The sequence below is a fragment of the Triticum aestivum genome, chromosome 2D, assembly GCF_018294505.1.
Source record: "Triticum aestivum cultivar Chinese Spring chromosome 2D, IWGSC CS RefSeq v2.1, whole genome shotgun sequence".
Taxonomy (NCBI): Eukaryota; Viridiplantae; Streptophyta; class Magnoliopsida; order Poales; family Poaceae; genus Triticum; species Triticum aestivum.
Genome location: NC_057799.1, coordinates 642,628,077 through 642,699,823, shown reverse-complemented (window position 1 = coordinate 642,699,823; position 71,747 = coordinate 642,628,077). Strand labels below are relative to the sequence as shown.

General features: G+C 46.7%; 4 protein-coding genes across 4 annotated transcripts; 2 read left to right on the top strand and 2 right to left on the bottom strand.

Annotated features, from left to right (window-relative positions):
* Positions 1-686: 686 nt before the first annotated feature.
* LOC123050710 (uncharacterized) lies at positions 687-1,280 on the bottom strand. The gene has a single exon (XM_044473464.1). The coding sequence runs from the start codon at positions 1,204-1,206 to the stop codon at positions 847-849; it is 360 nt and encodes a 119-aa protein (XP_044329399.1). The 5' UTR covers positions 1,207-1,280; the 3' UTR covers positions 687-846.
* A 28,745-nt stretch (positions 1,281-30,025) lies between these two features.
* LOC123055293 (FT-interacting protein 7) lies at positions 30,026-34,478 on the top strand. The gene is made up of 2 exons (XM_044479289.1): positions 30,026-30,280; positions 31,165-34,478. Exon 2 carries the CDS (start codon positions 31,199-31,201, stop codon positions 34,247-34,249), a length of 3,051 nt encoding a protein of 1,016 aa, XP_044335224.1. The 5' UTR covers positions 30,026-30,280; positions 31,165-31,198; the 3' UTR covers positions 34,250-34,478.
* Positions 34,479-34,662: 184 nt separating this feature from the next.
* LOC123055295 (probable phospholipid hydroperoxide glutathione peroxidase) lies at positions 34,663-37,181 on the top strand. The gene is made up of 6 exons (XM_044479291.1): positions 34,663-35,175; positions 35,367-35,443; positions 35,521-35,582; positions 36,486-36,604; positions 36,707-36,874; positions 36,964-37,181. Exons 1-6 carry the CDS (start codon positions 35,116-35,118, stop codon positions 36,991-36,993), a joined length of 516 nt encoding a protein of 171 aa, XP_044335226.1. The 5' UTR covers positions 34,663-35,115; the 3' UTR covers positions 36,994-37,181.
* A 27-nt stretch (positions 37,182-37,208) lies between these two features.
* LOC123055294 (AT-hook motif nuclear-localized protein 9) lies at positions 37,209-39,728 on the bottom strand. Its single transcript, XM_044479290.1, has 5 exons — positions 38,731-39,728; positions 38,204-38,271; positions 37,947-38,090; positions 37,699-37,854; positions 37,209-37,561 (listed from the first exon to the last, which is right to left on the bottom strand). The coding sequence occupies exons 1-5, from the start codon at positions 39,338-39,340 to the stop codon at positions 37,322-37,324; spliced, it is 1,218 nt and encodes a 405-aa protein (XP_044335225.1). The 5' UTR covers positions 39,341-39,728; the 3' UTR covers positions 37,209-37,321.
* Positions 39,729-71,747: the final 32,019 nt, after the last annotated feature.

Here is a 71,747-nt window from a genome sequence, read left to right as displayed (position 1 = left end):
GGGCGAGGGCTCCTCGAATGTTATTTGAGGCTGAAACTTTGTTGGTACGTCGATGTTTCATGTTTGATGTTTCAAAGTTTCAGTTTTTTATGATTTTGTTTTCAATTTTTTTGAATTTACTGTTCATAGAAGGTGCAGTACATGCTGCGCTCCTGTCCGCGGGCGCAGGAAAGCGCGCATGTTGCTTCTAGTTTGCTTCCAAATCACATCAGTACACCCGCGGAACCCCCCACCGTGTCACTCATGACTCACGAGTACCTGAGCCCGATCCAGTACACCGAGAACAGAGAAGTGCGTCTATTTGAAAAGAGGAACCATTAGACACCACAAAGTAGTAAGCAAGCTACGTTGGTGCCTAGGATGAGTTTATCGTCACTTGTTAGTACATGGATGTTTCAGCTAAACAACCCGTGAAACTGACTTCCAATTGCCATTTTCTTTTCATTTTTTCCTTTTGGAGATTCAAAGTTATGTTTTCATTTTCAGCTACTATCAACAAACTGAACACCATGAGCTTTTTGGAGTAGTACACTAGACGGCACGAGGCATGCAGTTGCAGCATCTCACTATCGATCCAAAAGACACAGACCACGTCAAATTCAGTTCCAACTTTTTGTTTGTCTGTCTTTGGGCGCGTGAGATGGATGCCAGTAGAACCAAGATTAGAATGCAACACTTGGAACAGGTTAAACGCAAAGTTGTCACTTTGTTATTTACTGCTGCCTGCTGGCCGGTGGTGCAGGATGCATGACTACCGACGACGAGGAGAGGCGGAAGAGAACAAGCACATGGAAAAGAAAACCCAACCAGCCACCCCGAGATGAGACTCTACCTACTGGCAGGCGCCTACTTGTCGTCGTCTCCGCCGCTGCCGAAGAGTGCCGACCGGTAGTAGAGGAGGGCGAGGATGAGGACCAGCACGAGCGCCACGCCGATGGGGGATCCCCCGACATGGTACACGGCGTCGGGCGAGCCGCCGTCGGAGGAGAGGAGGTGGATGAGGAGGAGGAGCCCCAGCGGGAGGAGGAGCAGGCCCACGGGGCCGAGCTGCTCGGCGATTGCATTGGCGATGACATCGATGACCGCCTCGCGGCTGCCACCCAGGAAAAGCGGCCACGCAACCAGCAGCCCCACCACCACCGCCAGCAACAATAAGTGCGGCGCCCCGGGCGGGCCAGCGTCGTACTGCTCGTCCGCCATTGCCATCGCCTTGCTCTCTTGCTAGCTGTCAGAGACCCTCCCCTTGTCTTGCCTGGCGACAATTGTGCGAGGCGTGGTAATGGCTGTGGCCTGTGGGCAGAATACTCAATCCTTTATAGAGAGGAGATAGGCGTGTGACGTATTGGGGGAGGGGCGGATCACATGAAGGAAAGCGGTGGGGTGGTGGTAACGCAAGGCCACTGAAAATGGGCCCCACGAAAGTTCCACGAAGGTTCAGGCTAGCTTTTTGGCTGCTACGGTATTTGGGTACTCGAATCCTTGCTTGCTGCTTTGAAACGTACAGCAGTACACCAGTTCAATATTTGCCAGCAAATAATACCCCCTCCGTCGCGAAATACTTGTCAGAGAAAATGAATGTATCTAGACATATTTGAGTTCTATATACATTCATTTTTATCCATTTCTACGACAATTAATTCCGAACGGAGTAGTAGAAATTAACAAATGTGAAAAGATCCACATCATCGTATTATGGTAATATTTATTCTTTTCTAAAATAATTATTCAATGGATACCCAATTGGTATCGGGAAAAAACATGACAAAAATTCATTATTTGTCGGGGTTTTAGCCTGTGGGCTTTCAAGGCGTAGTTTTTTCAGGGAAAATGACAGTGATTGACAAAACAATAAGCAAAATATTAATTGGATATGCGAGGTACGCATCTCCGTTCCTCTATCCAACATAGATTAGTGTTGTACCAATTGAGCTACATCTCCGTTCACATGCATTGCACTAATTTGTAATTATACTCGAACTATTTCCTTCGTAGCAAACAAAATGGTTAACTAAGACAGACATGGTCACATATGGTGAATAGTAGACTCTTTGCACTTCGCGCAGAGCGGGCTGCCCTCCTCTGACTCCGATGATGGTACACCCCTCCCTCGCATCGAGCCCGGCACTTGGTACAGGGGAGTGGAGGACGACCAAGGCCATGGACGGCGCCAGACTCGGGGGCTCAACCCAACGATTTCTAGCAGGTAGTAGTAGTATAGGTAGTATACTGTATATGCGCTAATTGGCCGGAGATAATCACATCATTAGCCCATATGGATGCTAATATAGTAACTATCCTAGACGGAAAGCCCAATAGCCCATGTCATTGTCATGTGGTCGTGGCTGCCTTTTGTTGTTTGCCCCATGCGATCGATCGATCCATTGATCATGTCCTTGCACTAGGGCGTTGTTTGCCGCTGCCGCCCAGCCGCCGGTTGCCCGGCTGCTGCTCCCGCTCAGGTAAGGCGCTCACCACGCCTCCGTCCCTACCCTATCGGCTGTGCTGATCTGTCGTCTTTGTCCGTTGTTTGTCCAGTGTCTAAGGAGTAAGGAAAGAGGAGGAGGCTTCATTAGATCAGAGTTTTACAGGGAGAAAGGAAGATCAGATAGAGGAATGTACCAGTACGTACTTGTAGCTATCATTTATTAACTTATTATGAATTAAAATCCTACTATCCTAATCTGGTGCGTTAGTGTTGTCTACAAAATAGTGAATTAATCTATTAATCATGGTTTTCCTTTCTATGTAGTTGTCAATGAAGAAGCGAAAGGCACCAACAACTGGGGGGATAAATTCCTTTTTCAAGCCAGTTGGGTCAACTTCAAGCTCCAACATTACTCGTGCCGAAAATGTGTTTCCATCTGAGGAGCAACCTGTTGCAGATAACCAAGCAAATGATATTTTTGTTGATATCCAAACTGATGAGCAACAGGTTGTGGCACCGGAAGAAGTTGCAGCAGGAGAAGATACAAATGGAACCACAAAATATGTAAGGGACCCCGGTATGCGCCAGCAATTTTGGGAACTCCCTCAGGATGAGCAAGAAGAAGCACGCCGCTTCTATATTTTGAAGGGAGCTTATCAACCATACATGAGAGAATATCCATATAATAAAACAGGAAAAAATCGTCGTCAATTTCAATACAGTTATTTCAATTCTTTTCCTTGGCTTGAGTATTCGATGGAAACACATCGTGCGTACTGCCTACCTTGTTTTCTCTTCACAAAATGGCCAAGTGGAAGGTGTGGCTCTGATGCATTCACAGTCAAGGGATTTAATAATTGGAAGAAGGTGAATGATGGAAACGAATGTGCTTTCTTAACTCACATGGGCAAAGATTCCAGCTCCGCTCATAACTTTTCTCAGCGGTGTCATGATAATCTGAAAAATAGTGGAGCGGGGGAGGGTGTGGGGGGGTCGTCGGCGGCGGTGGAGCGGGGGAGGGTGCGGTGGGTCGTCGGCGGCGGTGGAGCGGGGGAGAGGGTGCGGGGGGTGCTCGACGGCGAGGGGGATCTGGCGAGGTGGGATAGCGATCGAGATGGAGGGGGATCGAGATCGAGTGTCCTCATGAATATTCAATATTTTTTCATATTGAATATGAAAAAATATCATCAAATTTGAAAAAATATTCATGAATTCAAAAAGTGCCCATGAAATTTCAAAATATTCATGAGTTCAAAAAGTGCCCATGAAATACAATCGAGAAATGAAGGCTACAATTTAAATACAATCGATCTTAGCTAGCTATCTGTTCACAATCTTCTTGCCCTTATTTTTCGTAAATGGAGTTCTTCTCTTGAACGAACGTCCTTTAGGTAGGGTGGTCCTGCTTCTTCTTGTGGTGTATGCTGATACTTCATCGTCGTCGTCATGTTCCATCTTCGGGTCGCCGTACTTGTCGAAGTCTTGCTCATTGGCGACTCCATCCATTCCGATGATCTTCCTTTTGCCTCTCCTCATGACAACACGACTGGGCTTTGACGGGTCGGTAATGAAGAAGCATTGGTCCACTTGGGAAGCCAGTACCCATGGCTCATTTTTCGCGGTGACGTTCGCGCCTGCGGTCTTGGATTTGGCTCCGGGTATAACCATGGTGGTGAAATACTGGTCTTCTTTTATGACGCTCTTGGCCCATCTGACACAGAACATCGGGACCTTCTCTCCAGCGTAGCTCAGCTCCCAGATCTCCTCGATCCTTCCGTAGTATCTGTCCTTGTCGTTACCGGTGTAGGATTCCATCGTTACCCCGGAGTTCTGATAACCATCGCTCTTCATGTCCTTGTCCTCGGTGTAGAATGTGTAGCCGTTGATATCGTACGCCTCATACGTCATCAGGTTGTGCTCGGCGCCCTGTGACAAGGTGAATATGAGTTGTTCTTCCGCAGAAGAATCCTCATGTAAAGGGTACGACAGAAGCTTCTGCTTGAACCAACGCGTGAAACATGAGTTGTGCTCTTTGATTATATCTCCGTCCGTCCTCTGTTGGCCTCGGTCATTGTACGTCTTCTCAATAAAGGTTTTGTGCTCTACCACCCAAGGATCGACCACGTCTATGTGTTGTAGCGCGACTAGGTTTGCTCTTTCAAAGTCGGCGAGTCGACCCTCGAAGTCAACATGCATTTCGCGGCGACCCTCACGGTGACCCCATCCAGCGAGCCTGCCAGGTGCCTGTTGACGGGCAGGCCAACGGGGTTCTCGATGCCTAGATAATTCGTGCAGTAGGAGATACACTCTTCGGTCAGAAAGCCCCTGGCTATGCTTCCCTCTGGACGTGCCATGTTGTGAACGTATCCTTTGATGACACCATTCATCCTTTCGAACGGCATCATGTTGTGCAGGCACGTCGGCCCGAGTTGGATGATATCCTCCACGATATGGACCAGCAGATGCACCATAACGTCGAAGAATGCGGGCGGGAAGTACATCTCAAGCTCGCATAGTATCACCACGATCTCTTCCTGTAGCCTTCTGAGTTGCCTCACGCCAACCGACTTCCGAGAGATGACGTCGAAAAAGTTGCATAGGCCAAATAGCGTTTCACGGACGTGCGCGTCCATGATCCCATGGATTGCAACTGGAAGTATCTGCGTCATCAGCACGTGACAGTCGTGAGACTTCATCCCGCTGAACTTCTGCTTCGCTGGGTCTAGGTATCTGCTTATCTTCCCCGCGTAACCATAAGGAAGTTTTACTCCTATGAGGCAGGTGAAAAACTGATCGATCTCCTCCTGACTTAGAGTGAAGCACGCGGGAGGGTAGTCATTTCCGGTCTTCTTGGCCTTTTTGCCTTTGCGACGACTTTCCGTGTCCTGCTTCCCATCATCATCATCATCATCATCATTAGCGTGAAGCTCCTCCCTGATGCCCATTGATTTCAAGTCTGCCCTTGTTTTCGGCCCATCTTTGGTCCTCTCTCGCATGTTGAGCAGGGTACCAAGCAGACTCTCGCACACGTTCTTCGTGATATGCATGACATCAAGGCTCTGAGGCACACGGTGGATCTTCCAGTACGGCAAGTCCCAGAAAACAGACCTCGTTTTCCATACCTTCAGCAGCGGCTCTGGCGCCTTTTGCTTCTTTCCCGGCAGTGGGCAATCTTTCCAATTTTTCAACAGCTCGCCTATTTCCTCGCCGCTCCTCGTACGCGGGCGTATTCGGGGTTCGGTTTCACCATCGAACAGATCCTTGCATTTCCTCCATGGGTCATCGTCGCGAAGCCACCTTCGATGTCCCATGAACACGGTTTTCGAAGACCAGGGATCTCTATCTAGCTGACGATACGTTGTGTCATCCATGCACCAGACGCATCCAGAAAATCCGTGGACCACCTGCCCCGCGAGATATCCGTAACCGAGATAGTCGTGCACCGTCGTGAGCAGTGCGGCTCTCATAGGGAAATATTCTTTCTCTGCGGCGTCCCACGTATTGCCTGGCGTTTTCCACAGCGTGTCTAGCTCCTCTTTCAGCAGCCCCAGATACAGATTGATGTCGTTCCCTGGTTGTTTCGGCCCTTCAATTAGCATACTCATGTGAATGTACTTCCTCTTCATGCACAACCAGGGGGGGAGGTTGTACATCCACACAAACACAGGCCAGGTGCTATGTGTGCTTCTCTGGCTGCCAAACGGATTGACTCCATCAGTGCTCGCGCCCAGCACGATGTTCCTTGGATCCTTCCCAAATTCTGGGTGTTCGAAGTTCAACGCTTGCCACTGGCTCCCATCCTTAGGGTGACTCAGCATCTTGTCTTTTTTATTTATCTCCGGATCATTTGCGTCATCTTCTCGCTTCTTCTCCTCCCTATCCGCGTGCCAACGCAGGAGCTTTGCTACCTTAGGGTCCGCGAAATACCGCTGTAGACGAGGAGTGATCGGAAAGTACCACACCACTTTTCGAGGAGCTTCCTTCCTCTTCTTGTATCGAGTGACGCCGCACACCGGACATATGGTAGACTCCGCGTGCTCGTCCCGATAAATGATGCAATTGTTCATGCACACATGGTGTTTCACGTGCGGTAAATCCAGAGGACACACGATTTTCTTCGCCTCCTTGAAACTGGTCGGGCAATTGTTCCCCTTGGGAAGACGTTCGTGCCAGAATGACATGTTCTCGTCGAAGCATGCGTCGGTCATTTTGTGTTTTACCTTCATCTCCAGAGCCATGAGCGTTACTTTCAGGCGGGTATCCTCGGGCCTGCATCCTTCATACAATGGAGTAACCGCGTCTATCTCTAGTTGATCCAGCTTGGCTTTCTCTCGGGCGGCAGCTCTTGCGTTATCCGTCTGCTTGAGAAGCAGCTCTTGAATATGAGGGTCCTGCACCCAGCCCATCGATGGTCCATCGTCGTCTGCTCCGCCGGCATCTTCATCTTCATGAGCATGCCCTTCATCTGCTCCGGCATCTTCCTCATCATCATGTCCGGCATCTTCTACATGATGACTGTGTACAGCATCACTGTCGTGATCATGTCCTGGAGATTCTTCGTCTTCTCGCCCGCCCGAGCCGCGGTGGTTGTCTTGCTGCCCTTCCTCATTTCTTGCCCGGCCCCCATGGACGACTTCATAGTCATCTTCATCACCTTGCCACCGATAGCCATCCATGAAACCACGCAAGAGCAGGTGCTCCCGCACCTGTCCGGAATCCGGGTCCGCAATAAGGCTCTTCAGCTTGCATCTTCGACACGGACATCTTATCTCCGTCTCGTTCTTTTGAAGCATCTCGGCCTTCGCGGAGCTCAAAAACCTATTCACGATGCCTTCGGTCATCGTGTGGACCATGGTCGCCTGCGGGGTAGAGCAAAACGATATTTTAGAACCAAGAAAAAATTTGGCATGACTTTCCCTAAAAATAGGACCAAAAAGAATGCATAGTGCCAAAATTCTCGCCGAAACGGAAATGAATCAACATTCCGGCAAAATATTGGCAACTATCGCATTTCAAATACCGGTACCTGCAAACACAAACATATATGCAACACCACAAACATATGCAACAGCACAAACATATGCAACACCACAAACATACATAGATTTAGCTAGGCCATAAAAAGTGCATGTGCACGTTGTTGGAGGGAGAACAACATAGAGATAGCTTCCCCCTTACTTACTTATAAAAAAAAGGTAATTTAACCACTTAATTTGGATGAATCTATGGTGCAAATGTGGTGAGGAGGAGGAGGCAGCCGAGACAAGCTTGGAGGAGGAGGTGGAGAGAATGAAGTGGGGAAAGTGAGTGGGTAGGTGTGGCTGTCCAAAATATCTAGCTGGTCCCAGGTTACTAATGGCGCACCACCAGTAGGTGCGCCATTAGTAGTTTAGTAGTTTTGCAAAAAAAAAATATATATATATACACTAATGGTGCACCAGGGCACAGTGCGCCATTACTAGTTTAAACTAGTAATGGCGCACTATACCCTGGTGCGCCATTAGTAGTTTTGCAAAAAAAATATAATAGTGGCGCACTATGTGGCTGGTGCGTCATTACTAGTTAGAACTAGTAATGGCGCACTGTGCCCTGGTGCGCCATTAGTATGTTTGGAAAAATAATTAAAAAAAATTGTTACTAGTGGCGCACCGTGTGTCTGGTGCGCCATTAGTGTTTCACACTAATGGCGCACCAGCACATGGTGCGCCACTGCTATATAGTAGTGGCGCACCACATGTCTGGTGCGCCATTAGTGGCCATTTCATCTATAGCCCTTTTCCTAGTAGTGACGTATGTTGTTATGCGGTTTGACCGATAAAGATCTTCGTAGAATATGTGGGAGCCAATATGAGCATCCAGGTTCTGCTATTGGTTATTGACCGGAGACGTGTCTCGGTCATGTCTGCATTGTTCTCGAACCCGTAGGGTCCGCACGCTTAAAGTTCGATGACGGTTATATTATGAGTTTATGTGTTTTGATGTACCGAAAGTAGTTCGGAGTCCTGGATGAGATCTGGGACATGACGAGGAGTCTCGAAATGGTCGAGACATAAAGATCGATATATTGGACGACTATATTCGGACATCGGAAAGGTTCCGAGTGGTTCGGGTATTTTTCGGAGTACCGGGGAGTTACGGGAATACGGGGGAAGAAGTATATGGGCCTTATTGGGCTTTAGGGGAGAGGGAGAGGCAGGCCGCGCGCCCCCCCATTGACTAGTCCGAATTGGACTAAGGGGAGGGGCGGCGCCCCCTCCTTCCTTCTCTTTCCTCTTCCCTTTCCTTGACTCCTACTCCTACTACTTGGAAGGGGGGAATCCTACTCCCGGTGGGAGTAGGACTCCTCCTAGGGCGTGCCATAGAGAGGGCCGGCCCTCCCCCTGTTGGGGATCGTAGCAGAAATTCAAAAAATTTCCTATGCATCACCAAGATTCATCTATGGAGTTTACTAGCAACGAGGGGAAAGGAGTGCATCTACATACCCTTGTAGATCGCGAGCGGAAGCGTTCCAATGAACGGGGTTGATGGAGTCGTACTCGTCGTGATCCAAATCACCGATGACCGAGTGCCGAACGGACGGCACCTCCGCGTTCAACACACGTACGGAGCAGCGATGTCTCCTCCTTCTTGATCCAGCAAGGGGGAAGGAGAGGTTGATGGAGATCCAGCAGCACGACGGCGTGGTGGTGGAAGTAGCGGGGTCTCGGCAGGGCTTCGCCAAGCTTCTGCGAGAGGGAGAGGTGTTGCAGGGGGAGAGGGAGGCGCCAGGGGCTGTCATATTGCTGCCCTCCCTCCGCCCCACTATATATAGGCCCCCTGGGAGGGGGCGCCGGCCTGGATCCCATCTGCAAGGGGGGGCGCCGGCCAGGGGGAAACTTACCCCCCAAGGCAAGTGGGGCGCCCCCCACCCTAGGATTTCCAACCCTAGGCGCAGGGGGAGGCCCATGGGGGGCGCCCTAGCCCACTAAGGGCTGGTTCCCTTCCCACTTCAGCCCATGGGGCCCTCCGAGATAGGTGGCCCCACCCGGTGGACCCCCGGGACCCTTCCGGTGGTCCCGGTACAATACCGGTGACCCCCGAAACTTTCCCGGTGGCCGAAACTTGACTTCCTATATATAATTCTTCACCTCCGGACTATTCCGGAACTCCTCGTGACGTCTGGGATCTCATCCGGGACGCCGAACAACTTTTGGGTTTCCGCATACTCATATCTCTACAACCCTAGCGTCACCGAACCTTAAGTGTGTAGACCCTACGGGTTCGGGAGACATGCAGACATGACCGAGACGCCTCTCCGGTCAATAACCAACAGCGGGATCTGGATACCCATGTTGGCTCCCACATGTTCCACGATGATCTCATCGGATGAACGACGATGTCGAGGATTCAATCAATCCCGTATACAATTCCCTTTGTCAATCGGTACTTTACTTGCCCGAGATTCGATCGTCGGTATCCCAATACCTTGTTCAATCTCGTTACCGGCAAGTCACTTTACTCCTACTGTAATGCATGATCCCGTGGCTAACTCCTTAGTCACATTGAGCTCATTATGATGATGCATTACCGAGTGGGCCCAGAGATACCTCTCCGTCATACGGAGTGACAAATCCCAGTCTCGATCCGTGTCAACCCAACAGATACTTTCAGAGATACCCGTAGTGTACCTTTATAGTCACCCAGTTATGTTGTGACGTTGGGTACACCCAAAACACTCCTACGGCATCCGGCATTTACACGATCTCATGGTCTAAGGAAAAGATACTTGACATTGGAAAAGCTCTAGCAAACGAACTACACGATCTTTTATGCTATGCTTAGGATTGGGTCTTGTCCATCACATCATTCTCCTAATGATGTGATCCCGTTATCAACGACATCCAATGTCCATGGTCAGGAAACCGTAACCATCTATTGATCAACGAGCTAGTCAACTAGAGGCTTACTAGGGACATGGTGTTGTCTATGTATCCACACATGTATCTGAGTTTCCTATCAATACAATTCTAGCATGGATAATAAACGATTATCATGAACAAGGAAATATAATAATAACCAATTTATTATTGCCTCTAGGGCATATTTCCAACAGTCAACCACTTGCACTAGAGTCAATAATCTAGTTCACATCACCATGTGATTAACACTCACAGGTCACATCACCATGTGGCCAACATCCAAAGAGTTTACTAGAGTCAACAATCTAGTTCACATCACTATGTGATTAACACTCAATGAGTTCTGGTTTGATCATGTTATGCTTGTGAGAGAGGTTATTAGTCGACGGGTCTGAACGTTTCAGATCCGTGTGTGGTTTACGAATATCTATGTCATCTTGTGGATGCTACCACGCGCTATTTGGAGCCATTTCAAATAACTGCCCTACTATACGAATCCGGTTTACTACTCAGAGTCATCCGGATTAGTGTCAAAGTTCGCATCGACGTAACCCTTTACGACGAACTCCTTTTCACCTCCATAATTGAGAAAATTCCTTAGTCCACTAAATACTAAGGATAAGTTCGACCGCTGTCATGTGATCCATTCCCGGATCACTATTGTACCCCTTGACCAACTCATGGCAAGGCCCACTTCATGTGCGGTACACAGCATAGCATACTGTAGAGCCTACGTCTAAAGCATAGGGGACGACCTTCGTCCTTTCTCTCTCTTTTGCTGTGGTCTGGTCTTGAGTCTTACTCAATACTCACACCTTGTAACACAGCCAAGAACTCCTTCTTTGCTGATCTATTTTGAACTCTTTCAAAATCATGTCAAAGTGCGCGTTCTTTGAAAGTATCATCATGCGTCTTGATCTATCTCTATAGATCTTGATGCCCAATATGTAAGCAGCTTTATCCAGGTCATCCTTTGAAAAACTCCTTTCAAACAACCCTTTATGCTTTCCAGAAATTCTACATCATTTCGGATCAACAATATGTCATTCACATATACTTATCAGAAATGTTGTAGCGCTCCCACTCACTTTATTGTAAATACAAGTTTCTAACAAACTTTGTATAAACCCAAAAACTTTGATCACTCCATCAAAGCATATATTCTGACTCCGAGATGCTTGCTCTAGTCCACGGAAGGATCGCTGGAGCTAGCATACCTTTTAACATCCTTAGGATCGACAAAACCTTTCTGATTGTATCACATACAACCTTTCCTTACGAAAACTGGTAAGGAAACTTGTTTTGACATCCGTCTGCCAGATTTCATAAATGCAGCTAATGCTAACGTGATTCCGACGGACTTAAGCATCGCTACGGATGAGAAAATCTCATCGTAGTCAACTCCTTGAACTTGTGAAAATACTCTTTGCCACAAGTCGAGCTTCACAGACGGTAACATTACCGTCCATGTCCGTCTTCTTCTTAAAGATCCATTTATCTTAATGGCTTGCCGATCATCGGGCAAGTTCACCAAAGTCCATGCTTTGTTCTGATATATGGATCCTATCTCGGATTTCATGGCTTCTAACCATTTGTCGGAATATGGGCCCACCATCGCTTCTCCATAGCTCGTAAGTTCATTGTTGTCTAGCAACATGACTTCCAAGACAGGATTACGCATTACTCTGAAGTAGTATGCATCCTCGTCGTCCTACGAGGTTTGGTAGTGACTTGATCCGAAGTTTCATGATCACTATCATAAGCTTCCACTTCAATTGGTGTAGGTGCCACAGGAACAACTTCCTGTGCCCTGCTACACACTAGTTGAAGTTATGGTTCAATAACCTCATCAAGTCTCCACCATCCTCCCACTCAATTCTTTCGAGAGAAACTTTTCCTCGAGAAAGGACTCATTTCTAGAAGTAACTACTTTTGCTTCCAGATCTGAAATAGGAGGTATACCCAACTGTTTTGGGTTTTCTATGAAGATGCATTCATCCGCTTTGGGTTCGAGCTTATCAGCCTGAAACTTTTCACATAAGCGTCGCAGCCCCAAACTTTTAAGAAACGACAGCTTAGGTTTCTCTAAACGGTGTCGTCTCAACGGAATTGCGTGGTGCCCCCTTTTAAAGTGAATACGGTTATCTCTAATGCCTAACCCATAAACGATAGTGGTAATTCGATAAGAGACATCATGGCATGCACCATATCCAATAGGGTGCAGTTATGATGTTCGGACACACCATCACACTGTGGTGTTCCAGGCGGTATTAATTGTGAAACACTTTCCACAATGTCTTAATTGCGTGCCAAACTCGTAACTCAGATACTCATCTCTATGATCATATCACAGACATTTTATCCTCTTGTCACGACGATCTTCAACTTCACTCTGAAATTACTTGAACCTTTCAATAATTCAGACTTGTGTTTCATCAAGTAAATACACTCAGCATCTACTCAAATCATCTGTGAAGTAAGAACATAACGATATCCACTGCATGCCTCAGCACTCATTGGACTGCATACATCAAAATGTATTACTTCCAATAAGTTGCTCTCTTGTTCCATCTTACTGAAAACGAGGCCTTTCAGTCATCTTGCCCATGTGGTATGATTTGCATGTCTCAAGTGATTCAAAATCAAGTGAGTCCAAACGATCCATCTGCATGGAGTTTCTTCATGCATATATACCAATAGACATGGTTCGCATGTCTCAATCTTTTCAAAAACGAGTGAGTCCAAAGATCCATCTACATGGAGCTTCTTCATGCGTTCTATACCAATATGACTCAAATGGCAGTGCCACAAGTATGTGGTACTATCATTACTATTTTATATCTTTTGGCACGAACATGTGTATCACTGCGATCGAGATTCATTTTAGGTGCAAGACCATTGAAGGTATTATTCAAATAAACAGAGTAACCATTATTCTCCTTAAATGAATAACCGTATTGCGATAAACATAATCCAATCATGTTTATGCTCAACCAACACCAAATAACAATTATTTAGGTTTAACACCAATCTCGATGGTAGAGGGAGCATGCGATGCTTGATCACATCAACCTTGGAAACACTTCCAACACACATCGTCATCTCATCTTTAGCTAGTCTCCATTTATTCCGTAGCTTTTATTTCGAGTTACTAACACTTAGCAACCGAACCGGTATCTAATACCCTGGTGCTGCTAGGAGTACTAGTAAAGTACACATTCATATAATGTATATCCAATATACTTCTGTCGACCTTGCCTGCCTTCTCATCTACCAAGTATCTAGGGTAGTCCCGCTTCAGTGACCGTTCCCCTCATTACAGAAGCACTTAGTCTCGGGTTTGGGTTCAACCTTGGGATTCTTTACTAGAGCAGCAAATGATTTGCTGTTTCATGAAGTATCCCTTCTTCCCTTGCCCTTCTTGAAACTAGTGGTTTTACTAACCATCAACAATTGATGCTCCTTCTTGATTTCTACTTTCGCGGTGTCAAACATCGCGAGTTGCTCAAGGATCATCATGTCTATCCCTGATATGTTATAGTTCATCACGAAGCTCTAATAGCTTGGTGGCAGTGACTATGGAGAACCATCACTATCTCATCTGGAAGATTAACTCCCACCCAATTCAAGCGATTGTGGCACTCAGACAATCTGAGCACATGCTCAACGATTGAGCTTTTCTCCTTTAGATTGCAGGCTTAAGAAACATGTCAGAGGTCTCATACCTCTTGACGTGGGCACTAGTCTGAAATCCCAATTTCAGTCTTCGGAACATCTCATATGTTCTGCGATGTTTCAAAAACGTCTTTGGTGCCACAATTCTAAACCGTTAGCATTTACGCACTGAACTATCACGTAGTCATCAAAACGTGTATGTCAGATGTTTCGCAACATCTACAGACGACGTTGAGGTTCAGCGCACCGAGCGGTGCATTTAAGGACATAAGCCTTCTGTGCAGCAATGAGGACAATCCTCAGTTTACGGACCTAGTCCGCATAATTGCTACTATCAACTTTCAACTAAATTTTCTCTAGGAACGTATCTTAAACAGTAGAACTTAAGCGTAAGCTATGACATAATTTGCAAAGACCTTTTGACTATGTTCATGATAATGAAGTTCATCTGATTATTTAATGAACTCCCACTCAGATAGACATCCCTCTAGTCATCTAAGTGATACATGATCCGAGTCAAACTAGGCCGTGTCCGATCATCACGTGAGACGGACTAGTCATCATCGGTGAACATCTTCATGTTGATCGTATCTACTATACGACTCATGTTCGACCTTTCGGTCTCTTGTGTTCCGAGGCCATGTCAGTACATGCTAGGCTCGTCAAGTCAACCTAAGTGTTTTGCATGTGTTCCGAGGCCATGTCTGTACATGCTAGGCTCGTCAACACCCATTGTATTCGAACGTTAGAATCTATCACAACCGATCATCACGTGGTGCTTCGAAACAACGAACCTTCGCAACGGTGCACAATTAGGGGGAACACTTTCTTGAAATTATTATAAGGGATCATCTTACTTACTACCATCAGTCTAAGCAAATAAGATGCATAACATGATAAACATCACATGCAATCAAATAGTGACATGATATGGCCAATATCATTCTGCCCCTTTGATCTCAATCTTCGGGGCGTCATGATCATCTTTGTCACTGGCATGACACCATGATCTCCATCATCATGATCTCCATCATTGTGTCTTCATGAAGTTGTCACGCCAACGATTACTTCTACTTCTATGGCTAACGCGTTTAGCAATAAAGTAAAGTAATTTACATGGCATTCTTCAATGACACGCAGGTCATACAAAAATAAAGACAACTCCTATGGCTCCTGCCGGTTGTCATACTCATCGACATGCAAGTCGTGATTCCTATTACAAGAATATGATCAATCTCATACATCACATATATCATTCATCACATCTTCTGGCCATATCACATCACAAGGCACATGCTGCAAAAACAAGTTAGACGTCCTCTAATTGTTGTTGCAAGTTTTTACGTGGCTTGTATAGGTTTTTAGCAAGAACGTTTCTTACCTACGTAAAACCACAACGTGATATGCCAATTTCTATTTACCCTTCATAAGGACCCTTTTCATCCGTCCTGACTAAAGTAGGAGAGACAGACACCCGCTAGCCACCTTATGCAACTAGTGCATGTCAGTCGGTGGAACCTGTCTCACGTAAGCGTACGTGTAAGGTTGGTCCGGGCCGCTTCATCCCACAATACCGCCGAAACAAGATAAGACTAGTAGCGACAAGAAGAATTGGCAACATCTACGCCCACAACTGCTTTGTGTTCTACTCGTGCATAGTAACTACGCATAAACCTGGCTCTGATACCACTGTTGGGGATCGTAGCAGAAATTCAAAATTTTTCCTACGCATCACCAAGATCCATCTATGGAGTTTACTAGCAATGAGGGGAAAGGAGTGCATCTACATACCCTTGTAGATCGCGAGCGGAAGCGTTCCAATGAACGGGGTTGATGGAGTCGTACTCGTCGTGATCCAAATCACCGATGACCGAGTGCCGAACGGACGGCACCTCCGCGTTCAACACACGTACGGAGCAGCGACGTCTCCTCCTTCTTGATCCAGCAAGGGGGAAGGAGAGGTTGATGGAGATCCAGCAGGACGACGGCGTGGTGGTGGAAGTAGCGGGGTCTCGGCACGGCTTCGCCAAGCTTCTGCGAGAGGGAGAGGTGTTGCAGGGGGAGAGGGAGGCGCCAGGGGCTGTCATGTTGCTGCCCTCCGCCCCCCCCCCCACTATATATAGGCCCCCTGGGAGGGGGGCGCCGGCCTGGATCCCATCTGCAGGGGGGCGGCGGCCAGGGGGAAACTTACCCCCCAAGGCAAGTGGGGCGCCCCCCACCCTAGGGTTTCCAACCCTAGGCGCGGGGGGGAGGCCCATGGGGGACGCCCTAGCCCACTAAGGGCTGGTTCCCTTCCCACTTCAGCCCATGGGGCCCTCCGGGATAGGTGGCCCCACCCGATGGACCCCCGGGACCCTTCCGGTGGTCCCGGTACAATACCGGTGACCCCCGAAACTTTCCCGGTGGCCGAAACTTGACTTCCTATATATAATTCTTCACCTCCGGACCATTCCGGAACTCCTCGTGACGTCCGGGATCTCATCCGGGATTCCGAACAACTTTCGGGTTTCCGCATACTCATATCTCTACAACCCTAGCGTCACCGAACCTTAAGTGTGTAGACCCTACGGGTTCGGGAGACATGCAGACATGACCGAGACGCCTCTCCGGTCAATAACCAACAGCGGGATCTGGATACCCATGTTGGCTCCCACATGTTCCACGATGATCTCATCGGATGAACCACGATGTCGAGGATTCAATCAATCCCGTATACAATTCCCTTTGTCAATCGGTACTTTACTTGCCCGAGATTCGATCGTCGGTATCCCAATACCTTGTTCAAGCTCGTTACCGGCTAGTCACTTTACTCGTACCGTAATGCATGATCCCGTGGCTAACTCCTTAGTCACATTGAGCTCATTATGATGATGCATTACCGAGTGGGCCCAGAGATACCTCTCCGTCATACGGAGTGACAAATCCCAGTCTCGATCCGTGTCAACCCAACAGACACTTTCAGAGATACCCATAGTGTACCTTTATAGTCACCCAGTTATGTTGTGACGTTGGGTACACCCAAAGCACTCCTACGGCATCCGAGAGTTACACGATCTCATGGTCTAAGGAAAAGATACTTGACATTGGAAAAGCTCTAGCAAACGAACTACACGATCTTTTATGCTATGCTTAGGATTGGGTCTTGTCCATCACATCATTCTCCTAATGATGTGATCCCGTTATCAACGACATCCAATGTCCATGGTCAGGAAACCGTAACCATCTATTGATCAACGAGCTAGTCAACTAGAGGCTTACTAGGGACATGGTGTTGTCTATGTATCCACACATGTATCTGAGTTTCCTATCATTACAATTCTAGCATGGATAATAAACGATTATCATGAACAAGGAAATATAATAATAACCAATTTATTATTGCCTCTAGAGCATATTTCCAACACCCCCTCCTCCACTCCTTTATATACGAGGGGGCACCCCTTGGAGACACAACAATTGATCTCTTGGATCTCTTAGCCGTGTGCGGTGCCCCCTCCACCATAATCCACCTCGATAATATCGTAGCGGTGCTTAGGCAAAGCCCTGCGTCGGTAGAACATCATCATCATCACCATGCCGTCGTGCTGACGGAACTCTCCCTCAAAGCTCGGCTGGATCGGAGTTCGAGGGTTGTCATCGAGTTGAACGTGTGCAGAACTCGGAGGTGTCGTGCGTTCGGTACTTGATCGGTCGGATCATGAAGACGTACGACTACATCAACCGTGTTGTGCTAACGCTTCCGCTTTCGGTCTACGAGGGTACGTGGACAACACTCTCCCTTCTCGTTGCTATGCATCACCATGATCTTGCGTGTGCGTAGGAAAATTTTGAAATTACTATGTTCCCCAACAGTGGCATCCGAGCCAGGTTTTATGCATTGATGTTATATGCACGAGTAGAACACAAGTGAGTTGTGGGCGATATAAGTCATACTGCTTACCAACATGTCATACTTTGGTTCGGCGGTATTGTTGGATGAAGCGGCCCGGACCGACATTACGCGTACGCTTACGCGAGACTGGTTCTACCGACGTGCTTTGCACACAGGTGGCTGGCGGGTGTCAGTTTCTCCAACTTTAGTTGAACCGAGTGTGGCTACGCCCGGTCCTTGCGAAGGTTAAAACAGCACCAACTTGACAAACTATCATTGTGGTTTTGATGCGTAGGTAAGAACGGTTCTTGCTCAGCCCGTAGCAGCCACGTAAAACTTGCAACAACAAAGTAGAGGACGTCTAACTTGTTTTTGCAGGGCATGTTGTGATGTGCTATGGTCAAGCATGATGAGATATAAGTTGTTGTATGAGATGATCATGTTTTGTTAAAGTTATCGGCAACTGGCAGAAGCCTTATGGTTGTCTCTTTATTGCATAAGATGCAAGCGCCAAATAATTGCTTTACTTTATCGCTATGCGATAGCAATAGTTGCAAGAGCAATAGTTGGCGAGACGACCATGTGACGACACATTGATATAGATCAAGATGATGGAGATCATGGTGTCATGCCGGTGACGATGGAGATCATGACGATGCTTTGGAGATGGAGATCAAAGGCACAAGATGATGGCCATATCATGTCACATATTATGATTGCGTGTGATGTTTATCTTTTATACATCTTATCTTGCTTTGATTAACGGTAGCATTATAAGATGATCTCTCACTAAATTATCAAGGTATAAGTGTTCTCCCTGAGTATGCACTGTTGCGAAAGTTCTTCGTGCTGAGACACCATGTGATGATCGGGTGTGATAGGCTCTACGTTCAAATACAATGGGTGCAAAACAGTTGCACATGCGGAATACTCAGGTTAAACTTGACGAGCCTAGCATATAACAGATATGGCCTCGGAACACTGAGACCGAAACGTCGAGCGTGAATCATATAGTAGATATGATCAACATAGTGATGTTCACCATTGAAACTACTCCATCTCACGTGATGATCAGACATGGTTTAGTTGATATGGATCACGTGATCACTTAGAAGATTAGAGGGATGTCTATCTAAGTGGGAGTTCTTTAAGTAATATGATTAATTGAACTTTAATTTATCATGAACTTAGTCTTGGTAGTATTAGCATATCTATGTTGTAAATCAATAGCTCGCGTTGTTGATTCCCTATGTTTTATATGTGTTCCTAGAGAAAACTAAGTTGAAAAATGTTAGTAGCAATGATGCGGATTGGATCCGTGATCTGAGGTTTATCCTCATTGCTGCACTGAAGAATTATGTCCTTGATGCACCGCTAGGTGACAGACCTATTGCAGGAGCAAATGCAGACGTTATGAACGTTTGGCTAGCTCAATATGATGACTACTTGATAGTTTAGTGCACCATGCTTAACGGCTTAGAATCGGGACTTCAAAGACGTTTTGAACGTCATGGACCATATGAGATGTTCCAGGAGTTGAATTTAATATTTCAAGCAAATACCCGAGTTGAGAGATATGAAGTCTCCAAAAAGTTCTATAGCTAAAATATGGAGGAGAATAGCTCAAGCAGTGAGCATGTGCTCAGATAGTCTGGGTACTACAATCACTTGAATCAAGTGGGAGTTAATCTTCCAGATAAAATAGTGATTGACAGAATTCTCTAGTCAACATCACCAAGTTAGTAGAACTTCATGATGAACTATAGTATGCAAGGGATGACGAAAGTAATTCCCGAGCTCTTCGCGATGCTGAGATCGACGAAGGTAGAAATCAAAGAAAGAGCATCAAGTGTAGATGGTTAACAAGACCACTAGTTTCAAGAAAAGGGCAAAGGGATAGAAGGGGAACTTCAAGAAGAACGGCAAGAAAGTTGCTGCTCAAGTAAAGAAGCCCAAGTCTGGACCTAAGCCCGAGACTAAGTGCTTCTACTGCAAAGGGACTGGTCACTGGAAGCGGAACTGCCCCAAGTATTTGGCGGATAAGAAGGATGGCAAAGTGAACAAAGGTATATTTGAAATACAGATTATTGATGAGTATTTTACTAGTGTTCGTAGCAACCCCTCAGTATTTGATACTGGTTTAGTTGCTAAGAGTAGTAACTTAAAACAGGAGTTGCAAAATGAACAGAGACTAGTTAAGGATGAAGTGACGATGTGTGTTGGAAGTAGTTCCAAGATTGATCTGATCATCATCGCACAATCCATATAACTTTCGGGATTAGTGTTGAATCTAAATAAGTGTTATTTGGTGTTTGCGTTGAGCATGAATATGATTTGATCATGTTTATTACAATAGGGTTATTCATTTAAGTTAGAGAATAATTGTTGTTCTATTTACATGAATAAAACCTTCTATGGTCATACACCCAATGAAAATGGTTTGTTGGATCTCGATTGTAGTGATACACATATTCATAATATTGAAGCCAAAAAGATGCAAAGTTAATAATGATAGTGCAACTTATTTGTGGCGCTGCCGTTTAGGTCATATTGGTGTAAAGCGCATGAAGAAACTCCATGCTGATGGGATTTTGGAATCACTTGATTATGAATCACTTGATGCTTGCGAACCATGCCTTATGGGCAAGGTGACTAAGACTCCGTTCTCCGGAACAATGGACCGAGCAACTGACTTATTGGAAATAATACATACTGATGTATGCGATCCGATGAGTGTTGAGGCTCGCGGCGGGTATCGTTATTTTCTGACCTTCATAGATGATTTGAGCAGATATGGGTATATCTACTTGATGAAACACAAGTCTGAAACATTTGAAAAATTCAAAGAATTTCAGAGTGAAGTGGAGAATCGTCGTAACAAGAAAATTAAAGTTTCCACGATCTGATCACGGAGACGAATATTTGAGTTACGAGTTTGGTCTTCAATTAAAACAATGTGGAATAGTTTCACAAACTCATGCCGCCTGGAACACCACATCGTAATGGTGTGTCCGAACGTCATAACAGTACTTTATTAAGATACGGTACAATCTATGATGTCTCTTACCAATTTACCACTATAATTTTGGGGTTATGCATTAGAGACAGCTGCATTCACGATTAATAGGGCACCATCTAAATCCGTTGAGACGACACCATATGAACTGTGGTTTGGCAAGAAACCCAAGTTGTCGTTTCTTAAAGTTTGGGACTGCGATGCTTATGTGAAAAAGTTTCAACATGATAAGCTCGAACCCAAATCGGAGAAGTAAATCTTCATAGGATACCCAAAAGAAACTGTTGGGTACACCTTCTATCACAGATCCGAAGGCAAGCTTTCGTTGCTGAGAATGGATCATTTCTAGAGAAGGAGTTTCTCTCGAAAGAAGTGAGTAGGAGGAAAGTAGAACTTGATGAGGTAACTGTACCTGCTCCCTTATTGGAAAGTAGTTCATCACAGAAATCTGTTCCTGTGACTACTACACCAATTAGTGAGGAAGCTAATGATGATGATCATGTAACTTCAGATCAAGTTACTACCGAACCTCGTAGGTAAACCAGAGTGAGATCTGCACCAGAGTGGTACGGTAATCCTGTTCTGGAGCTCATGTTACTTGACCATGACGAACCTGCGAACTATGAGGAAGCAATGATGAGCCCAGATTCCGCAAAATGGCTTGAGGCCATGGAATCTGAGATGAGATCCATGTATGAGAACAAAGTATGAACTTTGATTGACTTGCCCAATGATCGGCGAGCCATTGAGATTAAATGGATCTTCAAGAGGAAGACGGACGCTGATAGTAGTGTTACTATCTACAAAGCTAGAATTGTCGCAAAAAGGTTTTCGACAAGTTCAAGGTGTTGACTACGATGAGAGTTTCTCACTCGTATCTATGCTTAAGTATGTCCAAATCATGTTAGCAATTGCCGCATTTTATGAAATCTGGCAAATGGATAAACAAAACTGCATTCCTTAATGGATTTATTAAAGAAGAGTTGTATATGATGCAACCAGAAGGTTTTGTCAATCCTAAAGGTGCTAACAAAATATGCAAGCTCCAGCGATCCATCTATGGACTGGTGCAAGCATCTCGGAGTTGGAATATACGCTTTGATAAGTTGATCAAAGGATATAGTTTTATACAGACTTGCGGTGAAGCCTGTATTTACAAGAAAGTGAGTGGGAGCACTACATCATTTCTGATAAGTATATGTGAATGACATATTGTTGATCGGAAATAATGTAGAATTATTCTGCAAAGCATAAAGGAGTGTTTGAAAGGAGTTTTTCAAAGAAATACCTCGGTGAAGCTGCTTAGATATTGAGCATCAAGATCTATAGAGATAGATCAAGACGCTTGATAAGTTTTTTTTCAATGAGTACATACCTTAACAAGATTTTGAAGTAGTTCAAAATGGAACAGTCAAAGAAAGAGTTCTTGCCTGTGTTACACGGTGTGAAATTGAGTAAGACTCAAAGGCCGACCACGGCAGAAGATAGAAAGAGAATGAAAGTCATTCCCTATGCCATAGGTTCTACAAAGTATGCCATGCTGTGTACCAGATCTATTGTATACCCTACCACTGAGTTTGGCAAGGGAGTACAATAGTGATCTAGGAGTAGATCACTGGACAGCGGTCAAAATTATCCTTAGTAGAATAAGGATATGTTTCTCGATTATGGAAGTGAAAAAAGGTTCGTCATAAAGGGTTACGTCGATGCAAGTTTTTGACACTGATCCAGATGACTCTAAGTCTCATTCTGGATACATATTGGAAATGGGAGCTATTAGCTAGAGTAGCTCCGTGCAGAGTTCTCTAGTCACTATCACCAAGTTATTAGAACTTCGTGATGAACTATAATATGCAAGGGATAACAGAAACGATTCCCAAGCTCTTCGTGATGCTAAAATCGGCGAAGGTAGAAATCAAGAAAAAACATCAAGTGTTGATGGTTTACAAGACCACTAGTTTCAAGGGCAAGGGAAAGAAAGGTAAACTTCAAAAGGAATGACAAGAAAGTTGTCACTCCCATGAAGAAGCCCAAAGCTAGACCCAAGCCTGAAACTGAGTGCTTCTACTGCAAAGGAAATGGTCACTGGAAGTGGAACTGCCCTAGATACTTGGCGGATAAGAAGGATGGCAAAGTGAACAAAAGTATATTGGATATACATGTTATTGATGTGTACTTTACTAGTGTTTATAGGAACACCTCGGTATTTGATACTGGTTCAGTTGCTAAGAGTAGTAACTCAAAACGGGAGTTGCAAAATAAACAGAGACTAGTTAAGGGCGAGGTGATGATGTGTGTTGGAAGTGATTCCAAGGTTGATAAGATCACCATCGCACACTCCCTTTACCTTCGGGATTAGTGTTGAACCTAAAATAAATGTTATTTGGTGTCAGCGTTGAGCATGAATATGATTGGATCATGTTTATTGCAATACAGTTATTCATTTAAGCCAAAGAATAATTGTTGTTCTATTTACATGAATAAAACCTTCTATGGTCATACACTCAATATAAAAGGTTTATTGAATCTCGATCGTAGTGATACACATATTCATAATATTGATGCCCAAAGATGCAAAGTTAATAATGATAGTGCAACTTATTTGTGGCACTGCCATTTAGGTCATATTGGTGTAAAGCGCATGAAGAAACTCCATGATGATGGGCTTTTGGAATCACTTGATTATGAATCACTTGATGCTTGCGAACCATGCCTCACGGGCAAGATGACTAAGACTCTGTTCTCCGGAACAATGGAGCGAGCAACTGACTTATTGGAAATAATACATACTGATGTATACGATCTGATGAGTGTTGAGGCTCGCGGCCGATATCGTTATTTCTGACCTTCACAGATGATTTGAGCAGATATGGGTATATCTACTTGATGAAACATAAGTCTGAAACATTTGAAAAGTTCAAAGAATTTCAGAGTGAAGTGGAAAATCATCATAACAAGAAAATAAAGTTTCTACGATCTGATCGCGGAGACGAATATTTGAGTTATGAGTTTGGTCTTCATTTGAAACAATGTGGAATAGTTTCGCAACTCACGCCACCTGGAACACCACAGCGTAATGGTGTGTCCGAACGTCATAACCGTACTTTATTAGGTATGGTGCGATCTATGATGTCTCTTACCGATTTACCACTATCATTTTGGGGTTATGCATTAGAGACAACTGCATTCACGTTAAATAGGGCACCATCTAAATCCGTTGAGATGACACCATATGAACTGTGGTTTGGCAAGAAACCTAAGTTGTCGTTTCTTAAAGTTTGGAGCTGCGATGCTTATGTGAAAAAGCTTCAACCTGATAAGCTCGAACCCAAATCGGAGAAATGTGTCTTCATAGGATACCCAAAGGAAACTGTTGGGTACACCTTCTATCACAGATTCGAAGGCAAGATATTCGTTGCTAAGAATGGATCCTTTCTAGAGAAGGAGTTTCTCTCAAAAGAAGTGAGTGGGAGGAAAGTAGAACTTGATGAGGTAATTTTACCTGCTCCCGAATTGGAAAGTAGTTCATCACAGAAAATAGTTCCAGTGATTCCTACACCAATTAGTGAGGAAGCTAATGATGATGATCATGAAAATTCAGATCAAGTTACTACTGAAACTCGTAGGTCAACCAGAGTAAGATCCGCACCAGAGTGGTACGGTAATCCTGTTCTGGAAGTCATGTTACTAGACCATGACAAACCTACGACTATGAGGAAGCGATGATGAGCCCATATTCCGCGAAATGGCTTGAGGCCATGAAATCTAAGATAGGATCCATGTATGAGAACAAAGTGTGGACTTTGGTGGACTTGCCCGATGATCGACAAGCCATTAAGAATGAATGAATCTTCAAGAAGAAGACGGATGCTGATGGTAGTGATACTATCTACAAAGCTCGAATTGTCAAAAAAAAGTTTTTTGACAAGTTCAAGGTGTTGACTACGATGAGATTTTCTCACTCGTATCGATGCTTAAGTCTGTCCGAATCATGTTAGCAATTGCCGCATTTTATGAAATCTGGCAAATGGATGTCAAACCTGCATTCCTTAATGGATTTCTTAAAAAAGAGTTGTATATGATGCAGCCAGAAGGTTTTGTCAATCCTAAAGGTGCTAACAAAGTGTGCAAAGCTCCAGCAATCCATCTATGGACTAGTGGAAGCATCTCAGAGTTGGAATATACGCTTTGATGAGTTGATCAAAGCATATAGTTTTATACGGACTTGCGGTGAAGCCTGTATTTACAAAAAGTGAGTGGGAGCACTACAGCCTTTCTAATAAGTATATGTGAATGACATATTGTTGATCCGAAATAATGTAGAATTTTTTGGAAAGCATAAAGGAGTTTTTCAAAGAAAGACCTCGGTGAAGCTGCTTACATATTGAGCATCAAGATCTATAGAAATAGATCAAGACGCTTGATAAGTTTTTTCAATGAGTGCATACCTTGATAAGATTTTGAAGTAGTTCAAAATGGAAGAGTCAAAGAAGGAGTTCTTGCCTGTGTTGCAAGGTGTGAAGTTGAGTAAGACTCAAAGCCCGACCACGGCAGAAGATAGAGAGCGAATGAAAGTCATTCCCTATGCCTCAGCCATAGGTTCTATAAAGTATGCCATGTTGTGTACCAGACCTATTTGTATACCCTGCCCTGAGTTTGGCAAGGAAGTACAATAGTGATCTAGGAGTAGATCACTGGACATTGGTCAAAATTATCCTTAGAGGACTAAGGAAATATTTCTCGGTTATGGAGGTGATAAAGAGTTCGTCGTAAAGAGTTACATCGATGCAAGCTTTGACACCGATCTGGATGACTCTGAGTCTCGATCTGGATACATATTGAAAGTGGGAGCATTTAGCTAGAGTAGCTCCGTGCAGAGCATTGTAGACATAGAAATTTGCAAAATACATACGGATCTGAATGTGGCAGACCCATTGACTAAACCTCTCTCACAAGCAAAACATGATCACACCTTATTACTCTTTGGGTGTTAATCACATGGAGATGTGAACTAGATTATTGACTCTAGTAAACCCTTTGGGTATTGGTCACATGGCGATGTGAACTATAGAGTGTTAAATCACATGATGATGTGAACTATTGGTGTTAAATCACATGGCGATGTGAACTAGATTATTGACTCTAGTGCAAGTGGAAGACTGAAGTAAATATGCCCTAGAGGGAATAATAAAGTTGTTATTTATATTTCCTTATATCATGATAAATGTTTATTATTCATGCTAGAATTGTATTAACCAGAAACTTGATACATGTGTGAATACATAGACAAAACAAAGTGTCCCTAGTATGCCTCTACTTGACTAGCTCGTTAATCAAAGATGGTTAAGTTTCCTGACCATAGACATGTGTTGTCATTTGATGAACGGGATCATATCATTAGAGAATGATGTGATGGACAAGACCCATCTGTTAGCTTAGCATAATGATCGTTTAGTTTTACTGCTATTGCTTTCTTCATGACTTATACATGTTCCTCTGACTATGAGATTATGCAACTCCCAAATACCGGAGGAACACCTTGTGTGCTATCAAACATCACAACGTAACTGGGTGATTATAAAGATGCTCTACAGGTGTCTCCGATGGTGTTTGTTGAGTTGGCATAGATCGAGATTAGGATTTGTCACTCCGAGTATCGGAGAGGTATCTCTGGGCCCTCTCGGTAATGCACATCACTATAAGCCTTGCAAGCAATGTGACTAATGAGTTAGTTACGGGATGATGCATTACGGAACGAGTAAAGAGACTTGCCGGTAACGAGATTGAACTAGGTATGAGGATACCGACGATCGAATCTCGGGCAAGTAACATACCGATGACAAAAGGAACAACGTATGTTGTGATGCGGTTTGATCGATAAAGATCTTCGTAGAATATGTAGGAGCCAATATGAGCATCCAGGTTTCGCTATTGGTTATTGACCGGAGATGTGTCTCGGTCATGTCTACATAGTTCTCGAACCCGTAGAGTCCGCACGCTTAACGTTCTATGGCGATTTGTATTATGAGTTATGTGATTTGATGACCGAAGCTTGTTCGGAGTCCCGGATGAGATCACGGACATAACGAGGAGTCTCGAAATGGTTGAGAGGTAAAGATTCATATATTGGAAGGTTGCATTTGGACATCAGAATGGTTCCGAGTGGTTCGGGCATTTTTCCGGAGTACCGGGAGGTTACCGGAAACCCCCGGAAGAAGTTATGGGCCTTATGGGCCATAAGAGGGAAGCACACCAGCCCACAAGGGGCTGGTGCGCCCCCCCTTGGGCAGGAGGCCGAATAGGACTAGGAGAAGGGGGCAGGCCCCCCTTTCCTTCTCCTTCTCCCTTCCCCCTTTCCTACTTCGTGTGGGAGGTGGAATCCTACTAGGACTATGGAGTCCTAGTAGGACTCCACACCTTGGCGCGCCCCCTAAGGCCGGCTGCCTCTCCATCTCCCTCCTTTTTATATGTGGCCAGGGGGCACCCCAATAGCACATCAAAGTTTCTCTTAGCCGTGTGCGGTGCCCCCCTCCATAGTTACACACCTCAGTCATATCGTCGTAGTGCTTAGGCGAAGCCCTGCGCCGGTAACTTCATCATCATCGTCGCCACGCCGTCGTGCTGACGAAACTCTCCCTCGGCCTAAACTGGATCAAGAGTACGAGGGACATCACTGAGCTAAAGTGTACTGAACACGGAGGTGCCGTACGTTCGGTGCTAGGATCGGTCGGATCGTGAAGACGTACGACTACATCAACCGCGTTGATAAACGCTTCCGCTTTTGGTCTACGAGGGTACGTGGATACACTCTCCCCGCTCGTTGCTATGCTTCTCCTAGATAGATCTTGCGTGATCGTAGGATTTTTTTTTTGAAATTCTACGTTCCCAACACATTTCGCACTTGATGAATGCTTGTAAACCATAATCGTGTAGGAGGCGTTCTTGTCGAACATGATCAATGACAATGAAGATCCGATCGAAATGGAATAGGAATTGGAGGCCACCACCGCATTTGAAGTTGGGACAACATCCGATCCCAATCCGAGCAAGAAGAAGAAGACCAAGACGCCGAAGGCAAGAGGTCCGACATTCTCAAGATTTGAGGACATCTTGTTGGTCAAAAATTGGTTGGACACAATGTTAGATCCAATATGTGGCACCGAGCAAAAGGGGAACACGTATTGGACGAAGATTTGGAAGGGGTATCACGAACAAAAGGAGTATGTGAAGCCACATCCTATCATGACCACCCGCAATGTGGCATCTCTCCAACATCGTTAGGGGATCATTCAAGGGGAAGTGAACAAGTACGTCGGCTACTACTCACAAGTGACCAAACGCCCTTAAAGTGGGATGGGAGTCGCAACTCACGCAAGCTCAATTTCTTCATCTTGTCGTCATTTGCATATGCTTCTTGTGTTTGCGTTCTCGTGCTCATACATATGTTGTTTGCTAGACGGTGGTTGCGGCCACTTTGTATCACGAGGTGGAGAAGAAGCCATTTGCTTTTAGCCATTGTTGGGTCATATTGAGTGGCAAGCTAAAGTGGAACCAACTTGTGGCCGATCTCAAGTCCGGCAAGAAGAGGAATGATGGCTCAAGCTCCAACCAATCAATTGGCTTGGACGATGAAGAGGGTGATGTTGTCATGACGAATGAAAAAGCCACCGTGCCAAAGGATAACCGCCAAGTCACGTGAAACAAGTAGGAGAAGGCACGTGCCGTCCGTGATGCCGCGGCTACCAAAATGCCGTCCACATGGACATGCATTTTTTCTGTGAGGGAGAACAAGAAGTAGGAGAGGTACAAGCTCATGTTGGATGCGCAAAAAGAAAGGATGTAGTGGGGCTGGAAGAGGACGGAGAAGAAGCTCGAAATTGAGAGGGAGAAGATCGAGTTGGAGAAGGAACAAACGACGATCAAATGGAAACTTGAGAAGACCAAGACATTTGGTGACATAGAGCTTGAGAAATGAGAGGTTGCAACTCGCACGGGACGTGGAAGATGCGATGATCATGTTGGCGGACAAAACCCTCTTGGATGAGCATGCAAAAAAGTGTCTTGCGGACAAGAAGATAGAGATCAATGACCGTAGGAAGTACGAGGCGGCGAGGGCGGATGCGGCCCGGATGCAAGCGGAGGAAGCAGCCCGGATGCAGGCAGAGAAGGACGAGCAAGACGCATTCCGCCTGGAGCACGACGCATTCCGCTCGGAGCAGGCGCCCGACCAATGATCCGAGGCCATCCGTCACGGTCGGACATTGATTTCATTTTGGCATGTCTGGTTTGTTGAGCTAGGATTTGCTTTGCTTTGTTTCGAACTTTGAAAATCGAACAATTTATATCGTATGATCGATGTGATGGATTGCATGGATTTAAGGATCGGAATTTGCAGTATGTGGATGTGGGCCGCAACATTTGAAGGATGTTCGGTCAGTGCCCGTGGTGTTTGAGTAGCTGGATTTGCCAAGTCCGGCTAAGCTTTGATAACTTGGACCAATTGTGGAGGCAGTACTACACACCATAGCGTAGCACTGTGAGTATTTAACAAAAAACTACCACATTTCGTGAAAACGTGCCTACAAACTACCACTTTGTAAATTTGTGCCGAAAACTACCACTTTCTCATTAATCCTTGACTAAAAACTACCATGTCTGAAACGCGTCCAGCCCGCTTATGTGTGGGCCCAACCGGTCAGAAACGCGTTTAAAAGAGCCAAATCGGGCTCTTTTCAGACATGATAGTTTTTAGTCAAGGATTAATGAGAAAGCGATAGTTTTCCGCACAAATTTATAGAGTCGTAGTTTGTAGGCACGTTTCCACGAAACGTGGTAGTTTAAAAAAAAAACTAGCATGCCAAGTCAGACCCAACGGGCCAGCTGCCGTCCGTTGGTCAAGTCAGACCCAACGGGCCCGCAGCTATTTCGAATTCCGACGAGAGGCAGGCAAAACAAGGGAAAGAGGCGAGAAATTGCGTCGCAAAGAGCCCGAGGCGAGCCTGAACCCGAAACCGACGCGGCGCGGCGCACGAGGACGAGGACGAGGACGAGGACGGCGACCGACCCACGCCTCCCCCACCCACGCGTCTCCGCTCTCCTCCTCCTCCTCTTGACTCCACGCAAGAGAGCCCTCCTCCTCCTCACTCGCTCACACCCAACGCAAAGCTCCCGTCTTTCCCCCGCACGCCACGCAAAACCCAGCCAGACCCTCCGCCCCCGCCCCCGCCTCCGCCTCCCCCGAATCCCCTCCTCCGTCGGCCGCCCTCCCGTACGGCCCCCCCTACCTGACGGACAGCATGGCGGCGGACTGAAGCGCGCTCGCGGCTCCGTCGGCCGGCGCTCTCGGGCTGCATTGGGCCAGATCCGCCCGGATCTGGGCGTCTCCAGCTCCAGAGGTGAGCCCCGGCCCTCGCCCCTCTCCGCCCCGCCTCGATTCGCAGTGTCCGCTCGCCGCCGGTGCGCCGAATCCCGGGGTTTCTCGGGGGTTTATTAAGGCCCCGCCGCGTTCGCTGCGCGGCGGAAAGTAAACCCAGAGCGCCAGCGGCCCTTTTGCATATGCCTGCGGATCCATTAGGTGCGGCGCTGCCGTGCTAAATCCACGAATCGCCCTTTGATTCTGTGATTCAATAATAAACTAGTCTGGCTTTTCGCCAAAAGGTTGATGCGCTTGTCGTGGCTCCCTGATTCGGGAATTTATTTTTTTATTTGCTGCTTATCCACAGGTTAGATCTGTGTGCGTATGTCGCCTTCAGCTCTGATGTGAGCTCCGATGCGTCGCAGTCTGTCTGAGGCCAGCGTTAGAGGTTGTTTGCTGACTTGGATGCAAATTTAGTTTAGTCCTGTGGATTGGATGTCTAGGCTTGATGTGGACTGCTCCTGCCGAGATTCTCATTTCATCATGCAAATAGAAATAATGCCGCACCCTTTGGGGAGCCGGAGCACACTGGTTCTTCTGTAGATCAGGGGCGATCTATGGAGTGGGTGGTTATGCGAGTGCGATTGCGACGCTTTAGTGATTTGCAGCATATACGTTTTTCTTGTTAAGCCTGGGTTTTATTCTTATTTGGATGTGACACTCAAGTTTGTAGCATCTGCCATGGTGCTACCTAACTGCTTTTTCTTTATATGTATGCTTATTTGGCCGTGCCAGATAAAATGCTGCATTTGCCAGGGTGCTACCTAACCGTGTTCTACTTTTTATGTATGCTTATTTGGCTGTGGTGGCCACTTTGTAGCATTTGGTAGTGGCGCTAACTGTGCTTTTCTTTCATGTGTGCAGAACAGAGCAGTAGATCACAACATCACCAGAAGCCATGGCGTCGTATAAGCTGGGTGTGGAGGTCGCAAGCGCTCATGACCTCATGCCCAAGGACGGGCAAGGTTCTGCCAGCGCCTGCGTCGAGCTTACCTTTGATGGTCAGCGGTTCCGCACGGCCATCAAGGAGAAGGACCTGAACCCCGTCTGGAACGAGCGCTTCTACTTCAACGTCTCTGATCCAACAAATCTTCCCGAGCTCGCTCTTGAAGCATATGTCTACAACATCCACAAGTCTGTCGAAGGCTCCAGGTCATTCCTTGGCAAGGTCAGGATCGCTGGGACCTCATTCGTGCCCTTCACCGATGCTGTCATCATGCACTATCCACTGGAGAAGCGTGGGATGTTCTCCCGTGTCAAGGGGGAATTGGGCCTCAAAGTATACATCACAAATGACCCCTCCATCAGGGCTTCCAACCCTCTTCCTGCAATGGACCCTGTTTTGAACAATACTCCTCCAACTCAAGCTGAGCAGATTGCTGCTGATATAACCGGTACTAATCTGAATGCTTCTCAGCGCCATCAGGAGCACAGGCATGATGAAGTGAGAACCTTGCATACCATAGCTAAGGACGTACAGCATCATCAGCACCATGGCCATCTTCCAGCCTCTTTTGCTGAGCAACCCTCCAACTCCAAGTATGGTGTTGAGCAAATGAAACCTCAACCTCAACAGCCCAAGATGGTCAGGATGTATTCAGCTGCCTCCCAGCAGCCCATGGACTATGCACTTAAAGAAACCAGCCCCTTTCTCGGTGGTGGACAGATTGTTGGTGGTCGGGTTATTGGTGGTGAGAAGCATGCTAGTACCTATGACTTAGTGGAGAGAATGCAGTATCTGTTTGTGCGTGTGGTCAAGGCACGGGACTTGCCTAACATGGACATCACTGGGAGCCTGGATCCTTTTGTGGAAGTGAGAGTTGGAAACTACAGGGGCATAACCAAGCACTTTGAGAAGCAGAGGAACCCTGAGTGGAATGCTGTCTTTGCTTTCTCTAGAGAACGCATGCAGGCCTCTGTCATTGAAGTGTTGGTCAAAGACAAAGATCTTGTCAGGGATGATTTTGTTGGCATGGTGCGTTTCGATCTGAATGATGTGCCAGTACGTGTGCCCCCTGACAGTCCACTGGCTCCAGAATGGTACCGGCTTGTTCATAAGGATGGGGACAAGTCAAGGGGTGAGCTGATGCTGGCGGTTTGGATTGGCACCCAAGCTGACGAGGCATTTCCTGATGCATGGCATTCAGATGCTGCTACACTTGAGGATCCATCTGCCGTAACACACATGAAGTCGAAAGTTTACCATGCACCCAGACTGTGGTACCTGCGAGTTAACATAATTGAGGCCCAAGATATTCTCATACATGATAAGACCCGCTATCCAGATGTTTTTGTCAGAGCACAGGTGGGGCATCAGCATGGGAGGACAAAACCTGTTCAGGCTAGAAACTTCAACCCGTTTTGGAATGAGGACCTTATGTTTGTGGCTGCTGAACCTTTCGAGGATCACCTTATTCTGTCGCTTGAAGATCGTGTAGCTCCTAACAAGGATGAGACGCTTGGCCGCATAATTATACCATTGACGATGATTGATAGGCGGGCTGATGACCGTATTGTCCATGGGAAGTGGTTTAATCTTGAGAAGCCTGTACTTGTTGATGTGGACCAACTAAAGAGGGAGAAGTTCTCTAGCCGGCTCCATCTCCGTCTCTGCCTTGATGGAGGATATCATGTTCTGGACGAGTCTACAAACTACAGCAGTGACCTCAGACCAACAGCCAAGCAACTCTGGAAGCCGTCGATTGGTCTGCTTGAGCTTGGAGTCCTCGGTGCACAGGGGATTGTTCCTATGAAGACACGTGATGGAAAAGGTTCATCAGACACCTATTGTGTTGCAAAGTATGGGTCAAAGTGGGTCCGAACACGTACTATCATGAACAATCCAAACCCCAAGTTCAATGAACAGTACACTTGGGAGGTCTATGATCCGGCAACTGTCCTGACTATTGGTGCTTTCGACAATGGCCAGCTTGGAGAGAGGCATGGGGACAAGCCATCCAGTGGTAAAGATGCGAAAATCGGCAAGGTTCGAATTCGCCTTTCAACACTTGAAACTGGCCGAGTATACACCCACTCATATCCTCTGCTGGTTCTGCACCCATCAGGGGTGAAAAAGATGGGTGAACTGCACCTAGCCATACGATTTTCCTCAACGTCATTGGTCAACATGCTGTACCTGTACTCCCGACCTTTGCTGCCGAAGATGCACTATGCACGCCCAATACCAGTGCTTCAGGTTGACATGCTCCGCCACCAAGCTGTCCAGATCGTGGCTGCCCGTCTCAGCCGTATGGAGCCACCTCTGAGAAAGGAAGTTGTTGAGTACATGTCAGATTTTGACTCTCACTTGTGGAGCATGAGGAGAAGCAAAGCAAACTTCTTCAGGCTGATGAATGTCTTCTCAGGCCTGTTTGCCATCAGCAAGTGGTTCAGTGGTGTCTGTGCATGGAGGAACCCCATTACCACCGTGCTGGTTCACATCCTCTTTATAATGCTGGTGTGCTTTCCAGAGCTCATACTCCCAACAGTGTTCTTGTACATGTTCCTGATAGGGATCTGGAACTACCGTTATCGGCCTCGCTACCCTCCACACATGAACACCAAGATCTCTCATGCAGAAGCTGTTCACCCAGATGAACTCGACGAAGAGTTTGACACATTCCCCACAAGCCGGAGCCAAGAGGTTGTAAGGATGAGGTATGATAGGCTGAGGAGTGTTGCTGGAAGGATACAGACTGTTGTTGGCGATATCGCAACCCAAGGGGAGAGAGTTCAGGCACTGCTTAGTTGGAGGGATCCTCGGGCCACGGCAATATTTGTGCTATTCTGTTTCATAGCCGCGATAGTGCTGTACGTCACACCGCTCCAGGTTCTCGCAGCATTAGGAGGGTTCTATGCCATGAGGCACCCGAGGTTCAGGCACAGGTTGCCTTCAACGCCAGTAAACTTCTTCAGGCGTCTGCCAGCGAGGACGGACAGTATGCTATGAAGAAGCCGCCATCTGGTGGCCTTATCGTTGTAATCCCTAGAATTACTCCATGTCTGTCGCTGTAGCTCGACTCGCCGTGTTGTTATTTGTGACTGTTTGTTGTTCAGGACTTCGAGTCTGTCTATCGTATTAGGTGCTGGATCCAGGGAATAATGTGCTGACAGCTTATCATGACTTGCCAGGTTTTGGAAGCATGCTCTGATCGTTTATGAAATATCTTGTTGTGTAATGTTCAGTACCCTGCTTGAATGGTTTTTGTGGTCATCTGTGTTTCTAACCACTTGGGTAATTGCATCTTTCTACAAGCATTTCTGTGGCTAGCTTCTGCTGGGCTGATTTTCCTTGGTTTTTGTGTTCATGTGATTTTGACGTGATATTTTTTCTCAATATGCCTTGGTTGGAAGGATACTGTTTTGACTTTTGTAACTGTTTCCATATGATTCTACATTTGGCCAAACCGGTGGAATAACACTGTTTTCTTCCCCTTCCATTTCCATTCTAATAATATTCTTTTAAAACTCTCCATTTCAAAGAATGCCCAAAAATAATAGTGTACACTAGCTGGTGTATTGTAGGCCCAAAATATTTTGTCTACTTCTCTTTGTAGCTTCTCTGCCATTAATATTTCTCAATCAGGAATAGCCCATTCAAATATAAATGATTTGCAATTTGTGTGGCTGTCATTAGAATCTGTGGACACCATATGGACTGCAAAAAATAATGAGGAATTCTAAGACTTCCTGAGATGCACAGATAAATCTCAGGACAGGTGCTTGCCACTTGTCACAAGTTCTTCAGAGTGCTGCCGCTTAACTCTTCTCCAATCCTTCTCAAGTGGAAACATTACAGTATTGCTGAGAGCAAACATGGGTGCGGCAGAGTCATCCTCCAAGCTTGGTGGTTCCGTCCATGACTTCGTCGTTAAGGTCCTCCTCCTATCCCTCCCTCCCCCCCCCCCCCCCCCCCCCACACGAGTGTTCATCCATCGTATATTCTTGTGGATGATTTGCTTGCGAACAAGAAGATAATTAATTATTCAGTTTGTCAGTTTGTTTTTATTCATGTACAGTTCCATGCCATCCTTCTAACTGAAACACTCGGTGGGATTACTCTGCAGGATGTGAGAGGAAATGATGTGGAGCTCAGCAGATACAAGGGGAAAGTCCTGCTTATTGTGAATGTCGCATCTCGGTGGTAGCGTTTTTTGCAGTTTTAGTTTGAAATCCTCCTGTTTGAATCTGTGTTTACCACCTGAGTTGATATCCTTGCAGTGGTCTGGCAAATTCCAACTACACGGAACTGGGTCAGCTCTATGAGAAATACAGGGAGAAAGGTACCTACTTTTCTATAGCTTTGCACATGTCATTCCACTATAGCAGTAGCTCTAACTGACTAGGTACTCTGTACGGCTCTTAACCATTGTTTCTTGATCGAGCATTCGCTATTTGTGCTGAAACTGAACACAATATATGTTGTAAATGATGTGATTGATGTCAAATGGTTTGGTTGTATATCTCATTGTGGGGAATGCTTGAAGCTCTTCGATGCATCACTTTTATATGTCATTGGGAATGTTCCATTTTTTTTAGAGAACAAGCCATTGGCTTTGCCTTTACTATAGAAACCCAAAGTGAGTAAAATGTTTCATTAAGACCTTATACACGTCTTTGCTCATAACACCTGAGAATTCATGACAGAGGCAATTCAACCAGCACAAGCACAGCATATATGGCACTGACGGATTTTCTTTATCATAGTGTGTGCATACAGAATATACTTCACCTGCTTACTAAACAAACCGTGGGACTTTTACCCGTAGCTTACCTAGCTGTTCAGAGCATGGCTTCTCAGGTATAGGCTTATACATGACTGAACGTGTTTTGAAGTTGTATTTTCGTTCATTTATAAGACTTAAGTGGTGTTGACTGTTGAGAAGTCCTAAAAGTTGAACCAGGGCAACAGTTTGCCTCGCATCAAACAGATATGACACAAGCGATGCTGTGTTCATCTCTAACTATACAAGTTGAGTTAGTTTTCAGATTGGAGATTGGAATAAATCGTTGGGCTAAATAGTGGTAGAAAGAGGAATCCGTACAGTTTATGTAAGGCTGCAAGTCTTCAGTATGAATTATAAATAAACAGTTAGACGAGACGTGCCATTGTGCAGACCAAATCACTTGCATTGTACTTCGTCTTCAATTTTCATTTATCTTTGCATGTTTTCTGCTGCAATTAGGTTTGGAGGTATTGGCTTTCCCCTGCAATCAGTTTGCCGGGCAGGAACCAGATAGCGATGAGAAGATTGTGGAGTTTGCTTGCAATCGCTTCCAAGCAGAGTTTCCTATTTTTCGCAAGGTCTATCAAGCAACGAAGAAACCTTCCTATTTCTGTGTGTGTGCTAGCTTCCAAACACAAATGCACTTATTTTCGATCTAAACATTTCTGAGTTGGCAACAGGTCGACGTGAATGGCGACAATGCTGCCCCGCTGTACAAGTTCTTGAAGTCAGAGAGAGGCGGTCTATTCGGAGAGCGTATCAAATGGAACTTCACCAAGTTCCTAGTTGACAAAGAGGGGCACGTCATGAACCGATATGCACCGACCTGGTCCCCACTCGGCATTGAGGTGATGCTCTAACTCAACAGTTTATATTCCATATTGTTCTTCTCCACCAGCATGGTAATTCATCTGGTGAATGTTTTCGGCTTTCGCAGAATGACATCAAGAAGCTGTTGGAGGTTTGAGGTATCTCCAGGGAAGATCATGCTGGGCGTGTTCACTCATGTGTATGTGTCATCTGTTCTTTTCGCTACTGTATGTGTATGTACACTTGCTCTATCAAGAGTAACTCCATCCTGTTGTATGCTACTCTGTTTTCTACATGGTGAAAAGAAAATAACAATTTCGCCGAAATACAAACAAAATTATATTTGATGCAACAGCAACACAGCCTGGCGAATAATCTATAAGAATGATCTCAAAAACCGAATGGGCTATTTCAAAGTATACATTTGGTATTCTTTTTGGGAACAGAAAAATCTCTCGAGAGATGGAAGTGTCGGCAAATATGAGCTATCCTCTAGAAGAGTTGATATCAATGTTGGAACTTCGCGCGTCAAATATCCCAGAGCTAGGCCACCCTCCCGTCGATACAACGGAGGGCGGCGACGTTAGGTTTTGGTTATGTCCTGAGCTGGGTGACGGCATGTCTGGCCCAGCGCCGGTGAGTGAGTCGGGACCGAAAGCCGGTGGTTTCGCGGCTTTCTTGGACTTTGATTTGGACCCTCCTTGCACAAAAGTCCCTAGCACCACCTGCACAATGCCAAACAGGATTAGAAACTTCTATGCTGTATGATACTCTTTTCTGTTTAGGAACAAAATAAAGTAGATGCACGAGCTTTGTTCCATGTCTGAATCTTTTCTGTTGAGGTCTGGTAAATTGCTGTTACCTGCACAGTACTGGCAGCTACCAATGCTCCACCCAGAACACCTCCAATGATGTGCCTCTCCGGGCTGCAGAGCGTGACACTGATCCCGTCGGTCTGATTTTGCTGGCCCTCGTTCAGATTGTAAGAGCCGGATAAACTGAGGATTTCATACAATCCCTACAAAGAAATGCACATCATGCATGGTTACATACAAGTCTCAGGTGCATTATTTCTTTGATCTGTTTCCTGCATATAGGATGGTCGCCTACCTCGTAAATGGCAGGATTGTTGTAGGAAGGAGGATGATCTGCGGGGTGGCGAAGGACAGCCCTGGAGATAGACCCCATCGCCGAGAGCACGCACACCGCCCTCGGCGACTGGCTCGCGAATGCTGCGATCTTCCCCGCGACGTCCTGACAAGGTGATTGATATGATTCTGTCTGTCATTTCATCAGGTGCAACAGGATAACAGAGGAATATGTTGGAATTATGGTTGGGTTGTTTCAGTTTGCATTATGTGCATTACCTCTGAAGGAGATGCTGTGATGATGTGGGGAGTGAAGCTCGTTCCAGCTGAACCAGGGAAAGCATTGCCTGGACAAAACAACAATTTTCAGAGGAAAACCCATCAGGAATTAATTTTCTTCATTGTGATTTCAGTGAACTGCAGACTGCTGTGACAGTTCAGGGTTTTTTTTTTGTTGGCTATGTCTCCAGCTCAAATTAGACTCCAGAGTGTTAGAAAATCTTTGCAGAAAAAGTAGCAGCAGACAGAAACAAAAGATTTCTAAGATGGCAGCAACTGTTTAGCAAATTGAGCTAATGATACTCTGTTAAAATCACCAAAATTTAAACATTTCTTTGCTACAGAAGTTACTACACTTCTTTTGACAATTGGCAGGCAGCAGACTGGGAATTTGATAGAAATCTGAATCAATCGCCTTAAGCAGGACAGTGCATATATAAAATTCAGACTATGAAAATATATATATATATAATTCAGACTATCAAAAAATATATAAAATTCAGTATTGGGTGTGTGTATATACTGACCGGAGGGTTTACTGCTGGGGGAGGAGAGCTTCTTCCCGGTGCCCGGCGGTCGGCCGCGCTTCTTCTTCTGGGCCGCGTCGTCGAGCCCGCCCGCCATGCCCTGCCCGGCCATGGACCCCATCCTCTGCTGCGGCGCGCCCATCATCTGATGCTGCTGCTGCTGATGATGCGCCGACGAGGAAGACGAGGACATGTGGTGCTTCATGGCGCCGTCGGGCCCGTACTTGCGCAGCCTGCCCCGCTTCCGCTTGACGGGCTCCGGCGGCGGGCTGGCCACCGGCATCGTCCCCCCCGAGCCGGAGACGGAGCCGCCGCCCATGCTGTTGTGCTGCAACATGGAGGAAGGGGACGGCGCGCCGTCCATGTTGAACTGCATGCCGGCAAGGGTGGAGGCGCCGCCGCCGCCGATGGACTGGAGGATGGCGGTGGGGCTCATGCTCATGTTGGGCATGGGGCGGATGACGGAGTGCATCCCGGCGAGCGAGGAGGGGCTATGCTGTTGCTGCCCCCCGCCGCCGCCGGTGCCGCCGAGCATGCGGAGGTGCTGCTGCTGCTGCTGGCCGTAGAATGGCGGCAGGTCGGACGGTGAGATGAGGTCTTTGCCATCCATGCATGGATCACCGCTTTCTTCCTCCTCCAAAAGCGCAGCCAGCTGCCCTCGCCCTGATCATGCACGAACACGAGCGATCACCTCCCGCCGAGCGCCAAGCGACGCTTCCTTCCTCCTCCGGCCTGCACGTACGGCCGACGGGGGCCGGAAAAAGAAGGGATGAGGAGGCGCTGGAGGAGATGGGATGCGCCACCGGACGAGCAGCTGGATAGATCAGAAGGAGGAGGAGGAGGAGGAGGCAATGATGGGAGGGAGATAAGATGACGCGGTTGGCCTACATGCACGCGCAAGCGGGCAAGTAGCCAGCCGCTTGGATGTGTTTGTCAGCCAGGATGGAGGATGGGCACAACACCAACACCACCGATGGATGGATGGATGGATGGAACGGCGGCCGCCCCACACAGACAGGCAGATGGATAGGCGAGGCGACACATCCGTCCGGGCGGTACCGATAAGATTTCGGTTCCGTTCCTTTCGCCCAACGAAAAGGCCGCCCGTTGCCGCCATAGCTTTCGTCGGGCGCGCGGCATCATCCATCCATCCATCCATCCGCTGGCCTAGCGTGGGGTGGGGTGGGGTGGCATGTCGCTACCCGCCCGCTCCATCCCAGCCCCCACTCTACAGTAGTCCATGGAATAGCCCCGGCCCCGCCTGTCATCTGCCAAGCAACTTGCTGTGTGCTCCTCGAGAAGATATTTTTCGCCTTTGTTCTTTCTGTCACAAGTAACAGTGCGCCGGAAGGCGACGCTCGCCATCGACCCATCGTTGCACCGCTTTGTGTTCGTATGCAATTATAGAGTTTGAAGGGACACGACTAGCTAGCTAGGAAGTGTTGGAATATTAGGCAAGTTCATGATTAATTCCAGTAAATAATTCATGACTAGAAGAGATACTAGCATGCAATAATCTAGCAAACTAGAAGAACAGCAAGACATGCATAACAGCAGCAAACACGTAACAATAGCTGTAGAAACAGACATGAACAGAGGATGTTGGACGTACTGATCGTTAGCTATTATGGGTGCGACAGTGTTGATGACGATGTTGGCGACGATCTGCTGCTGACGGCGATGAATACGACGATGAGTAGCACCGCCCGACTTGGACGGAAGACGACCCGTGATGACGAATTTGAGCAGTCGCGCACAGCGCTTCCCAAAAACCTAATTCGTCCTCTCCCGGTGCAGGATCGCAAAGACGAACGGTTCCGGAGACCTGCTCTCCCACGCGCCGATGCACGCCGGCGTTTGGGATGGAGTAGACTACGATGGCGGCGCAAGTTGTGAGATGAGGCAAAACACTAGGTGTTTTTCGGTGTGTCTCCGGCCGCAGCCGGTAGCTGTATATATATTAGGACCAGAGGCGGTATTGTGTCGCGACCACAATCCCAAACCGACTCGGTTTCTAATTCGTATACTTACTGGACAAGAAATCAAAAACTTGTCTGCCAAGACATAAAAATAAAACGGCAAAAGGAATGGAGTAGACTACGATGGCGGCGCAAGTTGTGAGATGAGGCAAAACCCTAGGTGTTTTTCGGTGTGTCTCCGGCCGCAGCCGGTAGCTGTATATATATTAGCACCAGAGGCGGTATTGTGTCGCGACCACAATCCCAAACCGACTCGGTTTCTAATTCGTATACTTACCGGACAAGAAATCAAAAACTTGTCTGTCAAAAACTTGTACGCGCCGCCTCGCCTCGCCTCGCCACGGCCCGGCCCGGCCAGGCGAGCGAGCGCGCGCGTGTGGTTTTCCCTTTCTCTTCTCACACACCACTTAGAGTGGTGGAGAGAACCCACTATATAAAGAGGTCCAACTCTTCTTCAACTTCCGGGATGGGACTAAACTTAGCACCACCACTTGCCATTTTACACATGGGCTTTGAGATTTCAGAAATTGCTATGGGCCTAGCCCATTAATTCTAACAATCCCCCGCCAGATCTCAAATACCCATTTAGAGATTTGCCTTCTCTCACCACTTGTTTAATATACCAGTGTTTCAGCAGAGACTGTTAAGTTGAACTTCTGCCTAGAACTTTAAGCTACATCCATTCACAACTTCACAATGGACTATGCCTTGAATTTCTAGTTTTGTGTGAACAGGTTTCACTCAAAGTCTTAAGCAGTACCTGACCGCCAGTAGGCTACCCCGCGGTTTGGAGCTTATACGTCATACTCCCTGGTCTCTTCGTGAGCTTACTAAAGATCACCCAAATCTCATAGACTGCGACGTTTACAGTCAGAACTCATATAGGTGTGTTCTTTCAAGACTGCTCTGTAGGACAGCATCTTTGCTAATTATAGCCAATAGAACCACATTAAGGCATGTTGCCAACCTGCCTTACAGATCTGAGCCTTACAGCTCTGAGAGTTTTGCATCTTCACTTGGAGACGATCATAAGTTATTACTCTCCTCAGTTAACCGATAGCTTGTTCTTCCCAAATCCTAATTCACGGGATCTCCGATCACAAAGGTTGGGTTACTACTATGGTGTAACATCTATGGGTCTCATACCCATCTCCCTCGATGCAATATCTATCACATTTCGTGATAGTCCCTTTGTAAAGGGATCTGCCAGGTTTTTGTCTGTTTGTATATACGTAACAGTTATTACTCCGGAGTTTCTCAACTTCCTGACAGACTTCAAACGTCTTTTCACGTGTCTTGATGACTTTGCATTATCTTTAGAATTCTTCACTTTAGCGATAACCGTTTGGTTATCACAATTCATAAGAATAGCCGGTACAGGTTTTTCAACAACCGGCAAGTCCATCAAGAGCTCACGCAGCCATTCTGCCTCAACAGTAGCTGTGTCCAAAGCAGTTAATTCTGCTTCCATAGTTGACCTCGTCAATATGGTTTGCTTGCAAGACCTCAATGACACTGCGCCGCCACCATGAGTAAATACATACCCACTTGTTGCGTAAAGTACAGCAACATCGGAGATCCAATTTGAATCACTATATCCTTCTAGCACAGCAGGATGCCCTGAATAAGTAATTCCGTAACTCATAGTACCTCTCAGATAGCGCAAGACCCTTTCTAGTGCATGCCAATGATCATCACCCGGGTTGGTCATGAACCTACTCAGTTTGCTCACAACAAAAGAGATATCTGGTCTTGTAGCGCTAGCTAAGTACATGAGTGAACCGACAATTTGAGAGTATCTTAATTGATCTCTCGTTTCTTTCTTGTTCTTTCTGAGTGTCACGCTGGGATCATAAGGTGTTGGAGAAGGCTTGCTATCCATAAAACCGAATCGGTTCAAGACCTTCTCAACATAGTGAGATTGCGTTAATGTAATCCCACTCTCATCCTTAATAAGTTTGATGTTTAGAATTACATCGGCTTCTCCCAGATCTTTCATGTCAAAACTTTTTGATAGAAAAGACTTGACCTCGTTAATTGCATTAATGTTTGTACCAAAGATCAGTATGTCGTCCACATACAAACATAATATGACACTATTGCCCCCACCATGGCGATAGTAAACACACCTATCAGCCTCGTTAATGACAAATCCTGCAGAAGTCAGAGTTCTTTCAAACTTCTCATGCCATTGCTTAGGTGCCTGTTTCAGACCATACAAAGATTTTAACAACTTGCACACCTTTCTCTCTTCACCCTTTACCACAAACCCGTCAGGCTGATCCATATAGATCTCCTCTTCCAACTCTCCATTGAGAAAAGCTGTCTTTACATCCATTTGATGAATGATAAGACCATAAGAGGCAGCCAAGGAAAGTAACACTCGAATGGTGGTCATTCTAGCAACGGGTGAATAGGTGTCAAAGTAATCTTCGCCTTCTTTCTGAGTGTAGCCCTTGGCCACTAGCCGCGCCTTGTACTTATCAATAGTACCATCAGGCTTTAGCTTCTCTTTGAACACCCACTTACAGCCCACAGGTTTACAACCATATGGTCTATCAGTTAGTTCCCAAGTTCCATTAGAAAGAATTGAGTCCATCTCATTATGAATAGCTTCTTTCCAATCATCTACATCCGGAGATGCATATGCTTCTGCAATCGTCTTGGGTGTGTCGTCCACAAGGTATACAATGAAATCATCACCAAAGGATTTTGCAATCCTTTGTCTCTTGTTCCTTCTAGGAACTTCATTGTTATCCTTCTCAAGGACTTCCTCATGTGATTGTTCGAAATATTCATCAGTTGTACTAGATTCAGGAATTATCTCAGAAGAAAATCTAGCAATGCTATGCATATCTTTCATAGGAAATATGTTCTCAAAAAATGTTGCATCACGAGATTCCATTATAGTATCAACATGCATATCAGGTACTTCAGATTTTACCACTAAAAACCTATAAGCAATGCTCCGTTGAGCATACCCTAGAAAGACACAATCCACTGTCTTTGGTCCAAGTTTGCGTTTCTTAGGAATAGGAATATTGACCTTTGCCAAACATCCCCAAGTGCGCAAATAAGAAAGTGATGGTTTTCTCCCAACCCACTCCTCATAAGGGGTTTTCTCCTTATTATTGTTGGGAACTCTATTCAGGACATGACATGAAGTCAATAGAGCCTCCCCCCACCATGCCTTAGATAAACCAGCAGTGTCTAACATGGCATTCACCAAGTCAGTCAATGTGCGGTTTTTCCTCTCGGCCACTCCATTTGATTGAGGTGAATAGGGAGGCATCCTCTCATGAATAATACCATGTTCCTCACAAAATTCATCAAAAACTTTTGGAAAATACTCTCCACCACGATCGGACCTAAGACGCTTGATCTTTCTCTCTAGTTGATTTTCAACTTCAGCTTTATAGATTTTAAAGTAGTCTAATGCTTCATCTTTAGTTTGCAACAAATAAACATAGCAAAATCTAGTCGCATCATCAATCAAAGTCATGAAATATCTCTTTCCACCTTTTGTCAACACACCATTCATCTCACAAAGATCAGAATGTATGAGTTCTAGAGGTGCCAAGTTTCTCTCCTCGGCAGCCTTATGAGGCTTTCGAGGTTGCTTAGATTGCACACAACTATGGCACTTAGAACCTTTGGCAACTGTGAAGTTCGGAATTAAACTCATGCTGGATAGCCGAGACATTAAACCAAAATTAATATGACATAAACGAGAATGCCAAATACTTGCATCATCATTAACACTAGCACAAATTGTTGGGTAACGTAGCAGAAATTCAAAATTTTCTACGCATCACCAAGATCAATCTATGGAGTAATCTAGCAACGAGGGGAAGGGGAGTGAATCTACATACCCTTGTAGATCGCGATGCGGAAGCGTTGCAAGAACGCGGATGAGGGAGTCGTACTCGTAGCGATTCAGATCGCGGTTGATTCCGATCTAAGCACCGAAAGTACGGTGCCTCCGCGTTCAACACACGTGCAGCCCGGTGACGTCTCCCACGCCTTGATCCAGCAAGGAGAGAGGGAGAGGTTGGGGAAGACTCCATCCAGCAGCAACACAACGGCATGGTGGTGGTGGAGGAGCGTGGCAATCCCGCAGGGCTTCGCCAAGCACCGCGGGAGAGGAGGAGGAGGAAGAGGGGTAGGGCAGCACCAAAAGGAGACTTTCTCGTGTTTATGGCAGCCCCAAAACCTCAATATATATAGGGGAGGGAGAGGGCTGCGCCCCCATCTAGGGTTTCCCCCCTCAAGGGGTGCGGCCAGCCCTAGATGGGGCTTGGGGGGCGGCCAAAGGGGGGAGGAGTGCCTCCCAAGTCAAGTGGAGGCCCTCCCCTTTAGGGTTTCCCCTCTCCCATGCGCATGGGCCTTGGGGGGGCTGGTGCCCTTGGCCCATTAAGGCTAGGGCGCCCCCTTACAGCCCATGCTGCTGTATTGGACGTGGTGGAACATTTTCCGGACATCCCGACCCCTCCGGAATCCTCCGGAACCTTCTGGAAGCTTCCCGGTACAATACCGAAAAAACCCGAACTTTCCCGGAACCCGAACAACAACTTTCCATATATAAATCTTTACCTCCGGACCATTCCGGAACTCCTCGTGACGTCCGGGATCTCATCCGGGACTCCGAACAACATTCGGTAACCACGTACATACTTTCCCTATAACCCTAGCGTCATCGAACCTTAAGCGTGTAGACCCTACGGGTTCGGGAACCATGCAGACATGACCGAGACGTTCTCCGGTCAATAACCAACAGCGGGATCTGGATACCCATGTTGGCTCCCACATGTTCCACGATGATCTCATCGGATGAACCACGATGTCGGGGATTCAATCAATCCCGTATTCAATTCCCTTTGTCTAACGGTATGTTACTTGCCCGAGATTCGATCGTCGGTATCCCTATACCTTGTTCAATCTCGTTACCGGCAAGTCTCTTTACTCGTTCCGTAACTCACATCATCCCGTGATCAACTCCTTGGTCACATTGTGCACATTATGATGATGTCCTACCGAGTGGGCCCAGAGATACCTCTCCGTTTACACGGAGTGACAAATCCCAGTCTCGATTCGTGCCAACCCAACAGACACTTTCGGAGATACCCGTAGTGCACCTTTATAGCCACCCAGTTACGTTGTGACGTTTGGCACACCCAAAGCATTCCTACGGTATCCGGGAGTTGCACAATCTCATGGTCTAAGGAAGTGATACTTGACATTAGAAAAGCTCTGAGCAAACGAACTACACGATCTTGTGCTAGGCTTAGGATTGGGTCTTGTCCATCACATCATTCTCCTAATGATGTGATCCCGTTATCAACGACATCCAATGTCCATGGTCAGGAAACCGTAACCATCTATTGATCAACGAGCTAGTCAACTAGAGGCTTACTAGGGACATGGTGTTGTCTATGTATCCACACATGTATCTGAGTTTCCTATCAATACAATTCTAGCATGGATAATAAACGATTATCATGAACAAGGAAATATAATAATAACCTATTTATTATTGCCTCTAGGGCATATTTCCAACACAAATTTGGTTTATTGACTTATTGCAAAAATCTGAAAGAGAAAAACGGAACAAGCCTCCGCACTCATAGCCTTTTCCTATAAATTGTCCAAATCTTGACATGATTACTTTATTGGACTCTAAAACTACCTTAAATCCATCTTGACATAGAAGGGAGCCGCTAACTAGATTCTTGTTCATAGTAGGGACATGCTGCACGTTCCTTAGTTGCACGATCTTTCCCGAAGTAAACTTCAGATCCACCGTGCCAATGCCACGAACAGAAGCATGTGACCCATTCCCCATTAGGACGGAAGAATCCCTTGCGACCTGATAAGAAGTAAACAGGGAGATGTCAGCACACACAATGAACGTTAGCACCCGAATCAATCCACCACGAAGATGATTGAAATACTGAAAGCACAATAGGTAAATTACCATACCCATCAGTATTGCTAGCGGTCACCATGTTGACAGTCTTGGAGCTTGTTTTCCCTCTGCGGTCTGCACGTTCAGGGCATTCCTTGGAAAAGTGTCCAGGCTTCCCACAGGCGTAGCACTCTAGCTCAGCCTTGTTGAACTTCTTCTTCTTGAAGGTAGTAGTCTTGGTAGGCTTGTTGAAAACAGGTTTGTTCTTCCCTTTGTTCTTGTTCTGTGGGTACCTCTGCACCATGTTAGCAGTAGGCTGAACCTCACCTCCTTTTTCAGTAGTATCTTTAGCCCGAGCTTTTTCTTCAACATCAAGAGATGCAATCAGATTTTCAACTGATATCTCCTGTCTCTTATGCTTCAGAGTTGTGGCGAAATTCCTCCATGAAGGAGGCAACTTTGCAATCATGCACCCAGCCACGAATTTGTCGGGTAGAACACATTTAAGGAGTTCAAGTTCCTTCACAATGCACTGTATCTCATGAGCTTGTTCAACCACAGAACGGTTATTCACCATCTTGTAGTCATGAAAACTCTCCATGATGTACAGTTCACTGCCTGCATCTGTTGCACCGAATTTTGCATTCAGTGCATCCCACAGAATCTTTCCGTCATTTATGTGCATGTACACATCACACAGACGGTCAGCAAGAACACTCAGAATGCATCCCACAAACATAGTATTGGCTTCCTGGAATTTTCTCCGATCTTCGTCGATCTTCCTGGAATCCATCCATCTATCGATCCATCTATCGATCCATCGATCGATCCATCCATCTATCCATCCATCCATCTATCCATCCATCTATCCATCTATCCATCCATCGATCCATCGATCCATCGATCCATCGATCCATCTATCTATCTATCTATCTATCTATCTACCTACCTACCTACCTACCTACCTATCTACCTACCTACCTACCTATCTATCTATCTATCTATCTATCTATGTCATGCAATGCAGGAGGGATCAAAGGGAGGGAGAGGGCTGGGAGAGAGAGAGGGATGGAGGGAGAGGGGGAGGGAGCAGGGAGGGAGAAGGGCGAGGGACGATGGAGGGAGAGTCATGCAGGGTCGAAGGGAGGGAGGGAGAAGGGAGGGATGGAAGGAGAGGCGGCATACCCGGCGAAGGCGGCAGCGGGCAGCGGCAGCAGACGATGAGTGTGTGGGAAAGGGAGTGTTCGGGCAGACGCGCGGGGGAGGATAAGGTATCAATAACAGTAGCGCTGGCTGGCTGCTCAGCGCTACTGCTAAGTCCCTAGTAGTAGCGCTGGTTCCAGCCGACCGCTACTACTACGTGTAGCCCCTGCCGGTGGCCATGGGACCACTTAGCAGTAGCGCTGCCTGGTGACCCAGCACTACTGCTACTTTGGTACCTGTAGCGCTTTCTGTCAACCAGCGCTACTACTAAGTGCTAGCCCCATAACCAGCGCTACTACTGATGTCCTACCTATAAGCATTTCCCTAGTAGTGCTTATTTAACACTGTGTTAAATATTTTTGCCCTATTTGACATCGAAAAACAATTTCTTCTCTTCGTGACACCGAGTCTAAATTTTATGCCTCCTATAAAACTTTCATCCATTTTAAGCGTTAACGGTGTTAAATGACACATGAAAAGACCCTTTTGGCCTTGATGTGGTATGTGATAAAAAATTTAATAAATGCTACCGATGAAAGAATACTTGTCCAGCCGGCTTGGTTTGTTGTATGCGGGTACCGGCTTGGTTTGTTGTATGCGGGTACGTAGCTGAGTAGCTGCATGCAGATCTCTGACTGCATGTGTTTATGTGGCCGGTTTGGTTGCTCGGTTTGGTTTTGTTTGGTTGTTCTTGTGTATAGGCGTGTACAAGCTCTCTGTCCAGGATGCGCGTAACGCGGACTTGGGTCGCCGCACTGGCGACGCAGATACGAGAGTAAGGAGCGCGACCGCGAGGCGACCTGTGAATCCAAACCGGCCGGCTGGATGGATGGATCAAGATGGAACTGAGAGAATCAACTGGTTAGTACGTTTTTGCATGCATGCACATGAGTTGTTAATTCCCGCCGTGCGTACGCGGGTGTGTGGCCGTTGAGCCAATGCTATCTGGCGTCCTCGTGCTTAGTAGCAGACGACGGAGATGGATGCATGTATCAGGAGCGGGCGACTTGCGCCAGATGGCCTGCTCATATTACACCAAGGGTAAAAATGTCTTTTTATGTGCCCCTTAACAGCATTAGATGAAAAAAATACATGAAAGTGTCAATAAAGGGCATAAAATTTAGACTCGATGTTATATAGGGAACAAAAAGTTTTCCAGTGTCAAATAAGGAAACGAAATTTAAGATAGTGTTAAATAAGGAACTCTTTTTGACTTGATTTGACCTAAGTGGCTAGTTTCTTAGACTCTAGGTGACTTGACTTGACTTTGACAGTTTGCCATGTAAATTCCATGTAGGACTAAGCAGTGTCTCACAGGTAGGACAGTTATTCTCATGATATCGATGTTCGTTGGATCGAGACTAGGAGCGCTTGACCGATTAAATTTTTATGGGTCTAAGTAGCAACGTTTAGACTAGGCAAAAGCAACAATACAAGCATTTTTTTGTTGCCCCCCACCCCCCAAAAAAACATCTGGGCCCCTAATTTATACTCGTAATACATCAAGATAATCGAGAATTTCTAGGTGCGAGTTCCATCGAAATCCATCTACCTCTTGTGTTAGCTCAACATCAGCAAATGTGGTGGAGTATCTCCTTTCATGCCACTAATTTCTAGTCATTCAAGTCCCAACGAAATGGAACTTCTAGCGGGGAACTATAGAACATTTGTTTCGCGCAATATTAAACATGTTGCATTAATTGGTCCGGAGAGGTGCATTTCCTAGAACCTAAACTCCCATTATATTTGGAGTGTTGTCTTTGATCTTTTTTTTCTTGCTGTCGCAAGGAGTATTTGAGCTTGATTCTCTCTTTCCTTTAGCTACCATACATGCCTTGCTTAGGCTGGGCAGTCACAACACCCCCATCTTCTAGGATTCTAGTGTGGGTCATCTACCAAAAAGTTCCAGTAATAAATTTGAAATATGGTGGCTATTGAGAGAGGACTTTAGAACTGTAGTTACCAATGCCCTAGAACAAACATGTGAGTGGTAGAAGTTCTATTAATATCTGGAAAATTAAAATTAGGAATCTTAGGAAAGCCATTAAAGGTTGGAGTTGCAACATAGAGACTGAACTTAGAAACCTCAAGAAGGATATGATGCTAGAGTATGATAGTCTTGACATCAAAGCTGAAATTTTTGCGCTCTCTCCTGAGGACTTGGATAGATTGAAACATATTAGGTTTTAGATGAACAAAATTTGGTTAAAAGAAGAAACTAAGACTAGAGAAAGATCTAGAGATGGGGATATCAAGGAGGATGATAAGAACACTACTTACTTCCATGCACTAGCTAACTAGAGGAGGAGGAAGATGCTGGTTCATACCCTCCAATGTCCTGATGGTCATGTTACTAAAACCAACGATATGTTTTCAGTAGCATTGGAATATTACAAAAAGTTATTTAGTACAGAAGATAGAATAGGTTTCTCATCAGCTAATGACCTTTTCCAGGATGTTGACCTCCTAAATAATGAGGAGAATAGGATGCTTGATGCTCCTTTTTCCTGAAGAAGAGGTGAGCGGTCTTTGAGTCATATGCTGATGGGGCCAGGCCTAATGGGAGTCACCTTCCTTTTCTAGCTACCAGCATTTTCGGGATTTAGTTAAATTTGACTTAATGGCCATGTTCAAATATTTTTGTGAGGGAACTCTAGATATCTATAAGATCCATTTTACCGTGCTTGCCATGATACCTATAGAGCCATTGGCTACCACTATAGAAAAAGTAGGCCAATAAATCTTAACTACTATTTTAAGACCTTCACCAAAGTTCTAATCATGGATAAGCTAATTTCTAGTAAATCAATTAGCCTTTATCCAAGAGAGGTACGTCCTAGAAACTATTGTCACTGATCATGAAGCAATCGATTCTTCGGTGTAATCTCGGGACAAAGGGGTAGTTTTTTAACTACCTTATGATAAGGCCTTTAATAGGTCAACCTTGATTTATTAGCTGAATTGCATGAGCTTAGGGGCTTTCGTTGTAGGTGGCTTAGTTGGACCTCAAAATTTCATCACGATCATTCGGTTGGATTAAAAGTTAATAATGTAGAAAGGTGATTTTTTTCTTAATTCGTCAATGTTTCAGACAAGGAGACCCTCTCTCCCCTTTTGTTGTTTAATCTAGTTGTAGATGTGACAGCTAGAATGCTATCTAAATCTGCTAGCTCCAATTTAATTAGGCGGTTGTGTCTCGTCATTTTTCCTGGTGGTATTATAAACATGCAGTCTATTCATGGTACTATAATGTTTGTGAAGGAAATATGCCCTAGAGGCAATAATAAAGTTGTTATTTTATATTTCCTTATATCATGATAGATGTTCATTATTCATGCTAGAATTGTATTAACCGGGAACTTGATACATGTGTGAATACATAGACAAAACACCGTGTCCCTAGTAAGCCTCTACTAGACTAGCTCGTTAACCAAAGATGGTTAAGTTTCCTAACCATAGACATGTGTTTTCATTTGATGAACGGGATCACATCATTAGGACAATGATGTGATGGACAAGACCCATCCGTTAGCTTAGCATGTTGATCGTTCGGTTTTATTCCTATTGCTTTCTTCATGTCAAATACATATTCCTTCGACTATGAGATTATGCAACTCCCGGATACCGGAGGAATACCTTGTGTGCTATCAAACGCCACAACGTAACTGGGTGATTATAAAGATGCTCTACAGGTATCTCCGAAGGTGTTTGTTGGGTTGGCATAGATCGAGATTAGGATTTGTCACTCCGAGTATCAGAGAGGTATCTCTGGGCCCTCTCGGTAATGCACATCATAATAAGCCTTGCAAGCAATGTGACTAATGAGTTAGTTGCGGGATGATGTATTACAGAACGAGTAAAGAGACTTGCCGGTGACGAGATTGAACTAGGTATGAAGATACCGACGATCGAATCTCGGGCAAGTAACATACCGATGACAAAGGGAATAACGTATGTTGTCATTACGGTACGACCGATAAAGATCTTCATAGAATATGTGGGAACCAATATGAGCATCCAGGTTCTGCTATTGGTTATTGACTGGAGAGGTGTCTCGGTATGTCTACATAGTTCTCTAACCCGTAGGGTCCGCACGCTTAACGTTCGATGATGATTTTGTCTTATATGAGTTATGTGATTTGGTGACCGAATGTTGTTCGGAGTCCCGGATGAGACCACGGACATGACGAGGAGTCTTGAAATGGTCGAGAGGTAAAGATTCATATATTGGACGATGATATTAGGACACCAGAAGTGTTCCGGGGGTACCGGGTACATATCGGGTCACCGGAATGGGTTCCGGGCATCCCCCCGGTGATACGTTTCCAACGTATCTACAATTTATGAAGTATTCATGCCATGTTTACAACAATTTTATATGGTTTTTGTTGGGGATATGACCACTGGGCGTAAACCGACCAGGAGAGGCCGGGTTAACCCCATAGGTAGTTCATTATATCTGAAGCCCATGAAGACAGACGGTGACGCTTTATGAAGGCCCAGGGCCCAGAGCCGGTTTAAGGCCTGTAGACATAAACCGGTATTAGTATGTAAACTTGTGTTATAAGATAGAAAGAGCAGAGACCGAGCCGGACACGTTTATGAGCCGGCCTCGGGATTCTGTAAACCGACGGGCGTCAACCCATGTATATAAGGGGACGACCCGGCGGCGGTTCAAGGACGACAGACAACAACTCGAGACTCAGGCAAAGCGTATTCGCTCCCTGGTCATCGAAACCCTAGCAATTCCATCACAACTAGACATAGGCTTTTACCTTCATCGTAAGGGGCCGAACTAGTATAAACCTCTCGTGTCCCTTGTCCGGTTTAACCCCTTTAAGCTAACCCGTAGCGATGGCTCCATGACTAAGTCCTTTCACGAGGACATCTACCGTGATAAATCCACGACAGTTGGCGCCCACCATGGGGCTATCGCACGATGGTTTCAAGTTCTTGGAGGGCAGCTTCGAAGGACTCAAGGGTTACGCTATGGGCCGGATGACCAAGAGTCGTCGTGGCAAACTCTACATCGACGATGCAGGCTGGGGCCCCGAGGCCGGCTCAATCGAGTACGGGTACCGGGTGCCCTTTGGTGGCATACACGTTTTCATTGGCAAGATCGGCGAACCGGGCCCTGAGCCGGACATCTGCACCGACCTCGTCGAAACGGCTCAGCGTGCGAGATCTGGCCGAGTCAAGCCAGTCATGAAGCGTGCCTTCGTGGGAGTCATCCACGGAGGGGAATCTGAGGATAGATCGGACTCTGGTGGTGAAACCGTCGTTTATTTCGGCGACGAGTAATCGACCGGGGAGACCGAGTCGCTGTACCAGTTGCAAGATGGCCGGATCGAGGGCTGTTCCGATGGCGACAGTATTCCGGACCCCTTTGATCTGCCAAACCGGGTTGCAATCTTCATGGCCGGTATGCAACCAACGCTCCACTCTTCGACCGCAGCGGCGATGATTTCCGGATCAACAGCGGGGACAGCGGCCGGGGCAGGACGCCCAGTGCGACCACCGGCTCAGGTTTTGTCTGATTTGTTTGACGCTTTGGCAACGCTGATGGCGGAGGTTAACCCGGCGGACCAAGACGCGCATAATGCGGAAATCGCGAAGGTGAAGGATCAGATCACTCAGGCCAAGGCCGACCTGGCAGCAGAGGATACCAGGATGCCTGCGGAACGGGCCGCATTGGATGCACAGGCTTACCGGCTTATGCTGGATCAGAGTGCGTCGAACGATGTCCTGAAAAGGAGGTACCGATCTCGCTTGCCGCCGGTCTATGAAGCTAAGAACCTCTTTAATACCCCAGGAGCAGGGACCAGTAATCCGCCAGTGGTAAACCGGGCGGAGGCACCTGGAGCGGGGGCGCCGGTTCACCCGCGTTCGGTGGATCCGCCTCGTCAGAACAACATTGTGACACAGCACGTCCCGACACCACCAGGTCATTACTCTAACCCGATGGACAACATTGTCGCTGCCGCTTCACGGCTGGCGGCCATCCCGATCGAAGGCGAGTCTCCGGCGGCGGCCGAGACGCGTCGGGTTAGGGAGCTTCTTCAGACAGCTTTGGTTCAGCAGGAGGCTTATTCATATAGTCGTGATCGGATCCATTCCACTCCCCGCCCAAGCCGAAGTTACAGCAGGCGTATGGATGAACCGGCAGTGTCAAGCAACGCGCGGAACCGTGATCCGCCCCATGGCAATAACCCGGCGGGTGGTGCTGGTGATGCTCAGGAGGTGGTCGACCGGGCTCGGGCACGTAGAGAGGCTGAGTTAGCGGCGCAGCATGAAGCCTATCAGCTTACTCCGGTTCGTCCAACCACATCGGTGGAACCAGGAGTTACTTCTAGTTCTTTGGGAGTACCGTGTCTTGTCCAGCGTTGCGCAATGTGCGCCTGCCCAAGGATTTCAAAGGCCCGCGCAAGGTGCCGAATTACACCGCCGATTTGTCCCCTGAGACATGGGTCGAAAGCTATGAGATGGCCATGTAGATGTTGGATGTGGACGATGCGGCGTGTGCGAAATACTTCACCATGATGCTAGAGGGGACGGCCCGCACTTGGCTTAAGAGCTTGCCGGCTAATTCTATCAGATCATGGGCCGAGTTGAGAGCCCGGTTTATCCAGAATTTTAATGATACATGCAAGCAGCCCATGTCAATTGTGGACTTAGCTGCCTGTGTCCAGGAGGAAGGAGAGTCAACAACCCGTTGGGTGCGCCGGGTTTCGGAAATTTTGCATTCATCGGACCGCATCAACGCTGATACCGTAGTTTTAACATTGGAAGGCAATTGTCGGTTTGAACCCCTGAAGTTAAAGTTGGGACGGCTCAAACATCATTGTAGTGACATGGGAACTCTCATGGCCGCTCTGGTTAAGTATGCCGACTCTGATAGTACCAAGGATCCCGAGTCTGACGATGATAAGACAGGGAAGGGAAAAAGGAGCGGCAACGCCAAGGGGCAGCACCACAATCCGGCGGGTCATGGAAACGGCGGCAAGCGTAAGGCGGACCACAGTTTAGACTTTGTGGCTAATACCAACACACATGACAAGGGCCAGCGGCGTAAGGGTAAACCGCCCCAGCGCGGTGGAGGACCAAGTCCTAATCTGGACCGCCTGTGTTATCTGTTGAACCAGCCTTGCTCGAAGCACGGAACAAAGGAGAACCCGTCCATGCACCTCTGGAAAGATTGTTACATCATGCAAGAGTTCAAAAATTCTGATTCTTTTCGGTATGATCATGGACCGGGTGGAGGTTCAGGCCCCGGATCTCATGGGCCGGGTTATGGCGGAGGAAATTCCGGTTCAGGCTTCCATGGTAATCAAGGTGGACATAACAATCAAGGTAATCAGGGCAACCAAGGTGGTGATAGTCATCATGGCAATCAGCAACAGCAGCAACATCAGTCGGGTTACCACAGCAACCCGAAGCAATTAAATAGTGGGCAGTATCATGTCTTCACCACTAGCCTAGATAAGCGCGATCAGAAGCTTCATAAAAGGGCAGTGAATTCCGTTGAACCGGCGGTTCCCCGATACTTACGCTGGTCTGAACAGCCTATTGTGTGGAGTCGAGAGGATCATCCGCCCTGGGTTGATAATCCGGGTCATCTGCCGTTGGTAGTGGCACCTCAGGTGGGAGGTTATAAGTTCACCAAAGTACTCGTGGATGGAGGGAGTAGTATTAATATCCTTTATTATGAAACCTTCCGTCGAATGGGGTTAACAGATACAAAACTTAAACCGTCCAATACGGTGTTCCATGGTGTGGTGCCTGGTAAATCGGCATATCCCGTTGGTAAGATAGCGCTGGAGGTTGCTTTTGGCGACGAGCATGATTCAAGATCAGAGAAGTTGACCTTTGAAGTGGTGAAAATCAAGAGCCCATATCATGCCCTGTTTGGACGACCGGCTTATGCTAAGTTTATGGCAAGGCCCTGTTACGTCTATCTACAGCTCAAGATGGTGGGTCATAAGGGAACTATAACAGTGCACGGGAGCCGCAAGATTGCTCTGGAGTGTGAAGAAGGTGATGCGGCCTTTGCTGAGTCGGTTTGTGCAATAGAAGTGTTGAAGTTTTACAAAGACAATGTTGATCCGGCAGATATGACTTCATTGAAGAAACCAACTACAGAGCATGATCCGGCCCTAAAGTTTAAATCGGCTGATGAGACTAAGCTTGTTGACTTCGTGCCCGGCGATTCGTCCAAGCAGTTTAGCATCAGCGCTAACTTAGATCCAAAATAGGAAAGCGCGCTCATCGAGTTCATCCATGAGAATCGGGACATCTTTGCGTGGAAGCCTTCTGACATGCCAGGTGTACTGAGAGAACTCGCTGAGCACACTCTCAATGTTGATCCCAAGCATAAACCAGTCAAGCAGTTTCTCCACCGGTTCAATGAAGAAAGACGCAAGGCTATTGGAGAAGAAGTAGCCAGGCTCTTGGCAGCTGGATTTATCGTTGAAGTATTTCATCCTGAGTGGTTGGCTAATCCGGTGCTGGTCCTTAAGAAGAACGACACTTGGCATATGTGTGTGGACTACATAGATCTCAACAAAGCTTGTCCAGCAGATCCTTTTGCCCTCCCCCGTATTGATCAAATTATTGATGCTATGGCGGGTTGCGAGCGTTTAAGCTTTTTGGATGCATATTCTGGTTATCATCAGATCAAAATGACAATTAAGGACCAGGAGAAGACAACCTTCATAACTCCTTTTGGAGCCTTCTGCTATGTGTCCATGCCCTTTGGGCTCAAGAGTGCCCAGGCGACTTATCAACGGTGTGTACAGAATTGTCTTCATAAGCAGATCGACCGCAATGTTCACGCTTATGTGGATGATATTGTGGTGACATCAAGGAAGAAGGAGACATTGATTGATGACTTGAAGGAAACCTTTGATAACCTGCGGGTTTATAAAATGATGCTTAATCTGGACAAGTGCGTTTTTGGTGTACCGGCAGGCAAGCTCTTGGGCTTTTTGGTGTCTAACAGGGGAATTGAAGCTAATCCGGAAAAGATCAAAGCCATTACTTCCTTGGCCAAACCGAAGTGTATCAATGATGTTCAACGCCTGGCAGGCCGGATCGCCGCGTTGAGCCGGTTTATCAGCCGCCTTGGCGAGAAGGCCATCCCTTTGTATCAGATGCTGAAGAAAACAGATAACTTCGTCTGGAGTGACGCCCCTAATGAAGCATTTGAGGACTTAAAGCGGCAGTTGGCTAATCCACCGGTTCTCGCTGCTTGGTTGACAAGGAGCCATTGTTGCTATATGTGGCAGCTAACGCCCGGGCTGTTATTGTGGCTATTGTGGTGGAGCGTAAGGAGGCCGGAAAGGAATATCCGGTTCAACGTCCGGTTTACTATATCAGTGAGGTACTTATTGAATCCAAGCAGAGGTACCCGCATTGGCAGAAGTTGGTATATGGAGTTTTCATGGCAAGCCGGAAGCTTAAGCAATATTTCCAAGGTCATCCCATCACGGTGGTCAGCTCTGCTCCTTTGGGGGATATAATCCAGAACAGGGAAGCAACTGGCCGGATTGCTAAGTGGGCTATCGAGCTCGGGCCTCACTGGTTGAAATACATACCCCGAACGGCGATCAAATCTCAGGCACTTGTGGATTTCATCAATGATTGGACAGAACTACAAGCGCCAGAAGAGAAGCCGGATCATACTTATTGGACTATTCATTTTGATGGGTCCAGGCAGTTGGAGGGCTCGGGGGCTGGAGTCGTATTAACTTCCCCACGAGGTGATAAGTTTTGTTATGTTCTCTGTTTAATGTTCCCTTGCACTAACAATGCAGCTGAATATGAGGCCTTACTCCATGGTCTTCGGATGGCTAAGGAGATGAACCTAAGCCGCGTTAAGTGCTTCGGTGACTCGGACCTGGTGGCTCAACAAGTATCCAACACTTGGGATTCCAAGGACCCACTCATGGCGGCATATCGTCGTGAGGTGGATATTGTTGCAGGTCACTTCAAAGGTTATCAGGTGGATCATGTGGACCGACGGAAGAACGAAGCGGCGGACGCTTTAAGCCGTATAGGTCCCCAACGTAAACCGGTTCCACTTAATGTCTTCCTGGATGTGTTGCATAATCCGTCCGTTAAGCTCCCTGGTGAAGAGGATTTGGCTATTCCTTATCCGGAAGCTCAGTTGGTGGCGGCTCTTCATGTTATCCCGGATTGGACGGTTCCATATCTGGCGTATATGAACCGGGGCGAGTTACCAGAGGATGAAACTTTGGCCAGGCAGATAATCCGGCGGTCCAAGTCCATGATTATTATCAATGGAGAGTTACATCATTGCAGTGTGATAGGGGCGTTTCAACGCTGTGTGTCTCCTGAAGAAGGCCGTGAAATTTTGCGTGAGATCCACGAAGGAGATTGTGGTCACCACGCCGATTCAAAGTCTTTGGTGGCCAAGGCATTTCGTCACGGTTTCTATTGGTTGACAGCTCATGCTGATGCTGAGGACTTGGTCAAAAGATGTGATGGCTGCCAGAAATTCTCAAGGCGCGCTCATGTACCGGCTCAAGAATTGAGGATGATTCCAATCACCTGGCCGTTTGCAACTTGGGGGCTGGATATGGTTGGGCCTTTCAAGAGATCCAAGGACAAGAAGACCCACCTCTTGGTGGCGGTTGATAAGTTCATGAAGTGGGTGTAGGCAGAGCCAGTTAGTAAGTGTGATGCAGCTACGGCGGTTCAATTCATCAAAAAGGTGATCTTCCAGTTTGGCTTTCCACGCAGCATTATAACAGACAATGGTACCAATCTGTCAAAGGGTGCCATGAAGGAGTTCTGTCAACGTGAGCACATCCGGCTTGACGTGTCATCAGTGACTCACCCCCAGTCCAATGGTCAAGCGGAGAGGGCCAATCAAGAGATCTTGAGAGGCATCAAACCCCGGCTTATGGTTCCTTTGCAACGGACGCCGGGTGGTTGGGTTGAGGAGTTGCCTTCTGTGTTATGGAGCATCAATACCACACCCAACAGATCGACAAGATACACACCGTTCTTCATGGTTTATGGAGCGGAAGCGGTTCTTCCTAGTGACATCCGTCATGACTCACCTCGTGTAGCGGCATATGTTGAAGCTGACAACGAGAAGGCACGGCAGGAAGCTCTTGACCTGTTAGATGAGGAGCGTGACATGGCGGCAGCCCGTTCGGCGATTTATCAGCAAGATCTGCATCATTATCATAGCCGCCGGGTTAGAACCAGAACCTTTCAAGAAGGCGATTTGGTGCTTCGACTCATCCAGGATCAGACGGATATGCACAAGCTATCCCCCCTTGGGAAGGACCCTTTGTGGTCAGCAAGAATTTGCACAATGGGTCATACTACCTGATCGATGTTCGAGAGCGCAAAGACTCACATAAATCGGAGGAGGAGACCAACCGGCCGTGGAATATTGCTCATCTTCGACCCTACTATACTTGAGCCATAGGCTCTGCTTATGTACATATTATGACAATGTATATATTATGATCAATATAATAAACCGGAACCTCAGCTAAAGCGGGGTATCTATTGTTTTCTTACATCATGTGTGGTTACATGGAGCTTCTATTTATAAAGCGGCGTCCGGTTTACCCCTTGATTTAGCTTCTCAAATCTTTATATTACATCACTTGGGGGCTTGGTCATATCCGAACCATAGCTATACCTCTTGATCGGCGCAGTGCCACAACATCACTTGGGGGCTTGGTCGTATCTGAACCATAGTCACACCTCTTGATCGGCTCAAAGCCAAATCAATCCGGGGCCAAAGAGAGTGTTGTAAAACAACAGCTCAAACATAGGCACCCACTGAGCACAGCTCAAAATGTTACTTGGGGATTCTTTGTTGTCGAAATGAACTAAGAATCTACACTTGTAACAGGCTATCAAGCCATGGCTTGGAAGCCTGGTGTATACACCTAAAACCCCGGGTTAACCTGCCTATTTAAGTAAGTCACTCCGCCCAGGTAAACCTGGTATGACCCTTCGAACTTTGACAAGTTACTCTAAAATAAAGACCCTGAACTTGTCAAGTTAAAATGATGATTGGTTAAGGATTGAGGACCATCTTAAAAGGCTTAGCAAAAATGGTTTAACTCAGTGGCCTGGCAGCCCATGAAAAGCCTCGAATTTGGGGCCTGGCAGCCCGTGAAAAGCCTCGACTACAACGGTTTTTATTTGCCTTTTGCTAAGTTTTTCTTTGTTTTGATAAGATTTGTGATGTTTTCAAACCGGTGTTTATCAACCCGGTTAGGCTCTCAACTACAAGTTGCCAGTACACGATCAAATTATAATCCGGAGACTATCAGCCCGGTCTAGTTTTGAATCAAAGTCACCAGTATGGAATAAACCGGTGTTTATCACAACCCGGAATGGTTTTATTGTAAACCGGCATCATATAACATGAGTTACTTATCCTCCAGAGTAGGGTTGTGACCCTCACTACAAAGTTGGCCAGCCAACATTATGCCTAAAGGTCACAGGTATTATATATTTCCATATTTGGTTATCTTTTACAACCTTGGTTATAAACCTTGGTCATATATATATATATATATATATATATATATATATATATATATATATATATATATGTATATGGGTATCATGACCTGCTCGGGGGTAAATCGCCAGGGCGCTTTAAGCTTCTTATCTGCAGGAACAGCTTGAATAAAGGGCTATGGATTATGAACATCATATCTTAAGCATGTCGGATTAAGCAAGCATCAGTCGTAGATAAATATGCACGAAGGCATACCAGACCAAGTATTTTAACTAGCCTATTACAAGGCGTTTCAGTGCCCAAAAGGATAATTGTTTTCTCAAATACATGGTGCAGCATGTAGAAGACTAAACCGGCCTCCCGTTCATGATTGGTCACCAGCTTGCCTTGACGGCTGCGGATCATCTCGCACCGGTTCAACTCCCTCCTCTCTACCCAGTGGTTGGAAGTCAACAGTTGCCCAGTCGATCCCAGTTAGGGTTTGGAATACAGCTTCATCGCTTATAAGCGTGGACGGTTCAATGTCAGGGGCATAAGTGTGCTTATGGATTGGTGGGATAAGATTTTGCGCTTCCGGAATTGGTGCAGCAACCCGTCTGTTCTTGTCATCATAACTCGCCTGGTAGTACGAGAGGTCCGCCTCTTCAACCAGTTGGCAAGCCAATGGACGTACTTCCCGGTTTATGGTTCGGAGGTCATCATTACCAAATTCTGTTCTGTCTTCTTTCAAGCTGGGATAACCTTGGGCTGCTTCCACTGGATCAAAGTCAGGTACCCATGCTTTTGCCCGAGTTAGTGCGGTCAGAGCGCCCGTTCTTGCGGCAGACTTTTTTAGCTCTTCTACCCGGGCAGGAAGCATAGATAACCTTTCTAAGGTTTCCTTGATCAAGGTGGGATGAGGATTATTGTGTGAAGCGGTATAGATGATCCGCTGCGCGCCGGTGTACAACTGCTCTATCAGAGTGTAGGCAGCCTTCAACTTCTTCTGTACATCAGAGCCTAGATGGCTAATGCGAGTTCCTGCACCATTGTACAAATCAGTAAACCGACAACACATGGGAAGATATGTTGAAAGTATTAAGGAAAAGTTGTTTACCGAACACAGCAATAGTCATGGCATGAATCTGCCGCTTTACACCAGTCAGTTCATCAACCACCGGTTTAAGAGCTGCTTCTGCGTTCTCGGCCCTTTTTATCAAAGCAGAATTTTCAGTCTTCCAATCCGCCTGCTCCTTGTTGAAGCCCTCTTTCAGTTGCTCCATAGCGCCTAGAGCGCTGGTCAACTCTTCCTTGGCTTTGGAGGTTTCGGCTTGGTGGGATTTGAGGTTCTCTTGCAGATCAGCGGTTTGGCTTTCCTTCTTACTTAGCTCAGCCTATAAAGAGACAGATATATCATGAGTTGACAGTACATATTTGAAGTACCAAGCACATAACAAGTTATGCCCTTGGTACTTGGGGGCTAATGCATATTTGCTCTTTATCAGAATTTTTTACAAGTCCCAAGCACAATACAAGTATTAATCTTGGTACTTGGGGGCTAATGCATATTTGCTCTTTATCAGAAATTTTTACAAGTCCCAAGCACAATACAAGTATTAATCTTGGCACTTGGGGGCTAATGTGTGTTTGCTCATAATTGCTGCTATGGGAGTTCTTCTACAGTCCCGGTTCATCTTTATAAATTTAAACCGGCCTTTGGGGACTATACCGGTGAAAAAAGATGAAGTGTTGCAAATATAAAGATTGTTATTAAAAGTCCCGGTTTAGACTGATATCTTAAACCGTCACTTGGGGGCTACTGGAGTTGATATTTGGAATTTACAAAGAGAGACAGTTAAGCAGAGTTGAGTATTAATTACCTCATATCGCTCATTCATCAGATTTACCAAACCGGCTTCATAGTCACGGCTGGTGTACAGACGGTTCAAGAAGCCGGAGTGAAGGTCTTGAGCACTAAGATGGGCATAGTTTGACAAATTGGTGTTCCATTTGCCTTTGCCGATAGTAGAAAGCTCGTCCTTGGCAGTGTGCTTTGACAAAGCGACAGGATTACCAGGAGTGGTGTGGCCAATGCCAGTAATCATTATATCATCCTCTTTATCATCAGCAGCTTTTGCTGGAGTTGGTGGTTTGTCAGTAGCCTTAACTGGACTAACCGGTTTGTCATCAGGTCGGACAGGGCTGGTTGGCTGGTTAGCATGGCTTGTGGTGTCAACTTCTACCTGCTCAGCAACAAAGTCATGATCTTGAGGTGATGCGTCATTAAACATGGCGTCAACATTGATCTCTTCAGGATCTGGAGTTGGTTCCGGTTCACCAGCTACGTTATCATCAGCCGGTTTATTCAACCGAGCCTTCTTGCTGGGTTTGGGCTTGGCGCTGAGAAAAGTGAACATGAGGATCAGTACAGTATATCAAAATAACATATCAAGGATAAAAATAAGTTTATGACTCACCCAAGAACTGTTTTGAGGGGTGGAAGCTTTGTGGCCGATGACTCGCCAGAAGATGAGTGAGAAGTACCCTGATAATTTGAATCAGACGGGTTAAGAGGCTGACGGAAACAACCCGCTTTGGGGCATGAAGTGTCAAGGGGATGAGAGACCTCTGATCGGCGTTTCCAAACCGGAGTGTTCGGTAAACCAGCGGAGGTAACTACCTGGCCGCTGTGCCGGGTTGTGCGGCGAGCTTCGTGCTGCTGTGTCTTCAAAAGAAAGTTTGGATCCAAGTAAGCAAGGGGGTGAGAAAATTTTACTTTCCGGTTTGCTCGAGGGATTTTTGATGTTGGCAGAGGATCTGAATCGGGAAAGAATGATTACCTCTACATCATCAGCATGACTGCCTTCAGCGTCGTCCTGATAATAATCATTGTCAATGAGGTGTACGAAAAATGAACCAAGAGAGTCAAGTTCTACCTCTGATTCCGGGTTACCCACATCATCATCAGCTGGCAGCTCGGAGGATGCAGTGGTCCTTTTCTTGGCAGGTTTTTTAACAACCTTTGTCTTTGGACGAACTGGCTTGACCGGTTTGTCTTGCGGCTTGACCGGTTTGTCTTGCGGTTTTGCTGGTTTATCTTGTGGCTTTTTATTCCAGAACGGATCATCACCCTGTCAAAATCAGACAAGCTTTCAGGAAATATGTTGAAAAGAGGTAACTTACAGTAAGGAAGTTAGATAATTCTTACAGATGGCGGTTTGTTGAAGGTACAGAAAGGACTTAGTCCGGTTTGGGTGCAGACGGCCTCCGGTTCATTCAACATTTTCTTGACGGCCTCAGTAATTTCAGCATCTGTCAGTTGAATATTAATGTGCCGTTGGGGGTCGGTCAAACTCCCTGTATATTCACACATCAAGCCAGGGCGCCGGCTTAAGGGTAGAATGCTCCAGCCGGTCCAGCAACGAGCAAAATCAACACCTGTTAAGCCGTTTGCCATAAAGGCTCTAAGCTTCGACAGCTGTGGAGCATAGTTGGCCCTTTCCTTTGTTGTTAACCTCTGAGGAAAAGGATGTGTATTGCTAAGGCGTTCAGGGCGGTAACCCGGCAGGGGGTTTTCTTCAGTTGGAGATGTATCCTTGCAATAAAACCAGGTCTGGTTCCATTCTTTGGGGTGACTGTGGAGCTTGGGGTGAGGGAAAGTGACTTCCTTCCTTTTCTGAACCGCCATTCTGCCCAATTCAGTATTGGGTCCATCTGTGAATTCGGTGCGATGGTTTAAGTGAAAGAAATCCCTAAACAGCTCAACTGTAGGTTCCTCTTGCAGATAAGCTTCACAGAAGACTTGGAAGTGGCAGATGTTGGTCATAGAATTTGGACCGATGTCTTGAGGGCGAAGTTGAAAATTAGCTAGTACATCTCGGACGAATTTTGAACCGGGAGGGCTAAAGCCTCGGCCCAGATGGTCAACAAAAAGGACTACCTCTCCGTCCTTGGGTGTAGGAGGATTTTCCGGGCCAGGGGCCCTCCAGTGGATGATATCTTTCTTGGCCAAAGCGCCCGTTATAACACATCTGTTCAACTGTTCTTCCGTGACCCGGGAAGGAACCCAGTTGCATTCATAGACTTGTTTAGCCATTGAGGTGAGAAGCTGAAACATGATTATTGCCGGTTTAAGATACACATTGAACAACCATAAAGCAGTACAAGGACGTAAGCATACTGTTAAACCGGGGTTTGTTATCAGTAAACCGGAGTTTGACAACAGAGACAGTACAATGACAAATGCATTGGCGGTTCAACAGGGGACTAATGGTATCTACTGGGTCATCATTTTTTCTATAAGGTTAAACCGCCTAATCTGGGATTGAAGATACAAGTCTAAAGATGCGTAAGTGACGGAGAAACAAGTTTCACAGCTTGGCATGGTAAATTCAGATCTGCAGTGCGTTGGAAATCAAAATAAATTCCGACCTAATTTTAAGTGCTTGAACAGTTCAGCAAAGTTCAGATGAGTTTTTGTGTAAAGGAGCAGATCTAATAAAAAGGGGATTATGGCTACAGCCGCGTAAGAAATATCGGATCCAGCTAGTTGCTTGGGCTAATGAAAAGAATAGGAAAGGACAGCTCCAAGAGCTTCGAAAAACTACGAAGAACACTGAACCCTAATGGCGGATCTGTAGTGAGGAAAAGAAGGAACTCACTGGTGCTGAGGAAGCAGCGGAAGATCGTCGCGTTTTTCTGAGACGGTCAGGTTGATGCATCAGCCTTTGTCGAAGCAGAGGCGAAGGACGACGGCGGCGGCAGAGCTCGAGGGTCGGTCGGCGCGAGGAAGATGACAACACGAAGAGGCACAAGGGGGAAAAGTGAAAGTGACCCCTCGGGCTCATTTATAAGATGAATGGATAAAGGCAGGCGCGAGAATCAAGGAGCCCGAAAAATGGGGTGTGGGACAGCTCTGTTTCCTCGATCCTCGGAGGCCCATTAATGAAGATGGGTTATACACAATTTTATATAACAAATGGCGTCATGACGGTTTACCATGGTCCTGGAAGGTGACGTCACGGCGGTTTCCAAGATTATGTGAAGATGTTGAAGAAGAAATTTTCTTAAAGTATTGAGGATTGACATGAACCAGTTCAAATCAATCTGGGGCCTAATGTTGGGGATATGACCACTGGGCGTAAACCGGCCAGGAGAGGCCGGGTTAACCCCGTAGGTAGTTCATTATATCTGAAGCCCAATAAGACAGACGGTGACGCTTTATGAAGGCCCAGGGCCCAGAGCCGGTTGAAGGCCTGTAGACATAAACCGGTATTAGTATGTAAACTTGTGTTATAAGATAGAAAGAGCAGAGACCGAGCCGGACACGTTTATGAGCCGGCCTCGGGATTCTGTAAACCAACGGGCATCAACCCATGTATATAAGGGGATGACCCGGCGGCGGTTCAAGGACGACAGACAACAACTCAAGACTCAGGCAAAGCATATTCGCTCCCTGGTCATCGAAACCCCAGCAATTCCATCACAACTAGACGTAGGCTTTTACCTTCATCGTAAGGGGCCGAACTAGTATAAACCTCTCATGTCCCTTGTCCGGTTTAACCCCTTTAAGCTAACCCGCAGCGATGGCTCCACGAGTAAGTCCTTTCATGAGGACATCTGCCATGATAAATCCACGACAGTTTTGGTATGATTTGCATGGAACTAACCTGGACTGACGCTGTTTTCAGCAGAACTCCTGTGGTGTTGTTTTTTGTGCAGAAATGAAAGTTCTCTAAATGAGCTGAAACTTTTTGACGATTTTTTTGGAACAAAAGAGACCCCCGGAGCTTTGTGGAAGGACCAGAAGGTTAAGGAGTAGGGTGACGGTGTCCTGGACTAGGGGGTACTCACCACATCGTCTCCCGACTAGGTGGATCGGGCCGAGGACCCCCATGGCGGTTCACTCATGGGCCACTTCGGGCAGCCCATGCCACATACAAGGAGTATTTGACAAGACTTGGTGATCAAGACAAGGACTCCTCTCCACCAACGTATTCGGCTAGGACTCTTGTTCTCCTAGGCCTCTGGTGCATTATATAAACCAAGGCTAGGCTAGTCGATAGATTATTATGACATTACTCATCATACCCTCAGGTTTAGACCACAACATATGATCTCGGGGTAGATCAACTCTTGTAACCCTATATTCATCAAGATCAATCAAGCAGGAAGTAGGGTATTACCTCGATAGAGACGGCCCGAACCTGGGTAAACATCGTGTCCCCTGTCTCCTGTTACCCATCGATCCATGACACGTAGCTTGGGACCCCCTACCCGAGATCTGCCGGTTTTGACACCGACAATGGTGCTTTCATTGAGAGTTCCGCTGTGTGATCGGCAAAGGATCAATGGCTCGCCCGCAGATCAACTGCGACGTCGGTTAGACTGGTCACCTTGGCTTGACCGAGGACTGTGCCCGGCCTCCGGCCGTCATGTTCGGACAAGGGCCTTCATCAACATCGACTCTGATCTCTATCATGATCATGGAGGAATCACCCTTGGAGCTCGGGGGCTCAACGTCAACATTGCCCTCGAGTGACCGTGCTATTTTTCCGGACAGCAAACTTGTATCCGCTGCCACCACCTCCTTGAGCATCGCTTTGACGATTCCTTTGGTGGAATTGTGCGGAATTGAGTCTACAACAACCCTGTAAAATTTCATCGAGTTCCGATGGAGGAATATCTGGCAATCTACAATATACCGGAGCCCTGTCAAATCTGGATGGGAATCTGGACGAGTTTGGAGCGCGGTGTCCAGCATCTAGCTCGGGCGTCCTTTGGAAGATCCAACCGTTAATCGGTTGCGGAATTCCTATATCTACCACCCCTCGAAATTTCAGCTCGATCCGACCGTCCAAACTCCGAGAACCTTCTGATTAGTGCATCACTTTTCGGATCTGTTTTCTGCGCGAATACGAATCTAACCCGAGTTCATCTTTCTTCATGAATGGGATATTGGACAACCTTTTTGGAAGAATCTCTTGCTCGGCAAGCTGGACAAGAGTTCGGCATCGCGAAGCCTAAATCATCACCAACATCATCGCCCCACAGATTGCACGGGTCAGGCGCACCGACATCCCGGCTCGGTCACTTCATCAATCTGGCAATGACCGCGTCACAAGTTATGACCAGCATCGGCACGGCCGCACTGCTGCTTCTTCAAGCCGATGTCCATCACGCCGAACTGCTTCAACACCTCGGCTGACATGGCAGCTGCAACGTCTCCTTACCGACCCGCTCCGTCATCTCGGCTAGACCGGGGGCTTCGCCATCTCTTCATCAACCTACTCCGGAGACTTCGGCGTCACCAGCCGACCAGCTTCGTCACGTTAGCTGGACCGGGGGCTTTGCCTCGGCGAGCCAACCTTTGTCAGCATCGCCATGCCGTCGCTTCGTCGCCCATCATGCAATGGGTGTGTGGGTCAAGTCCCAATTTTGGGAGTAACCTTTCTTCATATTGCTACACCAGATAAACCAGGTGCTATTAATCCTAGTAATTTTCTTGCCTGGGTTTATTTTTCCTGAAGAATTATTACTCTGGTTTGTTCCATCATCTGTACATAGGTCTGTCAAAGGGTGGCCGCATTAACAACGGTCGCGTGGTGTTTCGGTCAGTTTTAGTATACCGTTCGGCGGACGCCGCATCCGGAACTCAGACCGACTTGTGAATTCAGGCTTTGCCACGCCTTCACCGCGTCACGCCGACGCCCTGAAGCGATATTGACTTCGGCGCCAGGCCACATTTGTTTGAATAGATTATTTTTGCAGAAAGCAATTATGCAAGGATTTTATATATATTGGACCGCACTATTTATGTGTGTAGGTGATCGACTTCGACTGCATCACGCGGTCACTTCCGCAAGCCGACGTTGTCGTCCCAATCGGCATAAATCGGCTCGCATTGGTTGAATTGCCATACCGACATGTTCGGTTGCCTCGGGGACTTCGGCATCGTTGTGAGAACTCTACCTCATCGAGTGTTCGGCACACGGGCCATATTTCTTTACTCACTTTGCATAAATTATTAATCATGCAACAATTTTTTTAATTATTATTCATATTATCTCTGGCTTGCACTATTTTCTGTGCACAGGTAAATGATCCGGGACGGGCAACACCGTCACCTCGGCGTACCGACGTACCACGTCACCTTGGCTGGACCGGGGGCTTCGTGATCACTTCATTAACCCACGCCAGGGACTTCGGCGTCACACTGTCGGCCTGCATTGGCCGTGCTATGTCGCCACTTCGGAGTGCCGAGCTCTTTGCTCTGCCACCTCAGGACCGGCTTGGGGGCTGGGACATTGTCCCGCCGCAAGCTCGGGCCATGCATCAACACCGAGCACATTAACGAGCTAAGTCGCTTTCATGCTAAAAAAAATTAGTTTTAAATTTTGTTCGGTTCGACCAAGCACTATACTTTTTGGCAAAAAGTTGTTTGTGCACTAGTAGAAAACAAGGCTTTGGTTCGGGCCTGGCCAGCCCATTAGTCCCTGTTTTCACGAACCGGGACCCATGGGGGGCATTAGACCCGGTTCGTGAGCCCAGGGGGCCGGCCGGGGCCTCGTGGGCATTGGTCCCGGTTCGTCTGGATCTATTTGTTCTGGTTCTAGGCACGAACCGGGACCAATGGGTCGCGCTCCTGGCCCATAGTCATTGGTACCGGTTCGTGCCTAGAACCGGTACAGAAGGGGGGATAGTTCCGGTTCATGCGACGAACCGGGACAAATAAGTTGCCTATATATACCCCATCGTCGCAGCAGAGCACTCCACCGTGCTCTGTTTTTTGCTGGCCGGCGAGGGGGAGGGCATTGGGTGCTCTAGCTCACCTCCTATGCACATGAGGTGTTCGATGAAATGCCCGAGCCACACTAGTTAAGCTTTCTCCTCTCGAAGCTCGACCTCGGAGCTCCATTTTTCCCGAGATTTATCTAGGTTTAGCGGTCCGTCACGCCCCGTACTCGTTTTCACCGCCGTCGATCGCCCGCGCCGATCTCGTCGCCGGCACCACCGTGGTGAGCCTCTTGTTCCTATCTTCTTTATGATTTTCTTACATTAGATAGATACTTGTCTAATTTTCTTACTTTAGATAGACACTTGTCTGATTTTCTTACTTTTGACACACATAATTATATATAATGCACGCAGATGAACCGGCAATGGATGTACGGTGACAGACACACCTCCGAGTACATTAAGGGCGTGCATGATTTTCTCGAAGCGGCCGAGGCAAACAAGCAGAATGGTTTTATGTGTTGCCCATGTCCTAAATGTGGGAATACGATGTCTTACTCTGACCGGAAAATCCTTCATGCCCACCTGCTTTACAAGGGTTTCATGCCACACTATAATGTTTGGACGAGGCACGGAGAAATACGGGTTATGATGGAAGATGGCAAAGAAGAAGAGGACGATGACAACTATGTGCCCCCTGAATACGGTGATGCTGCAACGGGGGGAGCTGGTGAAGATCAAGAGGAACCAGACGATGTGCCCAATGATGCTGCTGAAGATCAAGAGGAACCAGACGATGTGCCCGATGATGATGATCTCCGCCGGGTCATTGTCGATGCAAGGACGCAATGCGAAAGTCAAAAGGAGAAGCTGAAGTTCGATCGCATGTTAGAGGATCACAAAAAAGGGTTGTACCCCAATTGCGAAGATGGCAACACAAAGCTCGGTACCGTACTGGAATTCCTGCAGTGGAAGGTAGAGAATGCTGTGCCTGACAAAGGATTTGAGAAGCTACTGAAAATATTGAAGAAGAAGCTTCCAAAGGATAACTAATTGCCCGACAGTACGTACGCAACAAAGAAGGTCGTATGCCCTCTAGGATTAGAGGTGCAGAAGATACATGCATGCCCTAATGACTGCATCCTCTACCGTGGTGCGTACGAGGATTTGAACGCATGCCCGGTATGCGGTGCATTGCGGTATAAGATCAGACGAGATGACCCTGGTGATGTTGACGGCAAGCCCCGCAGGAAGAGGGTTCCTGCGAAGGTGATGTGGTATGCTCCTATAATACCACGGTTGAAACGACTGTTCAGAAACAAAGAGCATGCCAAGTTGATGCGATGGCACAGTGAGGACCGTAAGAAAGACGGGAAGTTGAGAGCACCCGCTGACGGGTCGCAGTGGAGAAAAATTGAGAGAGAGTACTGGGCTGAGTTTGCACGTGACCCAAGGAACGTATGGTTTGGTTTAAGCGCGGATGACATTAATCCTTTCGGGGAGCAGAGCAGCAATCACAACACCTGGCCCGTGATTCTATGTATGTATAACCTTCCTCCTTGGATGTGCATTAAGCGGAAGTTCATTATGATGCCAATTCTCATCCAAGGCCCTAAGCAACCCGGCAACGACATTGATGTGTACCTAAGGCCATTAGTTGAAGAACTTTTACAGCTGTGGAATGGAAACGGTGTACGTACGTGGGATGAGCACAAACATGAGGAATTTAACCTGCACGCATTGCTGTTTGTAACCATCAACGATTGGCCCGCTCTCAGTAACCTTTCAGGACAGACAAACAAGGGATACCACGCATGCATGAACTGTTTACCTGACACCGAAAGTACATACTGGGACAAATGCAGGAAGAATGTGTACCTCGGCCATCGTCGATTTCTTCCGACCAACCATCAATGTCGAAAGAAAGGCAAGCATTTCAAGGGCGAGGCAGATCACCGGAAGAAGACCGCCATGCGTACCGGTGATCACGTACTTGCTATGGTCAATGATTTACACGTAATCTTTGGAAAGGGTCCCGGTGGACTAGCTGTTCCGAATGACGCTGAGGGACGCGCACCCATGTGGAAGAAGAAATCTATATTTTGGGACCTACCCTACTGGAAAGACCTAGAGGTCCGCTCTTCGATCGACGTGATGCACGTGACAAAGAACCTTTGCGTGAACCTGCTAGGCTTCTTGGGCGTTTATGGGAAGACAAAAGATACAGATGAGGCACGGGAGGACCTGCAACGTTTGCACGAAAAAGACGGCATGCCTCCAAAGCAGTATGAAGGTCCTGCCAGCTACGCTCTTACCAAAGAAGAGAAAAGATACAGATAGCTTGCTATTGTGAAGTTATGTGCATTCCTCAATGCAATCTCTCAGAAGGTGATCGATCCAGAAATCATACCAAGGCTAAGGAGTGATGTGGTGCAATGTCTTGTCAGTTTCGAGCTGGTGTTCCCACCATCCTTCTTCAATATCATGACGCACATCCCAGTTCATCTAGTTGACGAGATTGTCATTCTGGGCCCCGTATTTCTACAAATATGTACCCCTTTGAGAGGTTCATGGGAGTCCTACAGAAATATGTCCGTAACCGTGCTAGGCCAGAAGGAAGCATCTCCATGGGCCATCAAACAGAGGATGTCATTGGGTTTTGTGTTGACTTCATTCCTGGCCTTAAGAAGATAGGTCT

What these genes read in the sequence shown, in the direction of transcription:
- LOC123050710 (XM_044473464.1), bottom strand. Translation starts at nt 1,206, where the DNA reads ATGGCAATGGCGGACGAGCAGTACGACGCTGGCCCGCCCGGGGCGCCG.
- LOC123055293 (XM_044479289.1), top strand. Translation starts at nt 31,199, where the DNA reads ATGGCGTCGTATAAGCTGGGTGTGGAGGTCGCAAGCGCTCATGACCTC.
- LOC123055295 (XM_044479291.1), top strand. Translation starts at nt 35,116, where the DNA reads ATGGGTGCGGCAGAGTCATCCTCCAAGCTTGGTGGTTCCGTCCATGAC. An exon ending in TCCATGACTTCGTCGTTAAG is followed by an intron (nt 35,176 to 35,366) that starts GTCCTCCTCCTA and finishes ATTACTCTGCAG; the next exon opens with GATGTGAGAGGAAATGATGT. An exon ending in GGTCCCCACTCGGCATTGAG is followed by an intron (nt 36,875 to 36,963) that starts GTGATGCTCTAA and finishes CGGCTTTCGCAG; the next exon opens with AATGACATCAAGAAGCTGTT.
- LOC123055294 (XM_044479290.1), bottom strand. Translation starts at nt 39,340, where the DNA reads ATGGATGGCAAAGACCTCATCTCACCGTCCGACCTGCCGCCATTCTAC. An exon ending in CCCCAGCAGTAAACCCTCCG is followed by an intron (nt 38,272 to 38,730) that starts GTCAGTATATAC and finishes TGTTTTGTCCAG; the next exon opens with GCAATGCTTTCCCTGGTTCA. An exon ending in TCACAGCATCTCCTTCAGAG is followed by an intron (nt 38,091 to 38,203) that starts GTAATGCACATA and finishes TCACCTTGTCAG; the next exon opens with GACGTCGCGGGGAAGATCGC.